The 67,561-nt window shown below is 32.4% G+C and overlaps 4 protein-coding genes and 1 pseudogene across 4 annotated transcripts; 3 read left to right on the top strand and 2 right to left on the bottom strand.

The window, feature by feature from the left end:
• Positions 1 to 22,716: 22,716 nt before the first annotated feature.
• LOC131172378 (small nucleolar RNA R71) lies at positions 22,717 to 22,816 on the top strand (annotated as a pseudogene).
• A 13,040-nt stretch (positions 22,817 to 35,856) lies between these two features.
• Positions 35,857 to 36,529, bottom strand: LOC110660652 (uncharacterized). The gene is made up of 2 exons (XM_058133190.1): positions 36,405 to 36,529; positions 35,857 to 36,249 (listed from the first exon to the last, which is right to left on the bottom strand). The coding sequence occupies exons 1-2, from the start codon at positions 36,527 to 36,529 to the stop codon at positions 36,060 to 36,062; spliced, it is 315 nt and encodes a 104-aa protein (XP_057989173.1). The 3' UTR covers positions 35,857 to 36,059.
• A 7,509-nt stretch (positions 36,530 to 44,038) lies between these two features.
• Positions 44,039 to 46,269, bottom strand: LOC110660602 (zinc finger CCCH domain-containing protein 53-like). Its single transcript, XM_058132783.1, has 8 exons — positions 46,167 to 46,269; positions 45,889 to 46,068; positions 45,702 to 45,802; positions 45,355 to 45,615; positions 45,110 to 45,269; positions 44,717 to 44,908; positions 44,557 to 44,638; positions 44,039 to 44,405 (listed from the first exon to the last, which is right to left on the bottom strand). The coding sequence occupies exons 4-7, from the start codon at positions 45,605 to 45,607 to the stop codon at positions 44,605 to 44,607; spliced, it is 639 nt and encodes a 212-aa protein (XP_057988766.1). The 5' UTR covers positions 45,608 to 45,615; positions 45,702 to 45,802; positions 45,889 to 46,068; positions 46,167 to 46,269; the 3' UTR covers positions 44,039 to 44,405; positions 44,557 to 44,604.
• A 230-nt stretch (positions 46,270 to 46,499) lies between these two features.
• On the top strand, positions 46,500 to 48,575 carry LOC110660653 (BURP domain-containing protein 10). Its single transcript, XM_058132782.1, has 3 exons — positions 46,500 to 46,637; positions 46,806 to 46,911; positions 47,326 to 48,575. Exons 1-3 carry the CDS (start codon positions 46,590 to 46,592, stop codon positions 48,483 to 48,485), a joined length of 1,314 nt encoding a protein of 437 aa, XP_057988765.1. The 5' UTR covers positions 46,500 to 46,589; the 3' UTR covers positions 48,486 to 48,575.
• Positions 48,576 to 49,421: 846 nt separating this feature from the next.
• LOC110660603 (receptor-like protein 43) lies at positions 49,422 to 51,035 on the top strand. The gene has a single exon (XM_058133189.1). It carries the CDS (start codon positions 49,422 to 49,424, stop codon positions 51,033 to 51,035), a length of 1,614 nt encoding a protein of 537 aa, XP_057989172.1.
• The last annotated feature ends 16,526 nt before the right edge of the window (positions 51,036 to 67,561 follow it).

Raw genomic sequence — 67,561 nt, 5'->3', positions numbered from 1 at the left:
CAGGTTTTAGGTTAAGCAACATGACATACCCTGAGTGTAACATCCCTAATTTTCAAATAATATATATATATATATATATATATATATATATATATATATATATATTATTCTAACACTGGTATTATGGGCTTCGCGTATGTACTTTCATTTCGTGGAAATTCGATCGTCGTCCGGATCTGCAATTTCACACTGAACAGATAAGCTGCTGGAACCATTTCAGAACCAGGTCAAGATTATAGGCTACCCACCATTTTCAGACGTTCTGGACGCGTTCCAGTTGTTAGATTTGGCATAGGTAAACTCGAACTCTACATTACTCAAATTTTGCCTTATACTGGGTTAGAATAAAATTTATAAAATATTCGTAGATGATAAGAAAATTACGATTCCTATTGCAATAGCCTTATAATATTGTTAAGGACCGCGGGGTAGGTTTATAGAATTTTTAAAGTTAGTTTAGATAGTTTTTGAAAAATATTAGTTTTGAAGTCTTATAATTGAATTGTCTGATGTTGTGATTATTGCTTGGTTTGGAGGGCCCAGGAGGGGCCATATAATGATGATGAGATATGTGTTGAATTTAGAAATGTTATTTGAACCATTTTGCAGGTTGGGTAGGTCATAGGTATAGGGGAGACTCTGCCGAATTTTCGTCAGGACTTAGGACATCTTTGGTCTTTTCTTAGTTTGTATTGAGTCAAATGTATTAAATAATTGTAATAAAATTGTCAGGTGATCCGGGACAGCCTTCCTCCTCCGCCCAGCCGCCACAGTGACTTTGGTTGAGTCTGTGAGTAAAATATTAATTTTAATTGTAATTTCAATATTATTATATGTTCAAGTATGCCCATGCATCACTTATAAATATATATCTATATAATTAAACACTAGGCATGTTTTATATTGCATTCATAATTGTTGAAGTGCCATGGATATTGTTTGTGGTAATTTGGAGCAGTGTGTGTGCATGGCGTGCGTATGGTATGGTATTGAATATGGACAGGACGGGTAAACACGGCTTGAGAGACACTCGCTGGGACCCGGTCCTTCGGGGTAGACATGGCTTGAGAGACTTGTTGAGACCTCGCATTTGGTTTATTAAGCAAAAGTCCGGCTTGAGAGACACTCGCTGAAACAGGTTGGATTAAGAGGATTGTATAGGGGATCAGCTCCCATATATGTATTGTTTGACAGTGTTGGGTGTGTAAGTGCTCCAAATTGCCTTTTTGCTGTTATGATATGAAATTTATGACGATGTTGCATTTCACTCCACAGGGTGCATTAGCTTTAGATAGCTATAGAGATTATGGTTAAAATTGATATTTTACTCTCTGAGTTAAACGCTAACTCCTGTTCATCTATTTTTCCAGGCCACAGGAGGATTATTGTTGTGGCTAACCTACTCTTCTTCTTCGCAGGTCCATTGATAGTATCTAATGTATTTTGTATAACTGAGTTAAATTTTTAGACTCCGCATGTGTTAGAAGCACTTATTTTATTTGGGCCTGTATAATAAAAGTTATGTTAGACCTGTACTTATTAACTGTATGCATGATGGGATTGGATGAGGGAGCTGAGCTCCCATTTGAGTTATGACCTTTTGATTATGTGGAGGGTGAGCTGAGATCTTCAATTTAATATATATTGTGTTTATAGGTCGGGTGAGTCAAAAACCTCTCGTTAAATGGTCCATTTTATGACCGGACTCTGTCCGGTTGAATTCTTGAAATTGGGCCCAAATGGGCCTTAGAGTTGAGTTGAGAAATAGTTAGGCTCAGTATGGGCCTCGGGAGCTTTAGGCTGACCCAGGTCTTAGTGCTGGTCCGGCCCATAGGTTGGGTCGTGACACTGAGCAGCATTATAAGCAAAATCTCAAGCAAATTTTGGCCAACTTAATTTTTCAAGTCTTGATTTTTTCAACTTTTTTTTGCGCTTAAAGGGCTCTAAATTTCTTTAAATCAACTCCTAATGCATTCATTGACCTTCAATTTGCCACAAAACCTATTAAAAATAACAAAATTATAAAAATCAAATATAAAGTATATAAAATTAACGAATAAGCTAAAACAAAGCTAAAATCATAAAATATACTAAAATATACGACAAAATGAATGTAAAACTGTCCTAAAATACCTATATGAAATAAGTGCAATACTATGCAAGTGGATTGATAGCCGGAGTGGCTACAGGGTATATTGTGTTTCAAACTGGAAAGCCCCAATGGCTTGTGACAATAGTGGAAGCAAAACAACAGAAAATGAGAAAAATATCAATGAAGATTCGTGCTCCCAAGGGTCCGAGTAGAATTTAATTATTATTAGGATGTATTTTGTTAAAATTTTGTTGGCTAAAGGCTAATCATGCAATGTCACCATTGGTTGTAGTTTAGAGCGGAAGCATATATTATGCTAAATGACTTTTATTTAAAATTAAAGGAAATTATATATTAAAATAGGGGTTAATAGATTTATGGCATTACCTTGCTACAATTTTCATTTCATGTTATTTACTTAAAAATCACTCGGTCTTTGTTCATGTATGACCTCCTACATATATATATATATATATATATATATATATATATATATATATATATATATATGCCAAAAATAAGACAATAACGAAAATTCATTTTTGTATATATTGTTACATTATATTATAGAATAATCTTTTCTCTCTATTTATATATATTTATTTGTTTTTATAAGTATTTTTATTTTCATATATTAAATTAAATTCATAATTATGAAATAATATTGTTTATTTAATAGTCAATATATGATTTATTTTACTAATCACAATGTCTTTTAATTTTTTATTCTTTCATATGCGTTTAATTTTTTGTGAATAAAGTATTTTAAAAAAAATGAACATGAACTTAAATTTTAAATTTACAACATGGATTAAAAATTTTATTATAATTCACAAAATTAGTTAATTGCAAAATCTCAATCATTTTACATTTCATATGATAAACTAACATATTTTGTCTATGACCTCCTCAACTTAAAATGTTTAGTTCTGCCACTCTTTTGTTTTGAAATTAATAACCACAACTTAAAGGATCATTATGAAATGCATAATTAGATAAAAATAATATTTTATTATTGAATTATTGAACAATTTATTTTATATAGAGTTAGAATAAATTTTAAATATAAAATTTTTTTACGATTAATTTTTAATTTTTCATTGCGTGTTTTAACTGTTAAGGAATCCAATAATTTTCTATGTAATTTCTATATATAAAGTCATTGAGTCAATAGAGACGACTAGCATAGAATTAAATGCCTAAGTCGACCACCACCACCAACAAGACAATGAAGCACAAGGATCCACTCTTTTTCGTGAAGAGTTCCACTTGTCCTGCCATGGTGTTTGATTTCTGCACCTTTGGAATTTTCCCATCATTTTGTAAATATTAATCCCTTTGACCTTGGAATTTAAGAATTTGGATATCACTTCAGTTAGACCCGATGGACATGAATACGCGGATTTTTGGCTGTTAAATTCCATCATGTAGGCTTAAAAATTATATTTCTAATTAACAGACTAAACTTGCATAGTTTCCATGAGTTCTTTAGTCTCTTTGCTGTGTTTCTGTATCCCTTCTATTCTTCTTCTTGTTACTCTACTTCATCAGTTGCGTCAACCAATGGAGAAAATGAGACAGACCGAGTAGCCTTGCTTGGATTCAAGGCTAAAATTAAAAGGGATAAAGAGTTTTGGAATGATGTTTTCTTGGCATTTTATTGAAGCAAATGATCTTTAAATACAGAAAGAGGCCTAACTAAATCTTGAATAAAATGGATGACGTATTCAAAAATTCAAAAATCAAAAGAAACTAACAGAAGAGATAAAATAGCAACTAAAATAGTGGAGAATGGATAATGGTGCTGTAGAAATAGTTTAGATATTTTGACTGCTTCAATCTCCTTTATGCCCCTCAAGTTAGAGGTTGTGTCAACAATAGCTAACTTGGAAGAATGTTGGTGAAAACAGGATTTAGGCAGAGGCTTAGTTAGAGTATTTGCAACCTGGTCAGCCGCATGAATGTCTTGGACATCAACTAGTTTTTGTTGAACTTGTTCCCGAACAAAGTGAAAGTCAATGGCGATGTGTTTCATCCTGCTATGTAAAACTGGATTTTGACAAAGGTATGTTGCTCCCACATTATCACAGCAAATAATTGGTGTGTTTGGAAGAGAAACATGAAGCTCATGGGGAAGATTTAGCACCCAATTAGTTTCAGCTAAAGCACTGGCCACTGCATGATACTCAGCCTCAGTGGAGGACCTAGCAATATGTTACTTTTTGGAAGACCAACTGATAGGAGTGTTTCCATAGTATAAGATATAGCCAGTGGTGGAGGTTCGATCAGAGGGATTACCAACCCAATCAGAATCTGAGTAAACATATAGAGTTGATGCATTGTGGCGGTCTATCTTTAACCCATATGTTGCTGTTTGCTTGAGATACTGTAGGAGTCTTTTTACGGCTTGCCAATGTGTCTTTTTGGGAGAGTGCATAAACTGTGATAATTTATTGACAGCAAATGCCATATCGGGCCTGGTAAAAGACAAATACTGCAGCTTACCAATAATTCGCCAATACTCAGTAGAGGGAAACATTAGAACTCATCGGAGTGGACACTCTTTTGCTGTCTTGCATATTTGTGTCACTCAAAATGTCCATTACATATTTTGATTGTGAAAAAATCAGACCATCGTCTTTGTGAAGCACCTCTACTCCCAAGAAATAGTTGATAACACCAAGATCTTTAATCGAAAACCTTTGGGATATAGAATGAATTACCTGGTTGACAGTGGTTGAGTCACAGCCTGTGACAATGATGTCATCTACATAGACCAGGATATACACAGTGATACCAAAAGATTGCATAATAAATAAAGAAGTGTCAGATTGTGACTTGGAAAATCCCATGTGTACCAAAAAATCCTTGAGTTCATTGTACCATGCCCGTGGTGCTTGTTTAAGTCCATAAATGGCCTTTTTAAGTTTGCAAATATGATTGGGTAGATCAGGATCTTCAAACCCCGGAGGTTGGCGTGTAAAGACTTCTTCTTCTAAATGACCTTGAAGGAAAGTGTTGTTTACGTCTAATTGATGAATAGGCCATTATATTTGGACTGCAAGAGTGAGAACCAGTGGAATTGTTGTTAGCTTGATAATTGGGCTGAACTTAGAGTGGTAGTCCAGTTCCGGCCTCTGTGTGAACCACTTTGCAACCAATCTTGCTTTGTATTGGTCAAAATGCCATCTGATTTGTGTTTAATTCTGAATAACCATTTGCAATCAACAACATTTTTTGTTGAGTCCATGGGACCAATTCCCACGTTTGGTTCTTCGAGAGTAGGATCAACTGATGCCATTAAGGCATTGCGTATCAATTGATCCTGGCGAAACCAGATTTTGTAGAGTGGGTTAGCAACCTCTCTGCTGTTCTCTATGATTGTCTTTGGTGGAGGAGAAGAGGAACCATCAAGGTACGAGTATAGATCATGTCCATACATGAGTGATGAGACTTATGCTTTCCAAGTCGCAAAGTTAGCGTTGCTTGTTAATTTGATGGGGAGTTGAGATGCAGCATTGAACTGGGTTCATTGAGAGGTTGAATCAGTTGAAAACATTGAAGTGTTTGGGTTGAGCATAGTTGGCTGAGTGTTTGAGTTTGCAAATGCCATGATAGTCGAAAAACAAATTGTTTGGATCGATTACTCGTTTGAGTGATTGGGATGCTCTGATACCATAAAAGGGATAAAGAGTTTTGGAATAATGTTTTCTTGCTATTTTATTGAAGCAAATGATCTTTAAATATAAAAAGAGTCCTAACTAAATCTTGAATAAAATGGATGACTGCTTTAGTCTCCTTTAAAAATAACCCACGATCCTCTTGGCATCATGACCTCCTGGAATCAAAGCGTCCACTTCTGTGGGTGGTACGGTGTTACATGTGGTCGTCGCCACCAGAGAGTCACTGAATTGAACCTGTCATCTCTTAACCTTGTAGGTTCTATATCACCCCATATTGGCAACTTGAGCTTTCTAAGACATCTAAATCTTGCAAATAATATATTTAGCAGAGAAATCCCTACGGAAATCTGCCGTTTATGCAGATTGGAACGTTTAATTCTGAGGAATATTTCCATCACCGGAAAAATTCCTACTCTTGCCAATTTATCTTTTCTTGAGGTACTCACTACTGCTATATACATTCCAATATAATTAATTTGACTGCAAATTGAGCTAATTGATGTTGCATTTATTTCAGTCCCTTCCTCAATATCGTTGATATCTCTTGTATCCAGGTTTTGGATTTAGGTGACAACTCTCTCCAAGGTCCACTTCAGGGAGTGCCACCTTCCATCAAGTCTTTCTCTATTGCAGGCAACAATATTTTTGGACAAGTATTTTCTTTTATTTGCGGTTTGAACAACCTCATTTTTCTCGACTTGTCTAAAAATAATTTCAGTAGAAAAATACCAAAATGTTTTGGAAACTTCAGCAGTGATTTATTAGTATTAAATCTGGGAATGAATCAGTTTCATGGTCCACTTCAAGTACCGCCATCTTCCACAGAATATTTCTATATTGCAGACAACAATATTTCTGGAGAGATCCCTTCCTCGATAGGCAATTTAAATTTCCTGAAAGATCTTGACTAATTATCTAATAACAGTTTGAGTGGAATGTTACCAAAATGTCTTGCAAACTTTAGCAATCTTCGTTTTTTGGATTTGGCCATGAATCGGCTTCGTGGTCCTCTTCAAGTACCTCCATCTTCCATACTATTTTTCTCCCTTGCATACAACAAATTTTCTGGAGAGATCCCTTGCTCGATTTGCAATTTAAATTACCTCCAATTTTTTCTTTTGTCTTATAAGAATTTGAGTGGAATGTTACCAAAATGTGTTGGGAACTTTAGCAATCTTCTCCTCTACTTGGATTTGGGCGCGAATCAGTTTCATGGTCCACTTCGAGTACCACCATCTTCCACAGTATTTTTGTCCTTTGCAGACAACAATTTTTCAGGAGAGATTCCTTCCTCGATATGCAGGTTAAATTCTTTGCAGTATCTTTATTTGTTTAAAAACAATATAAGTGGAACCATTCCAAAATGTTTTGGAAACTTTAGAAATCTGTGTCTTGGATTTGGGGAACAATAATTTACATGGTAGCATACCAGCAACATTTGTGGAGGGTAACAGCTTGAGTCGTCTTGACCTGAATGGCAATCAATTGGAAGGGCCGTTGCCCAGATCTTTGTTTAATTGTAGCAATTTAGAAATTTTGAACTTAGGTAACAACAGGATATATGGATCTTTTCCCTAGCGGTTGGAAAATCTTGAAGAGCTACGAGTTCTTGCTCTACGACGCAACAGATTCTCTGCTCCCATACCTAACCCCAAAGCTCGATTTCCCTTCCCTGGCTTGTTGGTAATTGACCTCTCCCACAATGACTTCACAGGTCCTTTGCCAACCAGATACTTTCAGCAATTCCAAGCCATGATGAAATAGAAAACTGTGGAATATTATGAGCCTCATGTGACAATCACAATCAAAGGGGTTGATCTTGATTTGATCAAAGTCCTTGATATATTTGCAATGATTGATCTGTCATATAATCAGTTCAGAGGAGAAATTTCTGAAAATATTAATTGGAGGGCTTCAACATCTAAAAGGGCTGAATTTTTCTCATAATCATCTATCTGGACATATATCTCAGGCGATGGGAAATTTGTCAAATCTTGAATGATTAGATCTCTCCTCAAATAAGCTTGTTGGGGGCACTCCTCAGCATTTGGTAGATTTGACATTTCTTGAAATTTTAAATCTTTCATTCAATGAACTCATAGGACCTATTCCTCAATGCAAGCAATTCAACACATTTGAAATTGAGTACTATAAAGGAACTTGGGGTTATGTGGATTTCCATTGCCAAATGATTGCGCCAATGATATCGCACGGCCGTTGACCTTGCCGGAAATGTAATTTTATTTTAAATAGTAACTTTTTTTCTTTATTATTTTCTCTCTAAATTAAAGAGATTAGCTAAAAGAGATTATGGGTCTATTTGACATTATTATTAAAATTGTTATTAAAAAAATATTTTTCTAAATATTTTAATTAAAGAGCATTAAAAATTTATTTAAAATTAAATTTAATACGTTATAGTCATAAAAACTCTAACTTAACAAAGTAATTTTTTTAATTATTTTTTCAACAAACATTTAAAATAGTATTTTTTCTGAAAAAAAAAAACACGTTTTTCGACTCAAAACTTTAATGTCAAACAAGTTTTTCTTTTTCTTATTATTTTACCTCTCTAACCAAACCGAGGAAAGTTCCTTCTCTCAATTATTTTCCTCCCTTCTTTTGATTGTTCTTGTTCTCTCAAGCCAAACAGGGTGTAAAGTGTGTGCAAATTTTATTTTATTCATTTAATTTCAATTAAAATTTAAATTTTTATCAGAATTCTGAAAATAATATTAATATATATATAATTCATTTTATTTTTAATTTTAATTAGAACTCAAACTTACATCACAAGTTTAAATGATTTTAATATTATTAAATTAAAATTGATGATAGATTTTTTTTTTTTAGAATTTATTTTTATTGAAAAAAAAAATCTCATGCATATTGATTTACATCAGCTCGTTGAAGCTGTAACCGAGAAAAACGGTCAACATTAAGCACAAAATTTTTCTTGGAGGAAAATTCTTTCTCACGCAAATGAAGAGAAAGACAAATTCCATTATTAATAAATTAATTTTGTTATGGATATATAGAATTTTGATATAATTAAAGAAAAATTTTCATATCGAATACTCTGCTTTTCAATAATTATATATATATATATATATATATATATATATATATATATATATATTCTTTATTGTTAGAATAAATTTTAAATATAAATAATTTTTTAATTAATTTTTCATTTTTCATTTTGTGTTTCAACTGCTAAGGAACCCAATAATCCTCTATATAATTTCAACATAGTAAGTCAATGAGTCAATAGACACAGACTACTATAGATTTAAACTAGCCAAATGCTTATAGTATTCATAAATTTAATAAAAATTAATTTTTTTATATTCAATTTAAATTTAAATTTTTCATTTTTTATTAAAATTTTTTAATATTTTTTAAATTTAATTATTAAAATTTATACAGATAACTATAATACTCTCTTTAATACTTTATTTTTAATATTTATATTTCTAATTTATTTTTTTAATAAAATTATATTTTTTATTACTTTTATAAAATAATGATCATAAGTTACAATAAATGGTCATTTAATGTAATTTAATATTTTATTTTTGAAATTATAAATTTAAAACAATTAATTAAAAAAATTAAAACACTAATATAATATTGTTAATTTAAATTTTAATATTTTACTTTTTATTAAAATTATTTTTAATATTTTTTTTAGAATTTGATCATTAAAATTTATAACATATAACTATAATGCTCTCATTTAATACTTTATTTTTAATATTTACATATTCAATTTAATTTTTAACAAAATTATATTTTTTATAACTTTCATAAAATAATAGTCATAAATTAACAATCAATAATCATCTAATCAATTAATTATTTTATTTTTTAAAATTATATATTCAATATAATTAATTAAAAAATTAAAATATTAATATAATAACATTAATCCGTTGGTCAAGTCGTTTTTAAAAAATTCTACATGACAATGTTTAGAAAAAAATTGGCCGCCCTTCTTATAATATAAATAGATGCCAAGCCCATTACCACTAACAAGTCAATGGAACACAACGTTCAGAAATAAAAAAAATGGTGCAGAACGATCCTCTCTTTTTCGTGAAGAATTCCAGCCGTCCTGCCATGATGATTAATTTATGCATCTTTTTGAATTTAGTATTCTGTAAATATTAATCTTTTTGACCTCAGAATTTAAGTTTTTGGAGTGTAGACTCCATGGACTTGAAATACACGGGTTTTAGGCTCTTAAATTCCATTCTGTAGGCTTAAAAATTGTATTCCTAATTGACAGCCTGAACTTGCATTGTTTTCCATCCCTTCTGATATAAGAAGCACAGATGAGTTCGTTAGTCTCTTCTTTGTGGCTCTGTATCTCTGCTGTTCTTCTTCTTCTTGTACACTCTACTTCATCGGTTGCGTCAACCGATAGAGGAAATTTTAGACCTAGTAGCCTTGCTTCAATTCAAGGCTGTAATAGTCAACGATCCTCTTGGGATCATGATCTCCTGGAATGATAGCGTCCACTTCTGTGAGTGGTATGGTGTTACATGCGGTCGTCGCCGCCAGAGGGTCGCTAAATTGAACCTGCCGTCTCTCAGACTTGCAGGTTCTATATCACCCCATATTGGCAACTTGAGCTTTCTAAGATATCTGATGCGTCCCAACCGCAAGTGCACGGGTCGTACAAGTAGTATAGAAAAATATCGATCCCACGAGGAGTTGTGTTAATGATTGAATTTTCGATATAAAAGTTGACTAAATTGAAGTATTCATGAAATTAAAATAATGAATTAATGGGTAATGGAGTACGAAATCTAAATGTGCAAATTTAATTTTCTATTCAACAATGTATTAATTAAACTAAAATTGCATCAAATTGAAATAAGCAAGTTCAAATATGGCAATATTTAAAATGGCAAATGATTAAATTCGATTAGAAATTAACAATGGTAAAAAGCGATTAGGAGTTCGGGATTTCATATTCGAGCTATTTTGGGATTTTAAATTGGTTATCCAATCTTGTAAAACTAAATGGTTTTAAGGAGATTAATTCTTAAATCCTTTGAATTCCCTTTCGAGTGAAACAAAGAGTGCCTTAATCAATCTAATCCTACTTTCGTGGACTTAGAATTAATTAAGACCCATTAAGTTCTTTAATTAATCTGTGAATCCTCTTAATCCTTAGCCTATTTCTAGGTCTAAGTTAATTAAGTCTAATTTCTTGATTATCTATCACAAGGCCTTCTCCTTTCGGTGCTTCAACCATGGATTAAGAACATCACTTAATGGGATCCTACACTAAGCATGTCATTAAGCATACAAGAAATGAATAAAACTCATTAAGACCACAAAATATGGATTACCCAATCAAAATCCACAAAATATCTCAAATATTACAACCCCTACTCCAGAATCAAAAGTAAACTACTCACTATCCATAATGCTTACAAGATATAATGAGTTTAAATGGAAATAAAGCTTTAATCTAAGCTAAGAAGTAAGGAATTAAACACTAGAAATGTAGGAAAAGTGTAAAGAAAGAAAGAAATCTACAAATCTTAGTTGAAAATGGTGTGGAAGGTGAAGATGGCTCTTCAAATTCTGCTCAGCCCCCTCTCCTTTTCTTCTTTGCTCCTTCTCTCCTTTAAAATGGGAAAATGAGACTATTTATAGCATTTTTCTGACATGGAGCCCTAAAATGGTATGTTCTAGGAGGAATTATTTGAGGAATCTCACTTGACTCATTAATGAACTCTTCATGGGGTGCATAAGTGGATTGCATAAGTTATGCGATCCCTTATCTGATTTTACTGATTACAGGTCACTTATGCGTTGCATGACTTAGTGCATAGGTTATGCACAATCCGTGAAGGTGCATAAGGGAGGCGAGAATGTGCATAAGCTATGCGATCTCCTTATGCACATTTGGTGGTTACGGAGCGATGATCTTCCTCCTTATGCAGATCTGCATAGCTTATGCGGCAAGTTATGCAGATTTGGTCAATGCATATTTCAGCTTGAAAACTTGTTTTGACATCTTTTCTTTGTAGAAGACACTCCTCAATGGCAAAATTCTCTTGATCCTTCAAAAACACCATTTTTCCTACAAAACAAAGTAGAAATTACAAATTAGTGCAAAATCGACAATTAAGAAAAACTAACTAATTAACTAATGAAATTAGCTAAAAATGACTAATAATCAAATAAAATGGTTATGAAATTAGACCTAAATGACTATGCAAAATGTGTGCATCAAATACCCCCAAACTCAAGCTTTTGCTTTTCCTCAAGCAAAATTTAAAATGTGGTGCAAAGTTTTTAGGGTGCCTTATCCAAAGTTATGAAAATCTCCCATTAAGGTAACTTAACATACCTTTAGCCATACCAACAATCCATGTACCCATCCTTCAAAATGCAAAGAATTTAATGCTTATCCAAGCTTTCACCGCTTAGCCATCAAGTCAATTATCATTCAAAATCTCCAAACCAACCAATCAAAAGAGAGAGTCATGCTCAAAAGGAATTCTAGAACAATCAATAGTCAAAGTGTCTCTATATGGAATAATGGAATTGAATGAATGAATGAATAGTTTTCCAATCCCATAGGCAAATTCCCTACTCCTATCTCCACTAATGTAGCAAGTACTATCAAGAGATCAAAGGTCTTTTTAGGGATGTAATGGGGCTATGGGGTTCAAAATGAGGCTAAGAAGAAAGATGGGTAAAAATGATTCAAAGCATGAGAATATTTTCAATTTTGAGACATAAGGTACACTTTATTATGTATATATATATATATATATATATATATATATATATATATGTTTTTTTTTTTTTATATGGGAGAGAGAAATACACAATGAGGATTGTCAAGTGCTAGCATAGTTTACAAAACACATAAAAATGGAGGGACATTTTGATACTTTAACTTGTATTTTGCATTTTCTTTTGATGATTGTCCCTAAAATTGCCACCCCCAAACTCATTTCTTTTAATACTTTGGGTGGATTTCTTTCATTTTGAATGACAATGGTGAAAAGCACATATACTAGCACTTTTACAAGGTGACAAGCATTTCTTCTCCCTTTTATTGTATTTTTTTCTTTTTTTTTTCTTTTTTTTTATTATTTTTTTTATGTACCTAATATTGTAAATAATTATTCTCATGAAAAGGGTTGTAGTGTTTGGTTCATTGGCTAGGTAGCAATAAGGGATTCAAGAAAAATTAGGGATAAAAAGGCTCAAAAGGGGTTTGCAAGGGTCAATTTTAATTAGGAAAAGGGCCAAAGGTTTAAAATGAGGAGGTTTAAATCAAAGAATGCCTAATCATCTCTCTTTTCAAGTATAAGCTGATATTTCGCCTTGAAAGGTTTAGAAAATTTGTTCTAGGATTGGTGAGACATCATTTGACTACCTTATATCCAATAACTCCCTCTAAACACTTCCATCTCCAAATGACTAGTTGGGTGGCTTTTTGGCTAAGAAGATATAGGCAAGGGATAACACTTCAAAACTTTGCACCTCTTAGGAAACTTTCAATCCACAAACCCAACTAAAGGTAAGTCAAATCACTCTCATAGGCACATTTTCAATACTCAAGGGATTTGGCAAAAGATTTTAATGCATGGTGCATGATTCCTAAAATGAGTAATGCATGAACTAAATGGAAGGAGTCTATTTGTATGCAATTTGTACAATTTCTAAGTGATGTATAATGTGTGTGTAAATGTGTAATGAATATGTATGTATGGATGTATATGTAAAATATTTACAATATATGTAAATGAAATGGGATGAGATGTTCCTATACTCAAAATATAAAAAAAAATGAAGCAAAAATCAAAATGAATGTGCACCCCCAAACTCAAAATTAGACATTGTCCTCAATGTCGCAAGCAGCAGATAACCAAAACTCAAAGCAAATAATATTGACCAGGAATTGTAAAAATTAAGAGCAAAAAGAAAGAGTTACCTGGTATGAGAATTCAAGATAAAGGGATGCATAAGAAGCTGCACAGGTTATGCGAGTTAAGTCTTTGTCGAGCATGTGCATAGGTAAGGTGCATAAGCCATGCGGTGCTGCATAAGAGGCAATATATGTTGCATAGGCTATGCAGGACAGTGGCATAAGGGGAATACAACCTGTGCAATTCTGCAGAAGTAGCAGAAAGAGTTGCACAGGCTATGCAAAAGTTCTGTATGAGGAAATTCATAGCTGTGCAGTGTATACAAAAGCTGCTGCATGGGAATTGGCAAGAGGAAATGTACAACCAGCAGTAGAAGTATTGAAATATAGACAGAGTATGGGCAAATATGTACAAAAAGGCAATAAGTGCAATAAAAATCAAAGAAGACTAATGTAATAGCTATCTAATAAAACCTCAAAAGAAAGCAATTTATAATAAACTAATTCAGAACAAACAAACATAATCCAAAACAAACTATAAATGTTTGAACATATTTACAAAGAAAAGGTCCTACAAGATTGAACAAAAGTAAAATAAACACTAATCTATGTCTATTGTTTTTCCTTTGTCCAAGGATGTGGCTAAGGGGCTTGTGGCTGCTGCCGGCTGTCGAAAAGATGGTCTTTGGAGGAGGTGATGGAGGTGGGGTGGCATGCCCAAAAGATCATGAGTTGCTTCACCATCTCCTTGATTCTTTCTGTTTGTCCCTGGTTTCCATGACAAGGTCAAATAGCTGATCATGATGATCCTTTAGTGTATCAAGACCACTGTCAAGCTTCCTATCCACAAAGAATCTATCATCACTAAGCCTTTCAAGATAGGTGAATAAGGCTTTAGTGTTGAATCTGAGGAGTCTTGTGGATGAGGAAGGTTCAGCTGTAGGAGGTATGGGCTGAGTAGAGGTGGAATGTCTGTGTAGTGAGGGGTGGGGTAGGTGTAGTAGGGTCTTTGTGGGACTGGTGTGAAAGGTTGGGTTTACGGTTGTGCAATAGGCTCGGTTTACATTGCGGGGTGGACAGGATCAAAACATGTGAGTAAACCTGTTTTGGTTAAATGTGCGATATCAAAATATGAAGTGTCTTCAAGTCTTTGGTATTGAGTGCTCTGCAGATTAAAACCAAAATGCTTGGCTATGATGTGATAATCCAACCCAAAACAATATCACCTATGGATTTGGTGGCAATGTGCAGCACATGTTCACAAAAGAAGTAACCAGGAGATACCTTAACTTTGTGAAATGCACACCATAACATAAATAGTTCAGATTTTCCCACAGCACCAGAACTAGTCCCTCTGCCCAATATGGTGCTAGCCATCAGCCTATGAATAAACCTAAGTGCAGGGTCAAGGATTTGTGATGTTTTGGATCTTCCAGCAGAGAAAGTTTGAGGTTGGTTTGTTATGATTCTCCAAAATTGGGCAGGATTCCAAATGCCCTTGTTAGCTACCTCTACTCCAGTATGTGGTACTCTAAATAACCCATCAATTGCAAAACCAAAAATGCTATGAAATTGGTCTAATGACAGTTCTCTATTTTGCCCCAAGCATCTAAATTTCATAATTGGCTTATGGTCTACATCATGCAAATTGAGGGTAGCAGAGAATGAAGAAATAAACTCCAAAACTAGAATTGGATAAACTACCTCTTGCTTATGCACAAATTCTGTCCAACCCATACCATCAAGAAATGTAACTACATTGTCAAATAAGCCAAGAGATTGTAAAGCATCGTGAGATATATACCTAGTGGGTTGTACCTTCCTATCCTTAAAGGCGCTTAAAAGTCGCTTTTGAATCGTATCAGGGAGAGGCCAGGGTAGCTTTGATACAAATGAGGATGCCGAAATTGTCTTTTTGCTGGAAGAGGGTGTAGAGGGTGGAGCTTTTGGCTTTTTGGGAGGCGGTTCTGACAATGGGGTGGGTGGGTCTTTGCGTTTGGACAGAGGAGGAGCAGAGGACATGGGTCGCACAGATTTGGACCGGATTTTGCGTTTGTATGTGGTTGGGGGAGGTGGTGGGGGTGTCGTTTGTGGTGGAGGATTGGAAGTGGGGTGTATCGATGACAATGGACAGACTTCGACGGGAGAATCGGGGCGGGAATGTGGCGGGGAATACATTGCTGATGGAGAAGAGATAGGGGAAATGAAAATGTAGGAGGAAATTTAGGGTTTTCGTGATGAGAGTGCTAGTGGAGAAGATGGGAGAGGCAGGCGAGAATGCCGGAAGGAATGGAGGTTGAAGGGCGGTCGTGGGGTGAAGAGTCGGGAAGTGGAGGTGGGAAGTTTTGTTTGCCGAAAATGAATTTGAATCGGGTTTGAAAGAGACTGCATAAGGAAAAATGATTTATGCATAACCTGTGCACTCTTTTGTACATGTTTCAGAATGATTTAAACTTCAAAGAAATGGCTTATGCACAAGTGCATAGGTCATGCACTGTCCTTATGCATGTTTCGGTGACCCTTGAAATGTTGAGGAGCGAAGTCATGCGGGAGTGCATAAGTTATGCACTCCCCTTATGCATCTCTCGGCAGAAGTGGTGTTTCAGAGAATTGGGTCATGCAGAAGTGCATAGGTTATGCACTCTACTCATGCACTGTTCGGCAATTTTTGGAATTTTGGTTGGTGGTCATGCAGATGTGCATAAGCTATGCACTCTGCTTATGCACTCTTCGGTGGGTTTTGGAATTCAGAATTTTTGGTTATGCAGAAGTGCATAAGCTATGCACATTGCTTATGCAGGTTTCGGCAACTATGTTTTTTTTCTGGGTTCCTGGTCATGCAGATGTGCATAGGTTATGCACTCTGCTTATGCACCCCTCGGCAGATTTGAATTTTTGGAGTTCCTGGTTATGCGGAAGTGCATAACTTATGCACCTTCCTTATGCACCCCTCGGCAAGATTGATTTTTCTGGGTTTCTGGTCATGCAGAAGTGCATAGGTTATGCACTCTGCTTATGCACCCTTCGGCAGAATTGGAGTTTTGGATTTTTGGTTATGCAGAAGTGCATAAGTCATGCACTCTCCTTATGCAAACTTCGACAGAGAGAGAAAATGGAGGATTTGAAGTTATGCAAATGTGCATAAGTCATGCACTCACCTTATGCAAGTTTTTGAGATATGAAATTTGACAAAATGAGGTTATGCAGAGTTGCATAAGCTATGCACTCTCCTTATGCACTTGCAATAAAGGTGAAAAATGGCAAGAATTGTGGTTATGCAGGATTGCATAAGCTATGCAGTTGCTTATGCACAATTCAACAAAATTAAGATTGCAAAGGAACATGATTTGCAAGTGTGAAAAATACCCTAAAATGAAGAAATATAATTCCATGAAGCATAAACCATGAGAAATTTTCACCAAAAACATATCAATATATACAAAGTGTATCAAAAAGGCATCACACAAGCATGTAAAAGTGGATCCTACATAAAAGATTTTTTTTTTTTTTTGAGAACTATGCCATTTTGAGTCAAATTCTGCAAATCAACATTTAGCACATAAAACTCCATAAAATCTGCATGAAGTTGCATCTAACCACAAATGAGAAATGAACTCTCCAAGTTTTGCCAAGAAAATGCAGCATTTCTACCTTGAATTCTACAACTCAAAGAAGCTCAAAGCTGCAAAAATGACTCACTTACCACCATATTAACATTATAAGCACAAGTATTAAAAAGTTACACACCCAACCTCATCAAAACACAAGCCATTTGCTGCAGACACCCTTTTTGCATGAACCAGATAGCAGCTTCAGCAGTTCACCAACCTTCCTCTATTTAAATACATCCAACCTCATCAAAAACATGAGCCATTTTGCTGCAGACACCCCTTTTTGCAGCAGAATGTACATTTCCTCTGCATAAACCAGATTGCAGCTCCTGCACAGGTTATGCAGCAAAAACTTATCAGTTCTTTTGAAGGACAAAATTTTTTTCAAGTTAAGAATTACTTCCCCAACAGTTCACTAGCCTTTCTTCATTGAATTACATCTACAAGAGACAAAATTTAACAATGTCAAAAATTGAATTTGGGGAGATTCAAGATAAAAACAAAATTAATGAAAATGAAAGTAAATCAACAAAAGCAAAATAAAGGACTTGGGATGCCTCCCAAGAGGGCTATTTTATAGTCCTTAGCTGGACTCTTCATGAATTTCACTGAAAAGAGGTGAGGGATTGGAGAGCTTGTAACAGTTTGCTCCCTTTATTGGGTCTCTAGTTATGTAATGCTTCAATCTATGCCCATTGACCTTAAAATTCCCAGATTTTTCACTCCAAATTTCTATTGCTCCATAAGGGAAAACCTTAGAAACTCTATATGGACCAGTCCACCTTGACTTAAGTTTTCCAGGGAACAATTTAAATCTTGAGTTGAACAACAAAACTAAATCACCTTCTTTGAATTCCTTTTTCCTCAGATGCTTATCATGCCAAACTTTAGTTCTTTCTTTGTAAATACGGGCACTTTCATAAGCATCCATCCTCAATTCCTCAAGCTCATTAAGTTGTAACAACCTTTTTTCACCAGCTTGCTTAAGATCAAAATTCAAGGTTTGAATGGCCCAATATGCTCTATGTTCTAGCTCCACAGGTAAATGACAAGACTTACCATACACCAACCTAAAGGGAGTAGTTCCTATAGGGGTTTTGTAAGCAGTCCTATATGCCCATAAAGCATCATCTAGTTTGATAGACCAATCTTTCCGAGAATTGTTCACTGTTTTCTCCAAAATATGCTTGAGCTCTCTGTTAGAAATTTCAACTTGTCCTGAAGTTTGAGGATGGTATGGGGTAGCTATCTTGTGCACTACACCATACTTCCTCATTAAGCTTTCAAATTGCTTATTACAAAAATGGGAACCCCCATCACTAATTATAGCCCTAGGAGCTCCAAATCTGTTCAAGACAAATTTCTTCAAGAATTTCACTACCACTCTAGCATCATTAGTTGGAGTTGCAATAGCTTCCACCCACTTTGACACATAGTCAACCCCAACTAAGATGTATCTATTACCATATGAAGGAGGGAATGGCCCCATAAAATCTATTCCCCAAACATCAAATAATTCCACTTCAAGAATATTATTTAGGGGCATTTGATCTCTTTTTGACAAATTTCCACTCCTTTGACATCTATCACAATCCAACACAAATTTCCTCACATCCTTAAAAAGATTTGGCCAAAAGAAACCACCTTGCAAAATTTTACTAGCTGTCTTAGAGATGCCAAAATGACCTCCATAATCAGAAGCATGGCAATGATGCAAAATACTCTGTACCTCCTCTTCAGGAATACATCTTCTAATTAGACCATCACAACATCTCCTAAAGAGTAAAGGATCATCCCATCTATAAAACTTCACCTCATGCAGAAACTTTTTCTTTTGTTGCCATGTCATACCTAGAGGTAAAACTCCACAAGATAGATAATTCACAAAGTCTGCATACCAAGGTAATTTAGCAACAAGAGAGAAAAGTTGTTCATCCAAGAAAAACTCATCAATAGGGATTTCATCCAATTCTTCACCATCCAATTTTAACCTACTAAGATTATCAGCAACTACATTTTCAGCTCCTTTCTTATCTCTAATCTCCAAATCAAACTCTTGTAGCATCAGAATCCACCTAATGAGTCTAGGCTTAGCCTCCTTTTTACGGAGCAAATACCTGATGGCTGCATGATCTGAAAATATAACCACTTTTGAGTCAATAATGTAAGGTCTGAACTTTTCCAATGCAAAGACAATTGCCAAAAATTCCTTTTCAGTTGTTGCATAATTTGTTTGAGCCTCATCCAGTGTTCTACTAGCATAATAAATAGCATAAGCCTTTTTGTCCTTTCGTTGACCAAGAACAGCCCCAATTGCATAGTTGCTAGCATCACACATAATTTCAAAAGGTAGGCTCCAATCAGGTGGTTGCATAATTGGTGCAGTAATAAGAGCTTGCTTCAACCTGCAAAAGGCATCCAAACACTCTTGGTCAAATACAAATGGTGTATCATTACTTAACAAATTAGACAAAGGTTTAGCTATTTTAGAAAAATCCTTGATAAAGCGTCTGTAGAACCCGGCGTGTCCTAGGAAACTTCGAATTCCCTTGACATTGGTAGGAGGAGCCATCTTCTCTATCACTTCAACTTTGGCTTTATCAACCTCTATTCCTCTGTTAGACACCAAATGTCCAAGCACTATCCCTTCCTGAACCATGAAATGACACTTTTCCCAGTTTAACACAAGGTCAGTATCTGCACATCGCTGCAAAACTCTAGAAAGGTTAGCCAAGCATATATCAAATGAAGATCCATAAACAGAAAAGTCGTCCATAAAAACCTCCATTATGTCTTCAATGAAATCTGAGAAGATTGCCATCATGCACCTTTGAAAAGTGGCTGGTGCATTACACAACCCAAATGGCATCCTTCTATAAGCAAAGGTTCCATATGGACAAGTAAAAGTGGTTTTCTCTTGATCATTTGGATGGATAGGGATTTGAAAAAAACCTGAATATCCATCTAAATAGCAAAAATAAGAATGCCTAGCCAATCTTTCCAACATCTGATCAATGAAGGGAAGTGGAAAATGATCTTTTCTAGTGGCAACATTTAATTTTCTATAATCTATGCACATTCGCCAACTAGTCAGCGTTCTAGTGGGACTTAATTCATTATTTTCATTTTTGACCTTGTCATTCCACCCTTTTTTGGAACAACATGTACTGGGCTCACCCAAGTACTATCTGAGATAGGGTAAATGATCCCTGCATCAAGCAACTTCAAAATTTCCTTTTTAACAACTTCTTTCATATTTGGGTTCAACCTCCTTTGATGTTCAATAGATGGCTTACAATTTTCTTCCAAAATGATTCTATGCATGCAAAAGTGTGGGCTTATTCCCTTAATGTCATCTATGGTGTATCCCAAAACTTTTCTAAATTGTCTCAACACTCTTAACAACTTATCAGCTTCTACAGTACTCAAATTTGCATTTACAATTACTGGATAAGTGTTATTAGTGCCAAGAAATTCATACCTGAGCTGAGAAGGAAGTTGCTTAAGTTCTACCTTAGGTGCATCTTCTTCCTTGAATGATGGTTGCTTAAATTCGACTTTTTCCTTTTGTGTGAGTTGAAAAACTGGAGCAGAAATGAATGGTGGACTTCCCTCTAAGTGTTGAGTATATGCAGCTACATGAGGGTTGTCATAATCTAAGCCTCTTCCATGAACCAAACAATTTTCAAGTGGATCTTCTGGATATTTCTTCCTGAAATGTTCTTCAACCAGCTCATCAATGATATCAACTCTCAAGCAAGTATCAGCTTCAGAATGATGCTTTTTCATAGTGTTATTAATATTGAAAACCAATTGCTCTTCACCAACCCTAAGAGTCAGCTTTTCTCCTTTCACATCAATCAATGCTCCTGCTGTAGCTAGAAAGGGTCTCCCCAAGATAATTGGAATATTAGAATCTTCCTCCATGTCCAAGATGACAAAGTCAACAGGTATATAGAACTTTCCAACCTTCAGGGGCACATTCTCCAAAATCCCTTCAGGATACTTGATTGTTCTGTCAGCTAACTGAAGAGAAATGTGGGTTGGCTTTAGATCTCCCATGTTGAGCTTCTCATAAATAGAGAGGGGCATAAGGCTAACACTAGCCCCTAAATCACATAGAGCTTTTGTAGAACAAGACTCTCCAATGTGGCATGGAATTGAAAAACTCCCTGGATCCTTAAGCTTTGGAGGAAGTTTCCTTTGGAGGATAGCACTACATTCTTCTCACAAGCTACTGTTTCATCATCTTCAAGTTTCCTCTTGTTTGAGAGAATTTCTTTCAAGAATTTTGCATAAGAGGGCATTTGTGAAAGAGCATCAACAAAAGGCACATTTATGTAAAGTTTCTTCAAAACCTCTAAGAACTTCCCAAATTGCCTATCAAGCTTGGCTTTGTGAAATCTTTGTGGAAAGGGAAGTTGTGGCTTGTAGGGCTCAGGAGGTATATATTTCTCTTCTTTTTCTTCAAATTTCTCCTTACATTTTTCTGCACTCTCTTGTTTTTCACTCTCATCAGTATTTTTCTCATTTTCTCTCTTCTCACTGTTTTCACTCTTCTCATCATTTATAACTTTTCCACTTCTTAAAGTAATAGCTTGACACTGCTCTCTTGGATTTTCTGGTTGACTTGGAAGCTTTCCAAAAGATTTAGCACTTGAGGAAGATGCTTGTTGTGCAATCTGGTTTTCCAAAGATACATTGTGTGTTTGCATCTGTTCCAGCCTTGCTTTCACCTCTCTCATCTCCTCATCATGCTTATTTTGGTTGGCAAGAATCTGTTGCAATAAAGCTTCAGTGGTGGAATTTCGTTCTTGCTGTTTTGGTGGAGGGTTCATATTTTTGGGCTGAAAATTAGGCAGTGGTTGCCTATTTTGCTGATATGGAACTTGACTCTGCTGTTGTGGTTGAAAATTCTGATTTTGAACTTGATTTTGCTGATTTCCCCATGAAAAGTTGGGATGATTCCTCCAATTTGGATTGTAAGTTTGAGAATAAGGATTCCCCATTTGCTTGTTTCCATAATTACCAACATATGCTGCTTGTTCTCCATAATCTATTCCACAGCTGGTAGTTTCCTCTGCATAAGCCACTTGTTGTGAACTTCCAGCTGATGATGATGAACTAACCAACATACTCAAATCTTCCATCTTCTTAGCGAGGACATTTGTAAGTGCATCAAATTTTGCATTAATCATGTTGAATGGATCAAGATCATATATTCCAGCAGCTTGCCTTTTCTGAGTTGGAGCTGGTCCTCTTGGACTACTCCAAAGATGAGTATTCTTTGCAATTTTCTCCAATAGCTCATAAGCTTCATCTTCATGCTTTATAATAAATTCTCCTCCTGTTTGAGCATCAATGATTCCTCTGATTGCAGGAGTGACATTTGTGTAGAAATTCTGATTTATCATCCATTTTGGAATGGCATGATGTGGGCATAATCTCTCTAATTCCTTCCATCTCATCCATGACTCATAAAGAGTTTCATCTTCTCTTGTGCAGAAATTTGTCATTTGATTCCTCAGCTCTTGAGTTTTTCCAGGTGGAAAATATTGTGCAAGAAATGCATCAGTGAGTTGCTCCCAATTTGTAATGGAGTTGTGAGGTAAAGAATCAAGCCAATCCAAAGCTCTATCTTTCAAAGAGAACGGGAATAGCTTCAATCTTGCTGCATCATCAGACACTCCAGGTTGTTTTTGCATGTCACAGATCATAGCAAACTTTTTCAAGTGTGTGTGTGGATTTTCAGAAGGATGTCCTCCAAATTGAGAATTTTGAATCATTTGAAGGACTCCAAAATCCATCTTGTAACTATTTGCATCAATCCTTGGTCTTGCTATGCTCTCTCTCAAATCATCAAAACGTGGAAAAGCATGATCCATCATACTTCCCCTAGGCACGTTTGCATTAACAACTTCTTCCCCTTGGGCTTCATTTTCATTGTTTTGACCATTTCCAGCATTACCAACACCAATTCTAATTCTTTCATCACCATATGCGCTTCTAATTCAGTCTCTCTCAAAGCTTCCTTCCTTCTTCTGGTTTCTTTCTTGTTGGCCTTGCAAAATTTCTCTATTTCAGGATTGAACAATAAGGATGTATCACTTGTGCTTCTAGCTCTTCTCATAAAAGATTAAAAGTACCTGAAAAAGAATAAACAAACACAAAATGAAAAGATAACAAAGATAAAACTAAAAACAACTAAAATGATCAAGAATTCAATCTTAAACAAACAACTCCCCGGCAACGGCGCCAAAAACTTGATGCGTCCCAACCGCAAGTGCACGGGTCGTACAAGTAGTATAGAAAAATATCGATCCCACGAGGAGTTGTGTTAATGATTGAATTTTCGATATAAAAGTTGACTAAATTGAAGTATTCATGAAATTAAAATAATGAATTAATGGGTAATGGAGTACGAAATCTAAATGTGCAAATTTAATTTTCTATTCAACAATGTATTAATTAAACTAAAATTGCATCAAATTGAAATAAGCAAGTTCAAATATGGCAATATTTAAAATGGCAAATGATTAAATTCGATTAGAAATTAACAATGGTAAAAAGGCGATTAGAGTTCGATTTCATATTCGAGCTATTTTGGGATTTTAAATTGGTTATCCAATCTTGTAAAACTAAATGGTTTTAAGGAGATTAATTCTTAAATCCTTTGAATTCCCTTTCGAGTGAGACAAAGAGTGCCTTAATCAATCTAATCCTACTTTCGTGGACTTAGAATTAATTAAGACCCATTAAGTTCTTTAATTAATCTGTGAATCCTCTTAATCCTTAGCCTATTTCTAGGTCTAAGTTAATTAAGTCCAATTTCTTGATTATCTATCACAAGGCCTTCTCCTTTCGGTGCTTCAACCATGGATTAAGAACATCACTTAATGGGATCCTACACTAAGCATGTCATTAAGCATACAAGAAATGAATAAAACTCATTAAGACCACAAAATATGGATTACCCAATCAAAATCCACAAAATATCTCAAATATTACAACCCCTACTCCAGAATCAAAAGTAAACTACTCACTATCCATAATGCTTACAAGATATGATGAGTTTAAATGGAAATAAAGCTTTAATCTAAGCTAAGAAGTAAGGAATTAAACACTAGAAATGTAGGAAAAGTGTAAAGAAAGAAAGAAATCTGCAAATCTTAGTTGAAAATGGTGTGGAAGGTGAAGATGGCTCTTCAAATTCTGCTCAGCCCCCTCTCCTTTTCTTCTTTGCTCCTTCTCTCCTTTAAAATGGGAAAATGAGACTATTTATAGCATTTTTCTGACATGGAGCCCTAAAATGGTATGTTCTAGGAGGAATTAATAGAGGGAATCTCACCGACTCATTAATGAACTCTTCATGGGATGCATAAGTGGATTTGCATAAGTTATGCACGATCCCTTATCTGATTTTAGCTGATTACGGGTCACTTATGCGGTTGCATGACTTGGTGCATAGGTTATGCACAATCCCGTGAAGGTGCATAAGGGAGGCGAGAATGTGCATAAGCTATGCAGTCTCCTTATGGACATTTCGGCTGGTTCTGGAACAGTGATCTTCCTCCTTATGCAGATCTGCATAGCTTATGCGGCAAGTTATGCACAGTTTGGTCAATGCATATTTCAGCTTGAAAACTTGTTTTTGACATCTTTTTGCTGTAGAAGACACTCCTCAATGGCAAAATTCTCTTCAGTCCTTCAAAAACACCATTTTTCCTACAAAACAAAGTAAAAATTACAAATTAGTGCAAAATCGACAATTAAGAAAAACTAACTAATTAACTAATGAAATTAGCTAAAAATGACTAATAATCAAATAAAAAGGGTTATAAAATTAGACCTAAATGACTATGCAAGATGTATGCATCAAATACCCCCAAACTCAAGCTTTTGCTTGTCCTCAAGCAAACTTTAAAATGTGGTGCAAAATTTTTAGGGGTGCCTTATCCAAAGAGTTATGAAAATCTCCCATTAAGGTAACTTAACATACCTTTAGCCATACCAACAATCCATGTACCCATCCTTCAAATTAATGCTTATCCAAGCTTTCACCGCTTAGCCATCAAGTCAATTATCATTCAAAATCTCCAAACCAACCAATCAAAAGAGAGAGTCATGCTCAAAAGGAATTCTAGAACAATCAATAGTCAAAGTGTCTCTATATGGAATAATGGAATTGAATGAATGAATGAATAGTTTTCCAATCCCATAGGCAAATTCCCTACTCCTATCTCCACTAATGTAGCAAGTACTATCAAGAGATCAAAGGTCTTTTTAGGGATGTAATGGGGCTATGGGGTTCAAAATGAGGCTAAGAAGAAAGATGGGTAAAAATGATTCAAAGCATGAGAATATTTTCAATTTTGAGACATAAGGTACACTTTATTATGTATATATATATATATATATATATATATATATATATATATATATTTTTTTTAATACACAATGAGGATTGTCAAGTGCTAGCATAGTTTACAAAACACATAAAAATGGAGGGACATTTTGATACTTTAACTTGTATTTTGCATTTTCTTTTGATGATTGTCCCTAAAATTGCCACCCCCAAACTCATTTCTTTTAATACTTTGGGTGGATTTCTTTCATTTTGAATGACAATGGTGAAAAGCACATATACTAGCACTTTTACAAGGTGACAAGCATTTCTTCTCCCTTTTATTGTATTTTTTTTTGAATTTTTATTTTTTTATGTACCTAATATTATGAATAATTATTCTCATGAAAAGGGTTGGAGTGTTTGGTTCATTTCAATGTTAATTAGGAAAAGGGCCAAAGGTTTAAAATGAGGAGGTTTAAATCAAAGAATGCCTAATCATCTCTCTTTTCAAGTATAAGCTGATATTTCGCCTTGAAAGGTTTAGAAAATTTGTTCTAGGATTGGTGAGACATCATTTGACTACCTTATATCCAATAACTCCCTCTAAACACTTCCATCTCCAAATCACTAGTTGGGTGGCTTTTTGGCTAAGAAGATATAGGCAAGGGATAACACTTCAAAACTTTGCACCTCTTAGGAAACTTTCAATCCACAAACCCAACTAAAGGTAAGTCAAATCACTCTCATAGGCACATTTTCAATACTCAAGGGATTTGGCAAAAGATTTTAATGCATGGTGCATGATTCCTAAAATGAGTAATGCATGAACTAAATGGAAGGAGTCTATTTGTATGCAATTTGTACAATTTCTAAGTGATGTATAATGTGTGTGTAAATGTGTAATGAATATGTATGTATGGATGTATATGTAAAATATTTACAATATATGTAAATGAAATGGGATGAGATGTTCCTATACTCAAAATATAAAAAAAAAAAAAAAAAAAAAAAAAAATGCACACCCCCAAACTCAAAATTAGACATTGTCCCTCAATGTGCAAAAGCACAGATAACCAAAACTCAAAGCAAATAATATGAATTGATGATTTATAGAGCTATGATATGATAAAAGATACTTTAACTTGGTTTCGGCAAGGTGGTAGATGTAGTACCTTTGTTGCAAGAAGTTAGGATATAGTCCTATCTTTAGAGGATACAAGTTCCATTATATGAATCATATATAATGATGGATGTAAATCCTTTGAATTAAATCTTAAGTTTTGGAATTGAGTAAATATGGAAAATAATAATAATAATAATAAAAATAACAAATAAATAAAATTTATTATGTAAGCTAAAGGATAAGAATAGAGATCATACAATAAAAGTATAATTCTTTGAGTTCCTTTCTAATTTCAAATTATTCAAAACAATAGTATAATCTAATTATAATAGTGTTAAGAGTAATAAATTAGATCAAATTAATGACCATAGATAAGGGTGGAATTAGTGTTTGAAGAATCTATTAGCGAGAGAAATCTATTCAACAAAAAGGGCACAATAAAAAAAAATGATGATAGATGAATCATATATCGAGTATAAGTAAAGTTAATAAATTATAAAATATTATGTCAAGAAAAAAATGGGTACAGTAAAGGGTTCAGTAGATGATACCTTATAAGTAGAGCATAATTGTGCTAGGAGATGATGAAATTTGGAGAGAAAGACCAAGAAACTTAGGTGAAACGTTATAATATGACAATCGGGTGTAGTTGAATATAAGAGGATATTTTCTTTCTTTTCAAGTTTAGCTTGTGCTTTTGGTTCTAGAAGGTTATATATAGTTATTGAGAGTTTAGTAGGCACAAATTCATACATAATTTCGATATGAGAATGAGTGCATACCTAGTATTAAGTATGAAAGGAGTTAAATTGAGTTAGCTACTAAGGCTTTTTAAACTATGAGCTAGATGAAGTACTATTTATGGATGAGTTTCAATAGATGAAATTGTTCTTGATGGGTAATTTGAGGTTGAAGTTTAGAAAGATATATGATTATATTAAGGAGAATGAACACGTGAAGTATCTTGTTTGGAATTAAGGCATGACACATATTTCCTTGTTAGTTCGGATGGAACTTATAGTTTATGGGGCTCATATTCATCCAAGATGAGCAATTTCCTACTTAGGGAATGATAATGTTCGATAGTTAAGTTGAGAAAGGGGTTACAAAATTTTCTATGGTTAATTATAAGTGTTACAAAAGGTGAAGAATAATAAGACTAAGAAATAAAAAGAAAGTTAAAGTTGATGATAAGGAAAAGGGATATGACTAAAATTAAGGAATAAGTACAACAGTTGAAAAGATACCAACAATACCAAAAATAGGAAAAGGGAAGTGGATAAGATGTACTGGGTGTGTTTTGATGCGGAATGGAAAAGTAGTGGCTTATGCTTCAGGGCACTGAAGAGGCATGAGCAGAACTATTCCACCCATGATTTGGAAATGAGTCTTTGCACTAAAATATAAGAGTTTGAAGTACATCTTCCATTTAAACTTGAGACAGAGGAGATGGATGGAGCGGAAGGCTAATGTAGTAGCAGATGCTTAGATCTTTCTTGTTGGCTCATTTTAGATAGAGTTAGAGTTTCCCAACAGAGAGACCAACAATTGAGAAAAGATCAAAGAGAGGTACAAACAGGTGGGTGGTGTGAGTTTTTGATTTGATGATGGTGCCTAGTGCAGCAGGTTTTCTAGTGTATGTGCCCGATGTGGACAATCAGAGATGAAATCATGCGAGAGGCACACAGTTCCACCAAGATGTACTATGATGTGAAAGATAGCTATTGGTGGAATGGCAAATGGAAGTGGGAAATGATTTCTATGGATTTATATGACTGGGGTAATTATGCCTGACCAACCAACCTTCTCTCACTGTGTGAAGAAGATTACATATATTGGTGCACACGCCGCGCTCTACATTAGAAATAATCGATTGCATGGAGTTCGGCTTCCATTGAACTTTGATCGGCTTTCCACTCTCATGCATGCGGAGACGAGCGAAAGACAATCAAAAAACTGGAAGACATGCTTTGCATGAGTGTTTTGGATTTTGGAGGTCAAGTGCATGATGTACCTAGTGCAGTACACTACAGAGATTAGTTCCTTTAATCTCGAAGCAAAAAGAAATTGACTTTGGTGGAAGAGAGAGTTAGGGAGAGGAGGATGGGGGGGTGGAGGTTTGCGGGCGCGTATATATTTTCTGAATTTCTCCAATGAAGGAGTCATGAGATTTGAAAGAAGGCAAGTTGGCACCTCGGTATATTGGACCTTTACCCAACCTTTCTCACGTTCATCCCGTGTTTCACATCTCTATGCTCAGAAATACATTCCCGATCCTTCTCATGTACTACGGATGTAATAGAACTAAAGGAGAACTTGACATTTGAGGAGCAAAGCCATAGTGGACTACCAAGTGAAAGATCAAAACAGATCCTTATGGTTAAGGTTTCAATGTGTAATCATGTACTTTATTCTGCTTGTGTAAAATAGAATGTAACACGATTTTTATATATTATTATAACCTTGCTTTTTCGTAATTTTCTAGTGCTTAAATAGGATTAAAAATCCATAAAATATTCGTGGTAGCTTAGAAAATTACGATTTTTTTTGCAATAGCTTAGTAATATTTCTAAGGACGTTTTATAATTTTTAGAGCTTATTTGAGCGCTTTTGCAAAAATGATCAATTATAAGGACTAAATTGAAATTTTACATATTGTGATGAATGATTGATTTAATGGGGTCTTTTCCTTGTTTGTATGGAGTCAAATTTATTAAATGATTGTAATAAAATTATGTGAGTGGGACAACCTTCTTCCTCAGTAGAATATTAATTTTAATTGTAATTTCGATATTATTATATGTTATGCCCATGCATCACTTATATGCATATATTTATGTAGTTAAACTCTAGGCACGATTTTTGATGCATTGATAAATGTTAAAGTGCCATGTATGTTGTTGTGGTAATTTGGGTGATGTGGTGTGGACTATGGATACGTGACGGCGCTTGATGAGTTCTTTGACCGGGACCGGTCCGGGGGGGTAGACGGCTTGAGTTCTTTCCGGACCCCGATTTGGTATTTAAGTGGAAGTGTTGGATTTAAGAGAGTATAGGGGGATCCTCCCATATATTATGATTGATAGTGTGTGCGTGAGTGCTCCAAATTACCTTTTGATGTTATGATGTGAAAATGATGTGGATGTTGCATTTCACTCGTGCATTAGATTTAGATAGTTATAGAGATTATGGTTAAAATTGATATTTTACTCTCCGAAATAAACGCTCACTCTGTTCAATATTTTGAGGATTTTATTTTTGGTTAACGCTTTTCTCCTTCGCAGTTGTTTATCAATATTTGTGTAATTTTATTTACTCCTAGAATTTCCGCATGTGTTAGAAGTATTTATTTGATTATGGTCGTAATATTATTATCATGTTGGACTGTAAACATATAATGATATGTATGTTTGATGGATTGGATGAGGAGCTCCCATTTATTTTTATGAGGATATGAGTATGTGGAGGGTGGAGCTCCCCAATTGAGTATTTATTATGTTTGGGTGAGTCGAAAACTCCCGTTGGAAAGTCCATTTTTGGTTTCTTGAAATTGGGCCCAAATGGGCCTTAGAGTTGGGTTAATGAACAGTTAGGCTTACTACGATAGGTTGGGTCGTGACACTGCTGGTTGGAAAATCTTGCAAAGCTACGAGTTCTTGTTCTACGAGGCAACAGATTCTCGGGTCCCATACCTACCTCAAAAGCTAAATTTCCCTTCCCTGGCTTGTTAGTAATTGACCTCTCCCACAATGACTTCACAGGTCCTTTGCCAGCCATATACTTTCAGCAATTCCAAGCCATGATGAAAGAGGAAAGTGTGGAATATTATGAGGTTTACGTGACAATCACAATCAAAGGAGTTGATTTTGAAGTGATCAGAGTTCTTTACATATTTGCAATGATTGATTTGTTAAATAATCAATTCAAAGGAGAAATTTCTGAAAATATTTTAGGGCTTCAACATCTAAAAGGGCTGAATTTTTCTCATAATTATCTAACAGGACGTATACCTCAAACATGCCATCTTTCATTTGCTTAATTTGAAGTGCAAGGAAGAATGTGAGCTCACCCATCATGCTCATTTCAAATTCATTCTGCATAATCTTAGAAAATTTCTTGCAAAGAGATTCGTTAGTAGCACCAAAAATTATATCATCAACATAAATTTGCACAATGAGCATATTATTATGATGCTTCTTAACAAAAAGTGTTGTGTCCACTTTGCCTCTTTGAAAATCATTTTATAAAAGGAATTTACTAAGCCTTTCATACCATGCTCTAGGAGCTTGTTTTAAACTATATAAAGCTTTAGTAAGTTTATAAATATGATTTGGATGCTCATGATTTTCAAAGCCTGGAGGTTGTGCAACATACACTTCCTCATCAATATAACCATTTAAAAATGCACTCTTGACATCCATTTGATAAAGCATAAAATCCTTGTAACATGCAAAGGCACACAACATTTTAATAGCTTCAATTCTAGCAACCGGAGCAAAGGTTTCATCAAAATCAATCCCTTCCTCTTGGTTGTAGCCTTGAGCCACTAGTCTAGCTTTGTTCCTAACAACATTGCCTTTTTCATCCATTTTGTTTCTAAAAACCCATTTAGTACCAATAATTGAATGATCTTTTGGTTTAGGCACTAAATTCTAAACTTTATTTCTCTCAAATTGATTTAGTTTTTCTTGCATGGCAAGAATCCAATTTTCATCATTTTGAGCATCTTCAAAACATTTAGGTTCAATTTGTGAAACAAAAGCAACATTACCAAAATATCTTCTCAATTGTGCTCTAGTCATCATCCTCTGAGATAGATCATCAATAATGTCTTCTTGGGGATGATTTCTATGGAATCTCCATTCTTTAGGTAAATCTTCATGTTGAGGCTCATTTACTTGTAATTCTTCCAAGTTTGGCATTTCTTCATTGATTTGATCATCATCGACATTACGGACATCTATTGTGGTTTCTCCTTGAGTTTCTTCATCTTTGTCATCAATTTGTTCCAATTCTTGACTTGATATTATATTTTCTTTTCCAAAAACCTGCTCATTATTATCATCACAAACATTTTTCCTTCTGATAGAAGGGTTAGTCTCATCAAACAAAACATGAATAGTTTTTTCAATAACTAAAGTTCTTCTATTGAACACTCTATAGGCTTTACTCTTTGTTGAATACCCAAGAAAGATTCCTTCATCGGATTTAGCATCAAATTTCTTTAAATTATCCTTCTTGTTATTTAAAATATAGCACTTACAACCAAATGCTTTGAAATATGAGATATTTGGTTTTCTTCCTTTCCACAGCTCATAGGGGGTCTTTTTCAAAATTGGTCTAATCAAAACTCTATTCAACACATAGCAAGATGTATTAACAGCTTCAGCCCAAAAGTACTTTGGCAAATTATTTTCACTCAACATAGTTCTAGTCATTTCTTGCAAAGTCCTATTTTTCCTTTCTACAACTCCATTTTGTTGTGGTGTTCTAGGAGCTGAAAAATTATGATTGATTCCATGTTTATTACAATATCGCTCAAATAAATGATTTTAAAATTCAGTTCCATGGTCACTTCTTATAGATGAGATGCAAAAACCTTTTTCATTTTGAACCATTTTACTAAAAGAGGTGAATTTTTCAAAAGTTTCATCTTTGTGAGCAAGGAAGAATGTCCATGTATATCTTGAATAGTCATCAACAATAACTAAAGCATATGACTTTCCACCAAGACTAGTAGGAGATATGGGTCCAAATAAATCCAGATGAAGTAATTCTAATGGTCTAGTGGTAGACACAATATTTTTAGATTTAAAAGATGCTCTAGTATGCTTTCCTAGTGCACATGCTCTACATTGAAATTCATTTTCATAATTAATCTTAGGAAGACCATTAACAAGTTCTTTCTTAGCCAATTTTGAGAGTGTATGCATGCTTGCATGACCCAGTCTTTTATGCCACAAATAACTAGAGTTATCAAAAGATACTAGACATGTACCATGATTAGTTTCAAAATTATTCATATCAAGCAAGTAAACATTATTGGATCTATTGGCAATGAACAATGTATCATTATCTAAGTTATTGATTGTACATAGAGAAGAAGTAAACTTTACCTCAAAACCTTTATCACAAAGTTAGCTTACACTTAGCAAGTTATATTTCAATCCTTCAACAAGCGACACATCTTCAATACAAGGTTTGGTTCCAATTGTGCCATTTCCAATTATTTTTCCTTTTTCTTTATCTCCAAATTTTACATATCCTCCATCTTTCATTGTAATTTTTGAAAACTTGTCCTTTTCACTGGTCATGTGCTTTGAACAACTACTATCTATATACCATTTTTCACTTTCCTTCATCCCTTTGAAACAAACCTGAAATTTAATCATTAAGCTTTAGGTACCCAAGCAACTTTGGGTCCTTGGGGGTTAGTGACCTTAGGCAAGGTTCCCTTTGGCACCCATACCTTCTTTACCTTAAGAAGACATTTCCTAAGTGCACAAGAACTAATCATATTACCTCTTTTATTGCAATAATAACATGAAACATTAGGCAAGGAGGATGTAGATGCTTTAATAAAATGATTCTTATATTTACCATAGTTCATGAAACCATTAAAACCAATTCCATATTTTTCATTTGAAATTCTTTGGTTTCCAAGAAGCACATCTAGAGTTTCTTTTCCTTTTGTAAATTTAGCCAAATCATTTGTCAAGGACTCTACTTTAGCTTCAAGAACTTTATTTTTCTCAATGAGCATTTCACAAGTTTCTTTTGAGATTTTCAACTCTAAATCTAGTTCTTTAAACAAAGCAATTTGTCCTTTGTAAAATTCATTTTCTTTATGCACATTGGACATGGCAATATTTTGTGATCTCAATGATTCAATTTCTAAATTCATTTTAGTGCACTTTCTCTTGTAATTTCTATACTCATCATATACTCTAGCAAATGCAAGTTCAAGTTCTTCTACATTAGGAGATTCATAAGAATTTACCTCATTGTCACTTTCTTCTTCCTTTTGTGAACTCTCGACTTTCTCTTCAAGTGCCATCATACAAAGAAGAGCAGTTTCTTTGTCACTTGATTCATCATTTGAAGATTCTTCACTGTTGCTCCATACTACTTTCATAGCTTTCTTTCATAGGATTCCGCAGCCAAATCATGTTATTGACCGAATCATAATTTAGGTCTGAACCATAAATAGTTCAGGTAGTAGATCTCTCATCATTTAGATATTTTGGAGTTTACCATATCAAGTCTAGAACTCTTTGTATTTTTTTTTTTTAATGAAATGAATCATCTTTTTTACAAAAACAGGTGAAGAGGGAAACTTCTCTATGGAAACCTTCTTTCTTGGCATTGGCTTCAGCTGCAGCAGCTCTCTCTCACTTCTCTTAGCTAATTTTTTTTTGCCGTCATTCTCTTGAATTCCTACCGCCTATAATGAGCATTTCCCTGGGGTTTTTATATTGCCCTCGTTTACTTTCAAATCTAGATCTTGGTTTCCTAGATTCATGCCTTCCCTCTGCCCCTAGGAGAACCAGGAAATCTGCGGCTCATAGGGTGACTATCAAGGATAAATTTTCTGAGAGGCAAAAAATGCAAAAGAGCGCATTGTTAGTTCTGTGACTGTGAAGCATTATTATCTAGCTACCTTATGTTGTGCCATAGTTCAGTCCAGTGGGTTGGGTTGACCTCATTTGCTCATGTTAAGCCTGATTTGCTTTCCTTGTGTTTTAATTCTCCGATATCCATAATTTCATGTAATTAAAAAACAAAAAGGCTAAAATCACAATTACAACCTTGTCCCTGTCCAAGTTATATTTGGAATAAAACAAAACCAAATAATTGACGGTCGATTTAACATGACAAAGTAAGTACATAATAAAAAGAAAATAATTAAGGATTGACATGAGAAGACGTGAACATCTCAAGCGCAGAAGAATCGATGCATTATAAAAAAGACAAGATATCTGTGTAAAAAATTATAACAATGACGTAGATCAGTCCAGTGTCAACCATTGTGGTCCATGTGCTTCTCTACATGAAAGATAAAATCCAAGAATGATCTTATCTTATCAGGGAAAAGGACTGGGATTAGTGGAGACAGATATGAAATCATGGATAATTGATTAGGTTGATACTCTGATGTTACAAATCAGACTAATTGGAAAAACTAAGGTTAAATGCAGTTAAAAAAACAATACATAATTATTTGCACGTAAGAAGATAATGCCAAACTCAGAAACATCAGAAGTTTAAAGAACAGAAGTGCTTCCAGCATCATATGCAGCACATTCGGAACTATCATAAATTGAAAACAGAACAGAAAACAGTGATCTAGCACCAATATATCGAAGATGCACAAAAAAACATTTCAATATGCTGAGATGGAAAGCAGTGTGATACCCTGGTACCATCTTTATATAGTGTCAGCACCCATGTGATAAGAGTGGCCCTTTCCCCACATGTGAACCTAAAAAATTAAAATGAGACAAAAGAGTCCCACAAAAAGTATGCCTTAATCATATAAAAGAATAGCCCATTCAACACCACCCCCCACCCACTCTTAACTTTTTTACTCTGCCTGTTGGAGATTCAAAGTGGATAATTAATCCTGCTAACACAACTGTACAAAATCTCGTTTGCACATGCTTGACTTCTAATAAGTGTAACAAGATATCTTATAAGAGAGCGATGGTAAATATTGCAAAGATGTACACTTGACATTGTAACAAGAGTCACATTCTTCAGTTTTATTTCAGTCTGTTGTCCAACACAACCTACAAAAGAGCAAAAAGTAACAAAGAGAAAACCCTACTCAAATTAGTTCATCTGTCCATTACGTATGTAATATGCTTTTGCTGTTGGTAGTATTGTATTGATGATCATGATGATGAAATCTTGCTGAGATATTCTCTACAGATCTACCATTTGATGCAGGTATAATTTTGCTATACATCTACAGGACCACCTTCGTATGTGCTGTATTTTTCTGCAACAACAGCCCAACACCATAACAAAATTATTTGATTTGACAGTTGACAGGTCTACAATTGAACAATCAAGAAGAGCAATGATCGCTTACCCTAGCAAGGTTGATCTGTTTGGTCATGCGAATCTTTATTACTTACATGAATACCTTCATGTCCAGCAAAAAGAAAAAAAAAATTATCGGAAACAAAGTAGCAATGAATCAGAATCACCAACCTTACCAGTGAATGTGTAGGAGGGTAGAATTATAGAAAAATAGCAAATTAAGGCAAGGATGCACCTTAGCATTTCACATCATCAATGAGAAGCCACATCACTTGTAGAATTCATGGGCATTGATGCACTAATTTCAGAAGACGAAGTGCCAGAGAACTTGGTGCTTTCTTTAAGTTCTGCCAAAGGAGGGGAGAATCGACCTTGATTCCCCAGTGACTTTGTAGGAGCAAAGGGGCTATCAGGAAGACCATGCTGTATAACAGTCCCACAGCTATAAATAATTAACCAGAAAATGAGAAAATTAACAAGACAAATAAAGAGGGGAAAACCACCACAAGGCCTAAACAAGTTAACGATAGCAATTACATAAGAATCAATTGAGGCATCTGATGTAGCATAAAACGTTAGTCAAATAAAATTCCATACCAATCATTCGCATCACATCCTTCAGGATAGATTTTCTCCTCCTCACCATTGATAGTATCTTTGCTCTGAATGCAAGTTGTATTTACTTGTTGCTGAAGGTTCTGGATATATATTAAAAATAGCATATATATTTCAAAAATTTATAAATTTTTCATTTAAAAATTCTTAAATTTTTTATTATTTCATTTAATTATAAAAATTTAAGAATTATACATTTTAAAATTAATAAAATAATTTAGAATTATACTAGAAAACTTATCACATGGAGTTAAATATTTTATCCTGCTATCACATAGAGTTAAATAATTTGTCCTCTCTCTTTATATATTTAATAAATTTTAATTTACTTTGATTTTATTTTACTTTAACACATATTTAATAAAAATATATTTTTAATTATATATTGAATGTTATATATATAAAATAAATTATGAAAAAATGAAATAAAATTTTATTTTCATAGTAATGAAAAATAAAAAATTTATTTTAATATTCAATTTTTATTATTTTTTTGATTTTTTTATAGTGTAATTAATAAATAACTAATATTAGTATTAATCATATTATATTATTTTATTATTATTTAGAAAAATTATATATATATATATGCACACCTGCCTCCTTGAAGTTTTATTTTTTATTAATTAATTATATAATTTTTTTAAATTATGATTAAGTTATTAATTTTTCAATTATGTATATATAAATTATAAATTATTTAATTATTACACTTAAATACTATAATAAATAGCTATTATTATTGTTGTTATTATAAATACTTGAAAGATTCAATTCAATTAGAGAAAGGAAAAATTAAGAATTCATACTAATTTATTAATTTTACCTAATAAAAATATATATTAATTTTATATATGTTATATTTTCACTTTCTGATTAAAAAGTTATTTATATTTTTATAAAACAAATTTAAGAGGATGTAAGATTTAAATCTATCATATTTATACCTATTTATAATTTTTAATTAAATTTATTGATGACTATTTTTTTATATTTTCTGAAAGTTGTAATATATAATTATTATATAATTTAATTTTCTAAATACAATCCTTATATATATATATATATATATATATATATATATATATATATATATATATATATATATATATAATAAGAATATATTCACAGGAAAATGACATGTAATATTTTTCTTAAAAAATTTATTACGTGTCACTTTCTATAAATATTATCTTTTATACTAATTACTATTTAATTTTTTATTTATCTTTTAATTATCATTATTATTTAAAATACTACATTAAAATTTATGATTTAAATTATTATTTTTTTAAATTTAATTTTTTAAAAATTAAGACATTTTGTAGTTAAATACAATATTTGTAAATTATTTACATTATTCTGTAAATACTAATCATTATTTATTTTTTAATTATTCTTTTAATTATTATTATTTTTTATAATACTACTTTAACATTTATTAGTTAAAATATTATTTTATTTAAAATCTGATTTTTAAAAAATTAAGACCTTTTATATTAAATATAATACTTAAAAATTATTTATATTATTTTTTTATAAATTTATTTATGTAAAATATTATTTATCATATATTTCGTTTAGTAATAATAATAATAATAATAATAATAATAATAATAATAATAATAAAAGTAATTGATGACCATTAATTTAAGAAATATTAACTATTAATTTATGATTTCATAATTAATCATAAATAGTCTTTTTTACATTAATTATTATTTAATTTATTTATTTTCTTTTTAATTATTATTATTATTTAAATTTATTAGTGACTATTTTTCTATATTTTTTGAAAATTGTAATATATAATTATTATATAATTTAATTTTCTAAATACAAACCTTATATATATATATATATAGAGAGAGGTATGTATTCATAGGAAAATGATATATAACACTTTCCTTAAAAAATTTATTATGTGTCACTTTCTATAAATATTATCTTTTATACTAATTACTATTTAATTTTTTATTTATCTTTTACTTATCATTATTATTTCAAATACTACATTAAAATTTATAATTTAAATTATTATTTTTTTAAATTTAATTTTTTAAAAATTAAAATATTTTATAGTTAAATACAATATTTATAAATTATTTATATTATTCTGTAAATACTAATTATTATTTAATTTTTAATTATTTTTTTAATTATTATTATTTTTTTATAATACTACTTTAACATTTATTAGTTAAAATATTATTTTCTTTAAAATCTAATTTTTAAAAAAACTAAAAGCTTTTATGATTAAATATAATACTTAAAAATTATTTATATTATTTTTTTATAAATTCATTTATATAAAATATTATTTATCATATGTTACGTTTAATAATAATAATAATAATAAAAATAATAAAAGTAATAGTAATTGATGACCATTAATTTAAAAAATATTAACTATTTATAATTTTATAATCAATCATAAATATTCTCTTTTATATTAATTATTATTTAATTTATTTATTTCTCTTTTAATTATTATTATTATTTATAATATTACTTTATTATTTATGATTCAAATTATTATTTTTTAAAAAATTAAAATATTTAGTAATTAAATGTAATATTTATAAATTATTTATATTATTTTATAAATACTAATTATTATTTTTTATTTCTTTTGTAATTATTATTATTACTTATAATATTACTTTAATATTTATTATTTAAATTTATTTTTTTAATTTTTAAAAATTAAGATATTATATGATTAAATATAATATTTAAAAATTATTTATATTATTTTTTTAAAAATTTATTTTTGTAAAAAAAATTATTTATCAAATGTTACCCTCTATTATAATAATAATAATAATAATAATAATAATAATATATCATTGATGGTCATTAGTTTAAAAAAATTAATCATTAATTTGTTATCTAATAATCAACTATCGTATAATTTAATATTAAATTATTTCATATCTTTAACAAATATTTTTATTACATTGTTATATTTTTTATTATAAAATCTTTATTAAAAAATTTTAGAGACAAAAGTGTATACATAAAAGTTATAAAAATAAAATATAGAGATTGAACTTATTTATAATTAGTATATATTATTTTTTATGTTAATAATTTAATATTTTTTATTTTTTTAAAATTAATTATCATCATCATCATCATCATCATCATCATCGTCATCATCCTCATCATCATGACAAATTTATGGACATTTAATTGAAATGACTAAGTAAATAAGAAACATTTTACTTTTAAAAAAATTGAATTTAAATGTTTCTTTTACAATTTTTCAATTTAATAATATTTAGTTATAAATTATTTTTTATTTAAATAATTTTTATTTGTTTGTCAATATATAAGTATTATATGAGATTTTTAATATAAATTAAACACTATTCTTTTATCAAGTATTTTTATTTAATCTAAATGTGCTCAAATATTTTTTATATTTTATTATTTCTTTCAAAATTATTAGTTATCATTCTCAAAATTTATTTATTTAAATATATCTAATTAATATTTAATTAATTATTAATTTTTTAAATTTTTTTATTTAATATTTCTTAAATTTTGAATATCTTATTTCATTATAATTATATATCAAATAAAATTATAATTAATATTTTGATTATCTATATTTTATTATAATTAATTTTCATTAAAATTATTTTTAAATTGTAATTAAATATCTATATCTTAGTACATAAATTATCTCTTAACTATATTTTTATATAGAAGTAGAATTTGAAAGATAAATTGTAAATATAATAACATTGAAAATTTAGCTACAAATAAAAATGATTAAAAATAATTAATTTTATATAAAAGTATAATTTGAAAGATAAATTGTAAATATAATAACATTGAAAATTTAGCTATAAATAAAAATGATTAAAAATAATTAAAATTATAATATTATAATCATAAAATCTGCCTTTTGAAAAATTTATAATATTTATTTTAATAATAGAAAATTATGACATTTTAAAATTATAACTTTTATGAAATTTATTTATTTTATATTATAAATTTATGTAAAGTGATAATTATTTTTATCAAATGATTATTTTATAAAAAAAATTAAGATTAATAAAAAAATTTACATTTAGATGTAGTAATTTTGAAAATAATATAATAGAATGTTATTTTTAATTTATAATAATATTATGTATTTTTATTATTGCTGAAATTAAATAATTCAATTCATAATTGACAATTTGATAATTTTTTATTATATTAATAATAAAAAATATTATATTTATACATTTTAAAAATAATATTATTTTCTCATTAATTTAATATATTTTCTATAATTTATAAAAAATAAATATCGATTTACATAAATTATGAGATAAAATATAAAAATTTTATGAAATTTAAATTATTTTTTAAACAAAGTACTTTAATTACATTTTAAATAACATAATCATGAAAATTACTCTTAATAAATATATAAAAAAAATTAAATAGATATTTTAATTAATATAATATAAATTAATTAAAAATTTGTTATTATGGTAGATAAAATTTTATTCAAATTAAATTAAATAAGAGATAAATTTTAATTTAAAATTAATTTAATAGTAATAATTTATTTTATTTAAAATATAATTAAAAATTAAATTAAAAAATAAAAATTATAAATTATTTATACATATTTAAAAATAAATAATAAAAAATATATGATATAAAAATTTTAAATCGCTTAAATATATGATGTCAATATGAATTACATACCAATTGTAACGGGTAGATGAGTTCCACCACACACAAAAGACTGATTACCGGCCGGATGATTCTACATAATCATCACGGACACTGCAGAAATTCCCCAGCCAGCAAAATCTCATAAACAATCCCACTTTCTCATTCCAATTCTAGCACCAGTCTTCTTCTCCATGTTGAGATCTGGAGATTCTGTTCCCTAGGAAGCCATTTCTGTCATCAATATTAGAATCAGAATTCAGTAGCAGCTGCCGCTACAGAAACATGAGTAGGAGAACCATATTTGTTGCTTTTTAGGGTACATATTTTCAGAACACCCAACAAATTATTTACGAGAAGAAAAATTGGACTATAAAAAAAAAAATGAAGAGAAGAAAAATTAACAAAATTTGTGAAAATTAAATAAAACATTCCATAATGATTTGAGGGAGTGCCCTAACGTAAACATCATGGCTTAATTAAGAATTTATTATTATTATTATTATTATTATTATTGGTGTTGATAAAGCCAAGTGTATTTTTTTCCCACATTTTCCTTTCATTTTCTTTATGGTTTTCCTTTTTCCATTTTAGTGTTTAACGACTAAAATGACCATTTTGCCCTAAACTAAACTCATAATTGATGGGCTTGAGAAAAGTTGCATGTCTAAAACTGACATTTAATTAAAACTATTTTGTAATTAAAAAATTTTTTTTAACAAAAATAAAATTAATTAGTTAATTAAAAATAGAAACGGTCAATAAAAAATTAAATTATTATAAATATTAAAAAAATAAAAATTAATATGTTATAAAAAAATAAAATGCTATAAATTAGATTGTTATAATCATCACTCTTAACAATGAATTTTAATAAAAATACTATATTCTATTAATAGAAAACATAAATTGCTGATTAACTAATTTTCTATTGCAAATAAAGAAATTAAATTATAATTTTTGTTATATTTTAAAAATTAAATATTATTTTTAAATTATTAATTTAATAATTCAGATATATATAATTAGTAATTTTCTTGTCTCTCACCTAACCCACGCATTGTTCCTCTCTACTCTCTATTTTTGTCTTTCTCACCCTCTTAATGAAAGATAATGGGTGGAATCTCCATGAGAACCTCACCACCCACAATTCTTTTATTATTCTCCTCTTCATTCTTCCAATTCCCCCAATTTAAGCCTCTACACCCTCCCAAACCCTAATCTTTTCCCTAACACATTTCCTTCGCTTCACTCGGCTGTTCTCAGCTCTGTTATTGGTAAATTTCTATCAACTTTCTCTTTCCCTGCTACTATTTTTTTTTCTTTTATTTCCTTTCTTCTCCAGTTTTCCCCTCCTATCCTTTTCAATGCTCTCACGTATTTGATTGTACAATCATATATGGATTTTGTATTGTTCCATTGACTGTATACTGTGATTTGTATTTAGATTTGGCTTTTCATTAGTTGTGATTTTTTTTTTTGGGAAGTGGATTTGAATTTGGATTGTTCATGGAATGCGATATGTTCCTTGCAGCTGGATAAAAAAAAAAAAAAATTGCTATAACACTCAAATTTCAATATAACTATGGATAAAATTTACCCAACATAATAAACCAGAGAAGTGACTGAAAAGGACAAACCCACTTGTTTATCAAACTCCAGAGAATCCTAAGTGCTTTAAATTGATAGGAGCTACTGGTAGTAGAACCGGTCAAGTGGCAATCAATTTAATCAGAAAATTTCAGAAGAAAGAACAATAAACTGCCTGGAATTAGGGACAAAGTGTAATTGTCATTAATAGTAATGATTCTATAATATCACTTATCCAGCTTTAGATTATCAAATCTATGCACACAGGGGGGCAATGCTGTGATTTGGATATCTTACTTCACATATAATAAATAATAATAGAGGAGGCTACTCAACTCATAAACCAAATTAGAGAAAAGCAAAAAGGCCCTAAAATTTGGATTGAGATAGCCAGCAATTTCCCACGAGGCAAGATCGGCTAGATTTTGACATCCTAACCTCCCAAAAGAGCTACAGTAAATAACATGAAAACAGAAAATAAGGACACTTTGTTATCCACCACACAGAGAACTGCCACCTGCTGGCCAAAACAAGGGCAACAGACAAGTACCTAACAAGATGGACAAATTGTACAATTATGTTAAATTTATTTGTATGCTAAAATAATGATGCTTAATCGTCTTGTTAATCCCCACAACCACCAACAGAAGGTGAATATGCCCCCATTTTCCTGTTTGAATCCCCAAGTTGTGTTGTGAGGGGCCAATTTTGCTGGCAGCAAGACTAATAAGCTATGTCAAATGGGGAAGTAGCAAAATTTAAAGATATGCAAAAGACCCATAAAAACAAAATGGCAAAACATAATTAAAATCAGAATGAAATTAAGAGTGAAAGGGAAAGGAGTGAGTGGTACCCAGATACCATTCATACATGTCAGAAACCATGTGATATTGTGGTCCTCACCCATTCATGTCCACCTAAAAGAAACCACAAAATGAGACAAAAGAGACCCTAAAGTAACCTTTAATCACATGAAAGAACAATCTTTACTTTACCCCTCTTTTTATAATTTTTTTAAAAATGTTTTTTTTCCCCTAAATAACTTTTCTGTTCTGCCTGTTTCATAATCTAATGGATGACAGATACTGTGACAACAAGGGTAATAAGAACTTAAAATGTGGCAGTGAGACAGCTTTTACCCCCCACTTCACTCATTGCACTGCTTTACCCTTTTGGGCTCCATATCCGTATAGTTGTTATAATTCTGCTACAGTTCTTTTAAACTTCTTGGGGTCTATTTCTGTACGCAAAATGACACAGAAGTATCCTCCTCCATAGAGATACAAGAACCTTATTTCTATATAGGGCTCAATCATTTTTTTTAATCTCACAAGAAAGGATGGTAAAAACAAAGTAAAAGAAAAGACTAAATTACAGATGATAAGAGAGTTACTACTAGCCTTTTGTTTGCTCTACTATTGATGTGTGGTCCAGTACACACACACACACACACACACACACACACACACACACAAACACTCACCTATAGAGGGTACACACTGAGGAAAAACAGAAAGACCCCACTCCCATATATCAGTTCATCTGTCCTTTTATGTATGCATTATGTATTCATTGTAAAGTAGTATGTATTGATGATGATGGTGATCTTGCTGAGATCTTGTCTACAGATCTTTCTTTGTTGTGAGTATGGTTTTTGGCTATACAGCTAGAGGATTTCTTTTTCTTCCTTGTATATGCTTTCCAATATTTCTGCAACGATGAACAAAAACAGCGCAACATCATAAAGGAATCCCATTTGACTAGGAAAGTATACAAATTGTATGCATGTGTGATGTGCCTACAAGGTCCAATCATTAAAGAAAAAAAGAAACTACATTTGATATTTTTCATAATCTCTTACCCTAGCAAAGTCAATCTCCCCGTTGCTGGCCATGCTCACCTTTGCCAACTACATGCCAATGGGACCACGCCCAGAAGAAAGCCTGAAGAAAACAAATCAAAATACATTAACTTTCTTCCTTTATTTGGTGTCGCACAAGTAAAATATTTTTGTTTCTCACCTGGGCATTTGGAGAAAACACGACTTAAGGGAACTAATATTGAGAGCGGAAGCGGTGGGCATTATGGGGTTATTGTTAGAAGAAGATGTACTCGTTTCATCAACCTCCAAAGCAGCAGTTGAGAAGACAGTGTGGTCGCCAGATGATTTCTTAGGAGAAGTAAAAAGGTTATCGGGAAGGATATGCTCCAAACTGCTCCCATGAGAAAACAAAAGGTTAGAAAAAGTAAAAATTGTGGCTGAAGAGAAAAACTTAAAGAACAAGAGATAATAGAAAAACAGAACTCTTAAAAGCAGAATATATCAGGATCCAAACAGAATCTGAGTATAAAATGTGGTGTTTGCTCTTGTGGGCAACTCTCTCCTTATATATCTAAGATTTCAGGTATCTTACCTTGCATGAAGATCACTTTCTTCAGTGTTGGTCTTCTCGTCCGTACTACAACTACTACTATTGCTATTGCCGTTACTGTGCTTGCTAGCTGGATTCGCTTCCTGTTCAGCGTCCAGCAACGCATTTCGAGAAGCTGATGCATCTGGGTTACCACCATTCTCTGCAGCAATTCAATGGACGTTATCTATTATAGATATCAATTTCTTGAGCACCATAATCAACAATAGTTATTATTACTAATCAACCTTCGGGAACTTCTTGATCAATGCCATCAGCTGGAAAAATGAGGTTATGACTGTTGGTAGTGTGAGAGAGCGTTGGCGAGGGAATGGGCGACCCAGTAGACAATCCATGAAGGTATTGATGATTGTTATGGTTTTTGAAGTCGAGAAGTTGCAGATTCATTAGCCTTCTCCCTTGCAGTTCAATAGCTTGCTGCAATTCAGCTTGCTCCTCTAATTTCCTTCTCAACAACATCTCTGGAGTATTTTGAAACATTCTAGCTCCTACATTGAGACCCAATACTACTTCACTAGGAAGTACTGATATTAATTTTGAAATCAGAAAGTTACATTCTTGCCAGTTTGCTTACCAAGATGGAGGTCAAATGGCTCCCTAGAATCAATTCCAGGAGGGGTAGAACAAGCTGAATACTCTTCTCACTCTATCTGTTGTTGATGCTGCTGCTGCTTCCTGGAATGGGTCAATTAAGAACAAAATAAATCAACGTACAAAGTGGACAACATACGAAAAATGGAAAAAGATCAGTATGCCTATACTTGTCCGGGACTTTTCCCTTCTCCTTGTAAGGCTTCACAAGCACACGCGAATCACAGACGAAATGAGGATTCCCTTTAGTCAATATAAGCTTCACTGTCTCTGGATACACAAATGTAACAAACCCAAACATTCTCTTCTGCTGGTATGGAATCCTCACATCTTGCACTGGCCCATAAATACTTTAAACCACGCAAAGAAATATCCTTTAGCCAGAAGCTCTTCAATTATTCACTTTCTTTATTGCAAAAAGGAACGAAAACCATAGAACATTAATTACCTGAAGTAATTTGAAACATCTTCTTCTCTAAAAAAAAAATTGATATAGAAACTCACTCAAGATAATAATTTTAAGTCTATCTTTATTTATCTATCATGAAATTATCCAATAAAAAAATGACTACTCATCTCTTAAATTATTATTTGATGATCGTGCTTTTCTTGAATCCAAAAAAGTTTGAATTTTAATTGAATTTGATATGGATTTAAATAATAATGATAATAATATATAAATTAAGTCAGGTTATTTTAAATTTCACTTATATTTTATTTGTTATCTGTCTTACTTAATTTTAGTGAAAAAAAAAATAATATCTTTAATTTTTAACAATTTGAAATAGCATTTTGGCGTATTATGGATGGAAACCTCCATAAATAGGGGTGAGCCTTCAAGCTATTGCATATCCAAACTAGCTCGTGTTTGATGGCTTCAATGGAGTTTCATCTACTTTCCTTCTTTGCTTTACTTTTTGTAAGCAAACATTCCAATACTTTATGGTTTCTTCATCATTTAGAAAATTTGTAGCTCTATATTTAGCATGTCTTTGATTTCTTTCCTCTTCTTTTCTTTTTCTTTGTAAGTGTCTTTACTGATAAAAGAAACTAATGTATGAGTTTGATTGTAAACCTTTCATGGCAGGTTTTGGTGGTGGTAAGAGGTGATGCTTCTGTACCTGCTGAGGTACACTGGCATTCCAAGTTACCAAACACTCCAATTCCACAAGATCTTTTAAACCTTCTACAGCGTACGTGGGTTGTTTTGTTCTCCAATTACAATTCCTCTCAAATTATTAGCTTGCATTGTGCAATACTAATGACATGTTTGATGCTTAATTATAATTAAGCAAACGCAATTTGCAATTAATTAATATAAATTTTGTTTCACTGTCAACTTTGTAACAATATAAATATAGTTAATGGGCATATTATAGTTTTGAGTACATTTTGAGATTGAACAGTGGCGATTTTATGTTTTTTTTGAGACCTTTCAATCAATATTTAAGTATTGAAAACCTTGTTATAATCTTTGTTAACAAGATATTCAGAAGTTTTACTGATGCTCCCGTGGTTAAATTAAATTGTTCTTCAATCTGCAAATGTTTTTCTAAATCCGCTAAGCTTTCTCATCTTCTATATCGTTTATTTGCAATTGAAAGCAGATATGGGAGACAAGTACACGTATTGGGATATGGGGTTTAATGCCGATGAAACTCTTGTTCCCTTGGATGATCGTAGGATAAAATATGGAAAGCGCTATGAGCAAGCTTTTGCAGAAGATACTAGTGATAGGAGAGAGAAATACGGAAAGCGCTACGAGCAAGCTTTTGCAGAAGATACCAATGATAGGAGGGAGAAGTATGGAAAGCGCTATGAACAAGCTTTTACGGAAGATACTACTACTGATAGAAGAGAGAAGTATGGAAAGCGCTACGAGCAAGCTTTTGCAGAAGATACCAGTGATAGGAGGGAGAAGTATGGAAAGCGCTATGAACAAGCTTTTACTGAAGATACTACTACTACTGATAGAAGAGAGAAGTATGGAAAGCGCTACGAGCAAGCTTTTGCAGAAGATACTACTGATAGGAGGGAGAAGTATGGAAAACGATATGAGAGGAAATTCAACAAACATGCCCTCCCCAACTCGACTGTATTTTTCTTGCCTGATGATCTCCATGTAGGCAAGAGGATGAGGCTCCATATAACTAAATCATCAAACAAGGCTAGAATTTTGCCTCGACAGGTTGCTGACACCCTGTCCTTTTCAACTAATAGGTTAGCAGAAATTTTAAAGCGCTTCTCGGTGAAACCTGAATCACGTCAAGGCAAGATGATAAAGCAAACCGTGGAGGACTGTGAGTCTCCAGCAATTAAAGGAGAAGACAGATATTGCCCCAGATCTTTAGAATCCTTAGTTGATTTTGGTGTGAAACATGTTGGAAACAAAGCTCAAGTCCTTATGAACGAGGTAGATAAGCCTACAAGGGAGCAAGAGTATACTATTATGGGAGTGAAATTTATAGGAGAAAATCACGTGGTGTGCCACAAGCAAAAATACCCATATGCTGTGTATTATTGCCATGCACTCAAAGGCACTAAGGTTTATATGGCTCCAGTGATAGGCGCTGATGGCACAAAAGCTAAAGCAGTAGCCATTTGCCACACAGATACCTCAAATTGGAATCCAGGGCACCTGGCCTTCTTGCTTCTGAATATGAAGCCTGGTGAAGGAACTGTTTGCCACTTCATTAGAAGTGATACTTTTGTCATGGTTTCCAGTTCTGATGTTGTGGAAAAAGCTCCAGCACCAATCTCCTCATGAGCAACTCTCATAAGTTTATGTGTGCTTGAAGTTACTCTATGTTATGTTGAATAAATGTTGGGCTCTAGTCAACTTATTTTCTTCTTCCAACATGCATGGTCATGAGTTAATTGTGATGTATTGTTCAGCTTGAATCCAGCACCGTTTGAACCAACCTAACTTGTATTATCAAGATTAAATTTTAAATTTTAACTACCCAACATCTATGATCTGGTCATTTCTGCAAATATGAAAAATCCATATACTTGAACATTAAAAATATAGAAAATCAACATACAATAATAATATATAAAAAGAATATGTTTCTATTAGGGAAGGGATGTTTGTTGGATTTCCCATCATATTTTTTACCAAATTTATCTCTCTCGTCACTTGATGATGAGGCTTCAACAGAAGGTTCTTCAATCTCCAATCCTCAATCCATCATATGATAATAATAATAACGGAGGACGTTTCTATGCTACCATATGTTCAAGGATCCTAGCAGCCCATTAAGAAGAGGCCATGTAGTTCTAATTTCTGCTTTTCTGGGCCCATTAGCACTGAACTTTCTAATTTCTATGCCCCTTTCGGGTTGTTTGTCTAAAGCTAAATTATACCTAACATGCTGAGCTTGCATGAATATAATAAGACTGTTAATTTTAATTAATTTTCCATTTAAAACCTCCCATCTCCCTAAATAATGAAAATGATGTTCGTTGATACCAGCTAGCTGGTGTACACTAACAATACAGGAAAAATATAGCTGGTGTCCATATAATTTCCATATAGTATGAGTCAATAGACAAGACTTACCATAAATATCACTCCAGTGTAGACTCGACGGACAGAATCGCAGATTTTTAGAATGTTAAATTCCATTCTGTAGGCTTAAAATTATATTCCTAATTAACAGTCTGAACTTGCATAGTTCTCCGTCTGATACGAGAAACTCAGATGAGTTCATTAGTCTTTTCGCTGTGTCTCTGTATTCCTATCCCTGCTATTCTTTTTCTTCTTGTATGCTCTACTTCATCAGTTGCGTCAACCATTAGGGCAGAGGAGACAGACCGAGAAGCCTTGATTGGATTCCAGGCCCAAATAACCCACGATCCTCTTGGGATCACGAACTCCTGGAATCATAGCATCCACTTCTGTGAGTGGCCTGGTGTTAAATGCTGCAGTGTCAATGCAGGCATTGTGAGGGTCACGACCTTGTACCTGCCCTCCATCAACCTTGTAGGTTCTATGTCACCGCATATTGGCAACTTGAGCTTTCTGACTTACCTGAATCTGGCAAATAATAGCTTTAGCGGAGAAATTCCTGTGGAAATCCGCGGTCTACGCAGATTGAAAATTTTAATTCTGGACAGGAATCGGCTGCATGGTCCACTTCGAGTACCACCATCTTCCACAACATTTTTGTCCCTTGCAGACAATAATTTTTCTGGAGAGATTCCTTCCTCGATATGCAGGTTAACTTCTCTGCAGCATCTTTCTTTGTCCAAAAACAACATAAGTGGAACTATTCCAAAATGCCTTGGAAACTTTAGAAATCTTTCTGTCTTGGATTTGGGAAACAACAATTTACATGGTAGCATACCAGCAACATTTGTGGAAGGTAATAGCTTGAGTCGCCTTGACTTGAATGGCAATCAATTGGAAGGGCCATTACCAAGATCCTTGTTTAATTGTAGCAAGTTAGTAACTTTGAACCTAGGGAACAACAGGATAAATGGATCTTTTCCCTACTGGTTGGAAAATCTTGCAGAGTTACGAGTTCTTGTTCTGCGATGCAACAGATTCTCTGGTCCCATACCAACCTCAAAAGCTCGATTTCCTTTCCCTCGCTTGTTAGTAATTGACCTTTCCCACAACGACTTCACAGGTCCTTTGCCAGCCAGATACTTTCAGCAATTCCAAGCCATGATGAAAGAGAAAACCGCTGGATATTATGAGGTTCATATGACAATTACAATCAAAGGGGTTGATTTTGAGGTGACCAAAGTCCTTGATATATTTGCAATGATTGATTTGTCAAATAATCAGTTCAGAGGAGAAATTTCTGAAAATATTGGAGAGCTTGAACTTCTAAAAGGGCAGAATTTTTCTCATAATCATCTATCAGGACATATACCTGAGGCAATAGGAAATTTATCAAATCTCGAATGGTTAGATCTCTCCTCGAATAAGCTTGTCGGGAGAATTCCTGGGCAATTGGTAGATTTGACATTTCTTGAAATTTTAAACCTATCATTTAATGAGCTTACAGGACCTATTCCTCAAGGCAAGCAATTCAACACATTTGGAATAGAGTCCTATGAAAGAAACTTGGAATTATGTGGATTTCCATTGCCGAATGATTGTGCCAATGATATCACACCGCCGTTGATCTTGCCAGAAGGAGATCGCTCTACAGGTGTTATTTTTGAGTGGAACATTATACTTATGGACTACGCAAGTGGATTGGTAGCTGGAGTGGCTATGGGGTATATTGTGTTTCAAACTGGAAAACCCCAATGGTTTGTGACAACGTTCGAATCTAAACGACTGAAAATGGAGAAAAGATGAATGAAGATTAATCCTGAAAAGGATCCAAGTAGAATTTAATTATTATTAAGAAATGTTTTATTAAAATTTTGTTGGCTAAAGGCTAATCACACAATGTCACCATTGGTTGTATTTTAGAGAAGCATATATTATATGTTAATGGCATTAACTTGCTACAATTTTCATTTTCATGTTATTTACTTAAAAAATCACTCGGTCTTTGTTCATGTGTGACCTCCTTGAGCTTGTATATGCACGTTAGTAATAAATATCATCTACACACAACGGAAATTATAAAAAATAACTTATAATTACACCAAAAATAAGGCAATAATGAAAATTCATTTTTGTACATACGTTATATTATAGAATCTTTTCTCTCTATTTATATATAATTATTTGTTTTTCTTAGTATTGTTATTTTCATATATTAAATAAAGTTCATAATTACGAAATCATATTGTTTCATTTGTAAATATTTAATTGTCAATATATGATTTTTTGTTTCCCTTACTAATTACAATATCTTTTAATTTTTTTATTCTTTCATATATGTCTTAATTTTTTGTGAATAAATTATTTTTAAAAAATGAATATGAATTTAAAATTCAAATTAACACAAATTAAAATATTATTAATATTGTACACAAAGTTAAATTGCAAAATCTCAATCCTTTTACATTTAATATGATAAACTAAAAGATTTTGTCTTCCTCAAATTAAAATGTCAAGCTCTGCCACTCTTATCTTTTGAGCCATCTTCAATATGACTATAAGGTTACGTGAGTATAGCGTAATGTAATTAATTATATAAGTAATTAAAATTATAATGTAATATAATATTATTATTATTATATTTTTATATTTAATTATAAGATAAAAATATAAGTAATGTGATGTAATGATAATTTTAATTTAATATTTAATTTATTTATAATATTAATAATAAGTAATAATGGTTGCAATGATTAGTAATCAAGTAATAGTGATAGCTAAGTAATAATGATGGTGATAACAACGATGATTAGGTGGTGGTGGTGGTGGTGATAAGGTGAGGTAGTGACAGTGGTAGTAACAAGTAACCAAGTAGTGATAACAGTGGTCAAGTAGTGGTAGTAGTGATAGTAATGGTGGTAACAGGATAGTGATGGTGGTAACGATGACAATGTAGGATAGTAATCGTAGCATCAGTAATAGCGAGATAGTGATATTATTAATAATAAATAAAATAAATAATTATAATTAAATTTATTTTTATATATAATAATTTACGTATAATGATTATTATGTTATTTTAAATATAATTAATTATATTATATAATTCTCATTTCATTATATTATTTTTTTATTATTAAATTATGTTATCAAATATGTAATATAATAATGATTATATTATAATTTTAATTACATCTAGCTTAGTATGATTAATTGATAGCAGATTTTTTTTTCAGAATTTATTTTGATTGAAAAAATAATCTCATGCGATTTACATCGGCCTGTTGATGCTGTAACCAAGAAACACGGTCAAGTCAACATTAGGCACAAAATTTTATTGGAGGAAAATTCTTTCCCACGCAAAAGAAGAGAGAGACAAATTCCAATATTAATAAATTAATAGTATAGCTTAATTTCGTTATAGATATATAGATTTTTGATATAATTAAAGAAAAAAATTTTGATATCAAATACTTTGCTTTTCAATAATTATATATATTCTTTATTGCTAGAATAAATTTTAAATATAAATAATTTTTTTATTAAATTTTAATTTTTCATTGCGTGTTTTAACTGCTAAGGAACCCAACAACCCTCTATATAATTTCAATACAGTAAGTCAATGAGTCAATAGATACCATTACCATTGATTTAAAGGGTAAATTACATAAATGATATTTACTTTAGGGGTATATAATAATAAGATATATAAAATTTAATTTGTAACATAATACTCTCTAATTTTCAATTTAACTAATATAAAATCCTTTTAAAATATTCAGTAATCAATTTCTAAGTTTATTTTTACTGAAGTGACACTTATTATATTAAATTTTATATTTTCTTTATGTTAATTTAACATTTATCAAAAAAATAATTTTATTTTTTATTTGCCAATAAAGGCAGAATTAGAAATGTAACTTTAGAGGTCAGAAATGAATATTAAAAAGAAACTACATGAAATTTTAATAAAATTATAGGAATTAGAATAAAAATATAAAATATTAAGAGATCAAATTAAATAATATAAAAATATGAATGAAGTTTAAGCAAAGATAATGTTGGAGGGGCAAATCGTAAATTGTTAAGAAAATAAAATAAAATTTATAGAATTTAATTGTTATTAGGAGCTGTTTTGTTAAAATTCACTTTGAAAAATTCTTGTATGCACTTAGACGTATTTATGTATTTTTTGAAAATAATATTTTTATTTAGGGAGTATCCATTTCCAGTTTTCATAATTTAATTTATAAGGATTTTAATTAATTTAATAAATAATTCATAAAGAACCTAAAATAATTTTAAATAAATTTTTTATAAATAAAAAATATTTAAGTTCAATTTAAAATAGCTCTCTATATTAATAGGCTTAGCCTATATTATCTCTTATTTCTATTTTCAAATGTAAGAATAAAATAAAAAAATAACAAATTGTAACATCCCAAGATTTTTAAATTTTATTATTTTATGAGCATTATTGGTATTTTAATTTTATTTAAATTTTAGGAAATTTTTTGAGATTTTTTGGATTTTAAAAATCAGGTTCGATTTTCCGAAAATATAAACTTTGATGATTTTTAAAAATTAATTTAAAGACCACGTGGCAAAACTAAAAATATATTTGGAATCTATGAATTTTTCTGAGTTTTCTGGAATTTTTTTCGGAATTTTTGGACCTCGTTTTCGGTCCCGAGGCAGAGTAAAAATTTAAAATTTTGTACTGAATCAGACCGGCCGAATCGAACAGGACCGGATCGGACCGGTCGAATCGGACCGGCCTTTTCTTTTTCTTCATTCTTCCTCCCGCGCGCGTCCGACCTCCTCCCCTTCTCTCTCTCTTTTCTCTCTCCTCCCTCCTCCCCTTGCGGCGCCGCCACCTGCCCTGTCTCCCATTTCGCCGGCCGACCCAGTCCCGGCCCACTGGCCGCCCCAAACTGCCGGAAAACGAGCGCGAACATCCCTCCCTTGCGCCCGCTACCGTTCGTCTTCCCGGCCAAAATCCGGCCGATCCGGCCACCAATCGGACCGGGTCTTGTGTCTAAACTCATCTACTCGTCGAGAGCTTTCCATAGACACCAAGAACACCGAAATCCATCGAGCGGTTTGTCCAATTTTTGCCCGGGAAGTTTTAGCCTATTTTGACTTTCGGGCTAGATTTCTTGCAAACCGTGAATCCCACGAGAAAACCGAGAGTACCAGAGCGCTCCACTCGTCGAGAGTTTCGCGACGACATAAATTTTGAATTTTTCCAACACCGTTTTTCGGTGGGTCCCACGGAACTTCGCAATGTTTTTCCGAGCATTAATTGAGCTTAGAAAATTTCATAAAATTTATGTTCTAACCCCTGTGTTGTGGGCTTCGTGTAGGTATCTTCAATTCGCGGAAATTCGACAGTTGTCCGGGTCTGTGAATCTCTGGGCAGACAGATCGACTACCGGAAAAGTCTCCGAATTGGAACGAGGTTTTGGCTACCCCACCATTGTTAGATGTCCCGAGCGCGTCCCCGAAGTCGAAATCGGCATAGGTAAACCTGAACCTTACTTTTTCGTAATTTTCTGGTGCTTAAATAGGATTAAAAATCCATAAAATATTCATGGTAGCTCAGAAAATTATGATTCTTTTTGCAATAGCCTAGTAATATTGCTAAGGACCGCGAGGCAAAGTTTTAGAATTTTTAGAGCTTATTTGGGCAGTTTTTGCAAAAATGATCAATTATAAGGACTAAATTGAAATTTTACATATTGTGATGGATGACTGATTTGATGGGCCCAGGAGGGGCTGTGTGATGTGCTTGAGTTGTGGATATATCGATTGTGAATATAGAAGTGTGTTTTGAGCCATTTTGCAGGTTGGGTAGGTCCTAGGTATAGGGGAGATTCTGCCGGATTTTCGGCACGACTTAGGACGTATTTGGTCTTTTCATGATTTGTATTGAGTCAATTGTATTAAATAATTGTAATGTAATTGTCAGGTGAGTCGGGACAGCCTTCTTCCTTCGCCCAGCCGCCACAGTGACCGTTGTCATGTCTGTGAGTAAAATATTAATTTTAATTGTAATTTCACTATTATTATATGTTCAAGCATGCCCATGCATCACTTATATGCATATATCTATGTAGATAAACTTTAGGCACGATTTATGTTGCATTCATAACTGTGAAAGTGCCATATATGTTGCTGTGGTAATTTGGAGCAGTGTGCGTGCGTTGGCGTGCGTGTGATGTGGTATGGACTATGGATAGGACGGGTAGTCACGGCTTGAGATCTTCGCTGGGACCCGATCCTTCGGGGGGTAGTCACGGCTTGAGTTCTTCACTGGGACCCCCGATTTGGTTTATTAAGCGAAAGTCCGGCTTGAGTTCTTCGCTGGCACCAGGTTGGATTTAAGAGAGCTGTATAGGGGATCAGCTCCCATATATTATGATTGATATCACTGGGTGTGTGAGTGCTCCAAATTACCTTTCTGATGTTATGATGTGAAAATGTTGTTGATGTTGCATTTCACTCTACAGGGTGCACTAGTTCTAGATAGTTATAGAGATTATGGTTAAAATTGATATTTTATTCTCTGAGTTGAACGCTCACTCCTGTTCAATATTTTTTTTCAGGCCACAGGAGGATATTTTTGAGATTAACCTGCTTTCTTCCTCGCAGGTCGATTATTAACGTTTGCATAAACTTGTTAAATCTTAGAATTTCCGCATGTGTTAGAAATGTTTATTTGATATGGGTCTGTAAACTAAATTATTATTTTGGACCTGTAAACTTAATATTCTATGCATGTTTGATGGATTTGATGAGGGAGCTGAGCTCCCATTTATTTTTATGCTGATGAGTATGTGGAGGGTGAGTTGAGCTCCCCAATTGAGTATTTATTGTGTTTACAGGTCGGGTGAGTCAAAAACTCCCCGTTGAAAGGTCCATTTTATGGCCGGACTCTGTCCGGTTGATTTCTTGAAATTGGGCTCAAATGGGCCTTAGAGTTGGGTTAAGTGAATAGTTAGGCTTACTACGGGCCTCGGGGGCTTTAGGCTGGTCCAGGTCCTAGTGCCGGTCCGGCCCATAGGTTGGGTCGTGACACAAATTTTCTTTGTTCATGTTTTGAAAAATCTGAATATTATAATTTTTCAAAAGTAATTTTTTTTTATTAATATGAATCATTTTATAACCATTAATTGGTGTTTAAAGTTCTCAATTTGTGCATATTTATATATAAAAAATCCATATGAATATGCCAATTTCTTTAACCAACGTAATTAACAATTATGTTATATTATTTAAATATTTAAATTTTCATTGATTTAATGTTTTTCCAAAAAATATTTTTGTAAAGGATTATTCTAAAAATTATTTGTTCATGAATAATTAAATATTTATTAATATTAAAAGTTTATTATATATAAAATAATGAGTGAACAACGCATGACTCCATAAAAGTGTATTATTTACATTTTTCTTGATAAGAATAATCATTTTATATTTTTGCAAGATTTTTAACAGTAATCGATAATGGTAATTTAAATAATAGTGTTAATTTATTTGAAGAGTTATTAATTTATCAGGAATAAAAGTGTTAAATTCTTTTTGTAATATAGGTTAATTTTTTTTTTGAATTTAATTAAAATTTTTTAATAATTTGCTTTCTTTCATTAGTATATTTTCATTAGTTTCGTGACAATTATCTTTTGTCTTTATTATTATATAAATTAATATCCTTCGCGATAGTATCTTGGAATGCTAGGTGGTATCAACAGAGGTCTCAGTGAGGGTGACTTGAATTAATAGAACCTTTACATTACATATTGCGAAATCTTTCAAACATGCGCTTGATATCGAGCCACGTACTCAAAGATATTTAATTTTATCAACTTCATGTTTCAGTTGTTGAATTTAAACATAAATAAAATTAGGCCCACTAAATTTTACCCACACAAAGTGCCAATAATTAATTAATAGTTGTTGCATGTCCATATGTAGGTGAAAACTGGGATGGAATCTGTCGAAATTTGAAATATCTAGAACCGGAATGCAGTGAGAGCGAGAAGACAAGCACACATTTATAGACAAAAATATTCAAAATACATAAATTATTGGACTTATGGCGAAGCCATAATTTTAAATTAAGGGAATAGATTTTATTTTTATTTTTTTATAAAAATAAAAAGATTTGTAATGTAAAAAAAAATTAATAAAGTAAAAATGTATGATTGGGAGCAAAGGATTTTCGAACGGATTAAAATATTTTTATAATTTTATAATATTTTATTTATAATAAATATTAATTAATATAAACTAAATATTAAAAATGGAATCCTAATAAAATTATCTTTTTTATATGTATTCAAAACATTTTATAGATTTTAGAATTTTCTTATCTATTAAAATATTTTTATAAATATATATTATTTATAAAAAATATTAATGTTGCACCTTACCCTTCTGTAAGGCATAACATGATCACATAATATACCTAATGAATTACCGTACTTCGCCTATCGATAACCCATTAAATAAACTATAAGGGATTTTAAAACCATTTAATTGAAGTTTAAAACTAGTTAAAATTTTTGTCCACTTTTATTTTTATGTAAATTTTGAAAAAATTTCACCAGAGTGTCGTCTATATTTGGGAAAAACAGTTCTTCAAATACCTGTAAAAACATTTCCAATAATTCATTTCATCAAATCAACCACTACTACAACACAAATCAACATCATTTCTCCCAACTCCATAATTCAAAATAATTCTCAATTCAATTGTCTTCAAAATAATACTAAATAACTTCATTCATATTTCAATAAAAGAAGATCAATTTACATTCATCAACCCAAAATTTACATTAGAAAATCTAAAATAATATTATTACAAATTTTATATAACTGCTCAAGACCAGTTTATACATGTACATACGGTTACATACACAAATATAAACATTACAATCAGGGTATAAAATTATACCCAGCAAAATCTCAGGGATGTAGCTCCAAGATCCTCAGCAGCTCATTCTGCTGCTCCTCTAGTCTCTCTATCTACGACAGCAATAACAACAATCGCTGAGTACTATGACTCAGTGGTGCACAACATACTAAAAATAACATTTATGCATAATTCAAATCACATTTATTCAAATATGGTACTGAACATGAAAAACAGATACAAAACATAATTTATAAATTTTTAGTCCAAACAATCTCATTTAGGAAGTCTCAAAATGAATTTCATAAAATCACACAGTTATATCATGCCATTCAGAACAATAATCATCATCTCAATAGCCGGAGGCTTATGAGAAATCACAATGCTAGCTAGCTCAAACTATGGGTACCCATTTAATTTCTTCCTCTACTGGCACACACCTCAACACTTCAGCCAGAGAGGGAATCAAAATTCAAAACTAATTCTTCCCACTAGTCATGCTAGTGAGACATTCAAATATATGGTCATGACACTGTGGTTTCAAAACTCTCTTAGTAATTTACTAAACATTTATTGTCAATTCAAACACATACAATTAAACTTTCAACAATTTAAGCCAAAAGCATAATATGCATTTCAATCACCATTTTGCAACATAAGTAAATCACAATTCATTTCATGCACTTTGCAAAGAAATTTTAAAGAATATTTATGTTATGCACAAACCTTATGCGAGTCGCCTCTTGGCCTTGACTCGATGCCTCGGGTTCTTTCTCGGTATTCTTTTCGACTGAAACACACAATTTTACAGTATTTCAGTATCATAATTTATCATAGTCCAAAAATAAATTCAAATATATTTATATCTAGCTTTAATATGCTTAACCTGACGTTCTTTAAAATTTGTATTTCAGGTTTACTATTCACGACACTATTCAAGTCAAATTATTTACTTTCTCATATTTAATAGGTATGGGAATTTCAATTTCACCAACATACCACATTTTGGTTACCTAATTTGTTAGTTTTTGTTGTTTCCTCAAATTTTAAGTTTCTTAGGTGAAATTTCAAAATTTCAGATTTGATGTCATGTTTTGCACTGTTCCATTGGTCAAGTTGTTGTTGAAATTTGGCTAAGTTTTCTTTATAGAAATTGTTCCTTATTGTCTTAACTTTATTTCTCTTTTTGAATCACTCTATTTGGAGTTTTGTAGCCTAAGTTATGACCATTTGAACATGGCTGGCCGGATTTGGCGTTACCCAGAATTCTGGGCATTTTCTAGATATTGGCAATTTTTGTGTGTTGACTACAGGTGAGTTTTGAATAGGTTATGGTCAAAAATTGGGTTTGTTTTCTTCATAAAAGTTGTAGGGCTATGTCTCAGCTTTCTATCGGTATAAAATTTAGGTCATTTGAACTTTCCTAGACCAAGTTATGGTCATTTAAGTAACTACTATTCATTTGGTCATTTTTGTACAAGGCAGTGTGCCCTAATCCGGATTTGGCCTAATTGTTCACTAAGTTATGGTTATTTTCTAGGCATGATTCCTAAATAAAAAATGATTCTTTTTGTGTCTAGTTTCATTCTGTGAAAACCCATATACGTTTATTATTTATTATTATTTTATTTTAATTAGCTAACAATAATTTAATATATTTATAAAAAATATATATATTTTATTGGATGGTCTGCTTATTTATTTTTAAATATATATATTATTTTTGAAATTAAATATATATCTACAATCTGAACAACCCAGTTCAATAATAACTCTTATCCCATTCTACACCTAATAGAACTCTTGAAATATATATATATACCCTAATCATCTCTTCTGCTAAATTTTGCTCTCAAAACCTATTTGTCATCTCCTCTTCCTACCAAATACTCTCAACAATTATTTTCATAATTTTTTATTTATTGTTATACATATACATATATATATACAAATTTACGATTTATAATCTGATGTGCGTAGATAATTCTTAAATTTTTTATTTCTAAATTCATCACCTTTGATTATGTTTTCAAAGTAAAAATTCTCGTTCTTTGTTCAATAATTGATGAATTTGATTTTATTTTCTCTCCTTAAACCGTTACAACTATTCTATAAATTTATTTTCCTTCTCTTTCACTATTGGTACTGAGTTGGGTTGATCATAATTATTGTGAAACGATAATTTTGAATTTAGATTATATATATATATATCGGAAGCAATTGGGAGCGTCCCTGTTGTCCGTGTCCTTGAATCCCTTCTTCGCCCACGTCCGTCCAAGGCTTATATATATATATATATATATATATATATATATATATATATATATATATATATATATATATATATATATATATATATATATATATATATATATATATATATATAAACATTTTTATCCCCTATCCGTATAAACCATTTGTATCCCTGTTCGTATAAACCTTGTATTTGTATCCCTGTTCGTATAAACCTTGTATCCGTCCACCCAATATATATATATATATATATATATATATATAAATTATTTTATTTTATTATTATTTAATATTTTTCTTTTATATTTTGGGTATGTAGGAGATTCAAATATTCATTCTGTCAGCTGAAATTGTCTCTCTTTTATTGAATCTAGCTATTATTTTGGAGGTTCCAGGTGAGTGGTAATTATAGTACATGGCACTGTTTTTGTTCCTTTAAAAATTTCTTAGCATTAAGTTTGTTATTAAATGAAATTTTAAATCAATATTTTAACAATGATTTTATATGTGATTTTCTAGAGTTTTATTTTATTATTGAATTTTATTTCGATTTTGATTAAATAATTGATTTTGTCAACTATCTCTGCATTAGACCCATTAGGATTCCGGGAACAGGCCTTTAATGTATTTATATTGATTGATATTTGACTATAAAATTTACCGATGTGTTACTGAATTGATTTGAGATTGATTTGATTTTATTGAATTGATTTGAGATTGATTTGATTTTATTGACTCTCTGAAACTATTGAAATACACTATTGGAATTGCACTATCAGTTATTATTTGCTATCTGAAATTTTTTATTGATTTTGATTGATTTGTACAAATTGATTTTCTGTTTTGAATTGGTACCTGTGCCCAGTATCTGTTTCTGTTATCTGGCCCCGCCGTGTGGACTATCACGGTATTAGGTTGCATTATCGAGTCATGCATCATTGCAGTTTATGGTTTGCATTAGTATCATATGCATTGATATCTGTGAAGGAGGAGGAAGGTATCTGATATCTGGTAGCGCGCTTACCATCTGGCCTTTGGTGATGTGGGGTATCATCACCCTGGTGCACTGTACCATAAAATTTTTATTGAATGAATTTATTTTATATATATGTTTTATGAAATTATTTTATTAATGATTTTGACAGCATGAGCATGATTTTATTGAATAGAAATTTATTGTGAAATTAATCAAGCGTCTGCCTGTTCCTATTCCGTTGTGTGCTATAATTATCATTCACTGAGCATCTAGCTCAAACCACGTTTTCTCTGTCTGTTATTTGTTTCAGATCAGTAGAATTCTGCAGCTGATCCAAATATTTAGTCCATTTTCTGGAGAGGGACAACTTTGATTCATTCTCATGGTATGCCCGAATTCATGTTTTCTCGGGCTAATAATTAGTTTAGTTTATTGAACAGTTTAAGTTTTTATTTGAAATCTGTAGAGACTCCGCAGTTTACTTATGGGATATTTATGATGTTTATTCAGCATTTTGTTTATTTAGATTTTGTCTATTTTTGGGATTAGTAAGTGACAATATATTCATTCAAGATACTCTGATAAGGCTTGCATGATTTAAGAATACTTAAATTATGCGCCGGTCACAATTCAGAATTTTGGGTCGTGACAAAGTTGATATCAGAGCCAGGTTGAGGTCTAGTAAACTTGCGGAGTATAGGATCCTTAACGTCTTTTCAGTTTATCATTGCTTCAGATATCTGCATCCTTCGTACTTTTTCGCCTGTCTTAATTTGGCTCACATTTTCAAATTTAATACTTCTTTATTAAAATGAATAGGTGCCTGAGTCTGTTAAACGTAAGAGGAGAGCTAGGGCCAAGGGTCTTAATGGTGCAAATCTTGATCCAACAAGGGAGGTAACACCTCAAACTATTAATCAGACATCTGAACAGATGCCTATGGCTAAGACTGGGGCACAACCATTCTTTTGTTTCTCCATACTTTTCCATGATATTTAGTACACCACCTACTTTGTTAGAGTATCCTTCATCTGTATCAACACCTATGAGGAACGCAATAGACACTAATATGGTGTATAGGGGATGTATAGTTCACATTGGAGATAGGGAATTAGTTGCAGATCTTATTTCTTTGGATATGTTTGAGTTTGATGTGATTTTAGGCATAGATTGGTTAGCCACTTATCACATTTCATTGGATTATCATAATAAAGTAGTACTCTTTAAATTCCTGGGGAGGCAGAATTTCAATTTCAGGGAGATCGCAGTATAGCCTCTAGTAATCTTATCTCTGTAGTGAGTGCTAGACGATTATTGTGAAAGAGGTGTAAAGGGTATCTAGCTTATGTTAGAGATGTTCAGGTAGAAGGTGCAGGTTCGGAGAATGTTACAGTGGTTAAGGAGTTTCCTAATGTGTTTCCAGAAGATTTATCAGGTTTACCCCCGGAGCGAGAGGTAAAGTTTGGTATAGACTTCCTTCCTGGAACTGAGCCCATATCTATGCCACCTTATCGTATGGCACCCGCAGAACTTAAGGAGTTGAAGGAGCAACTACATGACCTACTAGATAAGGGGTTTATTCGCCCTAGTGTTTCTCCATGGGGTGCTCCTGTGTTATTTGTACGGAAGAAGGATGGGTCTTTGAGAATGTGCATTGATTATAGGCAATTGAATAAGGTAACTGTGCGTAATAAGTATCCTCTTCCACGCATAGATGACCTGTTTGACCAACTTCAAGGTGCAAAGTATTTTCCAAGATTGATCTTCGATCTGGGTATCATCAATTGAGGGTTAAGAAAGAAGACATAATCAAGACGGCCTTTAGGACTAGGTATGGACACTATGAATTTCTTATAATGTCTTTTGGTCTTACCAATGCTTCGGCCGCTTTTATAGATCTCATGAATAGAGTTTTCAAGCCTTTCTTAGATCAATTTGTTATAGTGTTCATCGATGACATTCTAGTGTACTCAAAGAGTAAGGAGGAGCATGAACAGCATTTGAGAATTGTCCTTCAGACCTTACGAGAACACAAGCTATATGCCAAGTTCTCAAAATGTGAGTTTTGGTTAGATAGTGTGGCTTTCCTAGGCCATACAGTATCTAAGGATGGGGTGTGCGTTGATAAGAAGAAAGTTGAGGCAGTGCTTCATTGGCCTAGACCCACAACTGTGTCAGAGATTCGTAGTTTCTTGGGTTTAGCAGGGTATTATACACGGTTTGTTCAAGACTTCTCTCGTATTACAGCACCTTTAACTAAGTTGACACAGAAGAATGTGAAATTTCAGTGGTCTGAGGCTTGTGGAAAGAGTTTTTAGGAGCTTAAGACTCGTTTAACTACAGCACCAGTGTTAGCCCTTCCATCCGGATCAGGGAGTTATGTAGTATATTGTGATGCTTCTAGGATTAGTTTAGGATGTGTTTTGATGCAATATGGACGGGTTATTGCATATGCTTCTCATCAGTTGAAAAGGCACGAGTAGAATTATCCAACTCATGATTTGGAAATGGCTGCAGTAATTTTTGCTTTAAAAATCTGGAGGCACTATCTGTATGGTGAGACTTGTGAAATCTTCACTGACCACAAAAGTCTCAAATACATTTTTGACCAACGTGATCTTAATCTTAAGCAAAGGAGATGGGTAGAATTACTGAAGGATTATGATTGCACCATACAGTATCACCCTGGAAAAGCTAATGTAGTGGCTGATGCTCTAAGCAGGAAGTCTTTTGGTAGTTTAGCCAATATATCTACCAAGATGAGGCCTTTGATTGGTGAATTACATGAGTTGCTAGATCAGGGAGTAGAGTTTGAAATCATAGCTGGATCATTCTTAGCACATTTTCGAGTTAGGCCTATCTTGATTGATCGAATTAAGGCTGCTCAAAAGAGGGATTCTCAACTGTGTGAGATTATAGATAATATTCATCAAGGCCAAGCTCAAGGATTCATGTTGAATGATGATGGAGTTCTTCGTTATGGCACTAGACTTTGTGTCCCCAATGTTGATGAGTTGAGAAGAGAAATCATGGAGGAGGCACACCATTCTGCTTACACAGTACACCTAGGTTCAACTAAGATGTACCGTGATTTAAGGGAGCATTATTGGTGGGGTGGCATGAAGAGGGATATTGCAGACTTTGTTGCTAAATGTTTGACTTGTCAGCAGGTTAAGGCATAACATCAGAGACCATCTAGGTTACTTCAGCCATTGCCTATTCCTGAGTGGAAGTGGGAGCATATTGCCATGGACTTTGTTGTGGGTTTACCTAATACACGAGGTGGTTACAATGCAATCTGGGTGATAGTGGACAGATTGACAAAATCTGCTCATTTCCTTCCCGTGAAGACTACATATGACTTTGCTAAACTTGCACAGTTGTATATAAACAAGATTGTTAGTCTTCATGGAGTTCCAGTTTCCATTGTCTCTGATCGTGGTACTCAGTTTACTTCTCAATTTTGGAAGAAATTCCAAGAAGCTTTAAGAACACGAGTAGACTTTAGTACTGCTTTTCACCCTCGAGCGGATGGACGATCGAGAAAGGACCATACAGACATTAGAGGACATGCTTCGTGCATGCGTTATGGATTTTGGTGGCTGTTGGGATCATTATTTGCCTTTAGTGGAGTTTGCTTATAATAACAGTTATCAGGCAAGTATAGAGATGGCTCCATATGAGGCATTATATGGTCAAAAGTGTAGGTCACTGGTCTGTTGGGATGAAGTTGGAGAAAAAAAGGCTTACTAGACCAGAGTTGATACAATTAACTTCAGAGAAGGTTCGACTAATTCGTGATCGACTTTTGACTGCTCAAAGTCGACAAAGAAGTTATGCTGACCCTAAGCGTAAAGATGTGGAATTTATGATTGGTGATTATGTATTTCTGAGAGTTTCCCCTATGAAAGGAATCATGAGGTTTGGGAAGAAAGGGAAGCTTAGCCCTCATTTTGTTGGTCCATTTGAAATTTTGGAGAGAATTGGAGCAGTTGCTTACCGTTTAGCCCTTCCACCTCGTTTTGCACATGTACATCCAGTTTTCCATATTTCTATGCTTAGGAAGTATGTACCAGATCCATCTCATGTTTTACCACCTCAAACCTTGCAATTTAGGGATGATATGTCATATGAGGAGCCAGTAAAGATTTTAGATCGACAAATTAGGGAACTCCGGTCTAAGGAAGTGGCTTTGATCAAAGTCTTGTGGCATAATCACTCAAGTAGTGAGGCCACATGGGAGGCAGAATCTGAAATGCGAGCCAAATATCCTAACTTATTTGATTCTTCATGTTAGAATTTTGTCTATTCAAATTCGGGGACCAAAATTTTTTTTAAGGGGGGAAGTATGTGAAAACCCATATACATTTATTATTTATTATTATTTTATTTTAATTAGCTAACAATAATTTAATATATTTATAAAAAATATATATATTTTATTGGATGGTCTGCTTATTTATTTTTAGATATATATATTATTTTTGAAATTAAATATATATCTACAATCTGAACAACCCAGTTCAATAATAACTCTTATCCCATTCTACACCTAATAGAACTTTTGAAATATATATATATACCCTAATCATCTCTTCTGCTAAACTTTGCTCTCAAAACCTATTTGTCATCTCCTCTTCCTACCAAATACTCTCAACAGGTATTTTCATAATCTTTTATTTATTGTTATACATATACATATATATACAAATTTACGATTTATAATCTGATGTGCGCAGATAATTCTTAAATTTTTTATTTCTAAATTCATCACCTTTGATTATGTTTTCAAAGTAAAAATTCTCGTTCTTTGTTCAATAATTGATGAATTTGATTTTATTTTCTCTCCTTAAACCGTTACAACTACTCTATAAATTTATTTTCCTTCTCTTTGACTATTGGTACTGAATTGGGTTGATCATAATTATTGTGAAACGATAACTTTGAATTTAGATTATATATATATATATATATATATATATATATATATATATATATATATATAAACATTTGTATCCCCTATCCGTATAAACCATTTGAATCCCTGTTCGTATAAACCTTGTATCCGTCCACCCAATATATATATATATAAATTATTTTATTTTATTATTATTTAATATTTTTCTTTTATATTTTGGGTATGTAGGAGATTCAAATATTCATTCTGTCAGCTGAAATTGTCTCTCTTTTATTGAATCTAGCTATTATTTTGGAGGTTCCAGGTGAGTGGTAATTATAGTACATGGCACCGTTTTTGTCCATTTAAAAATTTCTTAGCATTAAGTTTGTTATTAAATGAAATTTTAAATCAATATTTTAACAATGATTTTATATTTGATTTTCTAGAGTTTTATTTTATTATTGAATTTTATTTCGATTTTGATTAAATAATTGATTTTGTCAACTATCTCTGCATTAGACCCATTAGGATTCCGGGAACAGGCCTTTAATGTATTTATATTGATTGATATTTGACTATAAAATTTACCGATGTGTTATTGAATTGATTTGAGATTGATTTGATTTTATTAACTCTCTGAAAACTATTGAAATACACTATTGGAATTGCACTATCAGTTATTATTTGCTATCTGAAATTTTTTATTGATTTTGATTGATTTGTACAAATTGATTTTCTGTTTTGAATTGGTACCGTGCCCGATTCTCATTTACATTATCCGGCCTGTAGTGTGGACTATCACTGTATTAGGTTGCATTATCGAGTCATGCATCATTGCAGTTTATGGCTTGCATTAGTATCATATGCATTGATATCTGTGAAGGAAGAGGAAGGTATCTGATATCTGGTAGGGCGCTTACCATCTGGCCTTTGGTGATGTGGGGTATCACCACCCTGGTGCACTGTACCATAAAATTTTTATTGAATGAATTTATTTTATATATATGTTTTATAAAATTATTTTATTAATAATTTTGACAGCATGAGCATGATTTTATTGAATAGAAATTTATTGTGAAATTAATCAAGCGTCTGCCTGTTCCTATTCTGTTGTGTGCTATAATTATCATTCACTAAGCATCTAGCTCAAACCACGTTTTCTCACATGCATTATTTGTTTGGATCGGTAGAATTCTGCAGCTGATCCAAATATTTAGTCCATTTTCTGGAGAGGGACAACTTTGATTCGTTCTCATGGTATGCCCGAATTCATGTTTTCTCGGGCT

The sequence above is a fragment of the Hevea brasiliensis genome, chromosome 13, assembly GCF_030052815.1.
Source record: "Hevea brasiliensis isolate MT/VB/25A 57/8 chromosome 13, ASM3005281v1, whole genome shotgun sequence".
NCBI classification, from domain to species: domain Eukaryota; kingdom Viridiplantae; phylum Streptophyta; class Magnoliopsida; order Malpighiales; family Euphorbiaceae; genus Hevea; species Hevea brasiliensis.
The sequence above is the reverse complement of the archived record's forward strand: the minus strand, read 5'-3'. Positions and strand labels throughout refer to the sequence as shown.

Coding starts and splice junctions, on each gene's coding strand:
- LOC110660652 (XM_058133190.1), bottom strand. CDS start 36,529: ATGCTATTTTTAATATATATCCAGAACCTTCAGCAACAAGTAAATACA. Junction 36,250..36,404: donor GGATGTGATGCGAATGATTG/GTATGGAATTTT, acceptor AATTATTTATAG/CTGTGGGACTGTTATACAGC.
- LOC110660653 (XM_058132782.1), top strand. CDS start 46,590: ATGGCTTCAATGGAGTTTCATCTACTTTCCTTCTTTGCTTTACTTTTT. Junction 46,638..46,805: donor CCTTCTTTGCTTTACTTTTT/GTAAGCAAACAT, acceptor CTTTCATGGCAG/GTTTTGGTGGTGGTAAGAGG. Junction 46,912..47,325: donor TCTTTTAAACCTTCTACAGC/GTACGTGGGTTG, acceptor AATTGAAAGCAG/ATATGGGAGACAAGTACACG.
- LOC110660603 (XM_058133189.1), top strand. CDS start 49,422: ATGAGTTCATTAGTCTTTTCGCTGTGTCTCTGTATTCCTATCCCTGCT.
- LOC110660602 (XM_058132783.1), bottom strand. CDS start 45,607: ATGTTTCAAAATACTCCAGAGATGTTGTTGAGAAGGAAATTAGAGGAG. Junction 44,909..45,109: donor GAAAGTGATCTTCATGCAAG/GTAAGATACCTG, acceptor TCATGGGAGCAG/TTTGGAGCATATCCTTCCCG. Junction 44,639..44,716: donor TGTTTTCTCCAAATGCCCAG/GTGAGAAACAAA, acceptor TGTTTTCTTCAG/GCTTTCTTCTGGGCGTGGTC.